At 33.0% G+C, this 72,089-nt stretch overlaps 1 non-coding gene and 1 pseudogene across 1 annotated transcript; one reads left to right on the forward strand and one right to left on the reverse strand.

The window, feature by feature from the left end:
- The first annotated feature begins 9,793 nt into the window (after positions 1 to 9,793).
- Positions 9,794 to 29,736, forward strand: LOC120170691 (annotated as a pseudogene).
- On the reverse strand, positions 27,684 to 27,790 carry LOC120170717. The gene has a single exon (XR_005520808.1). It is a non-coding gene; the product is annotated as a small nucleolar RNA R71 (small nucleolar RNA).
- Positions 29,737 to 72,089: the final 42,353 nt, after the last annotated feature.

Consider the following 72,089-nt stretch of genomic DNA (forward strand, 5'->3'; position numbering starts at 1 on the left):
CCCAATCTTCTCGCGGGCTTTATATTCGTCCGTCTCACCCTGTCTCTGGCGAGACTATAATCCTGCAAATCATCCGTAGCGGAACCACCAGAAGTCGGTTGAGAAGTTTCTGGTTTCTCAACTGGAAAATGCTCGAAATCCACCACTGTCGTGTCTTTCTTCTACTGCAACATGGATTGTTCATCAAAAACAACATCTCTACTGATCACAATTTTCTTCGCAACTGGATCCCAGAACTTGAATCATTTGACACCTTTCTTGTAACCCAAAAAAAATGCACTCCTTCAATTTTTCATCAAGTTTAGATCTCTCATCAGCAGGTACATGTACATAAGCAGGACAAAAAAAAATCCGTAAGTTATCAAAATAACATCATGACCAGTCCATACCTCTTCTGCAACTTTCCCAGTCAATGATGCCCTGACGATCTGTTGATAAAATAACATGCCATGTTAACAGCCTTGGCCCAGAAGTGTTTGGAAAGCCCCGCATTCAACCACAAACATCTGGCTCTTTCATTCAACGACCTGTTCATCCGTTCCAGAACACCATTCTATTGTGGTGTCTTACGCACTGTAAAATGTCTCTTAATCCCGTGCACCTTACTTAAGTGTAAGAACTGTGAATCTGTGTACTCCGTACCATTGTCAAAACGCAAACACTTGATTTTTTGTACTGTTTGGTTTTCTACCTCAACTTTCCACAGCTTGAACTTCTCAAAAAACATCTGACTTATGTTTCAAAAAATACACCCAAACTTTCCGTGAAAATCGTCAATAAAAGTAACATAATATCTAGATCCACCCAGAGACGATGTCGTTGAAGGCCCCCATACATCAAAGTGCACATAATCAAGAATCCCTTGAGTTGTGTGCTTCGCAGTCTTGAAACGAACTTTAGTCTGTTTACCAAGAACACAATATTTGTAAAAATCGAGCTTACAACTTTTGACACCATGCAACAAATTTCTTTTGTGTAATTCTGCCATACCACGTTCACTAAGATGAGAAAGACGCATATGCCACAGTTTTTTAGTATCATCACAAGACTCAACAGAATGAACTCTACCTACAACGATACTCCCTCACAAACTGTAAATATTCCCTGCCGTCATCTTTCCTTTCATCACAGTCAAAGCTCCTTTAACAATCCGAATGGTCTCCCTATCCTCATCAGCCTTAGGGATAAAACCATTCTTGTGCAAAGTGCCCAAAGAAATCAAATTCTTCTTCAAATCTGGGATATGCCGAACACCACTCAACGTCCGAACAGAGTCGTCATACATCTTGATTCTGACATCACCAATACCAACAATATTGTAACATCGATCATCACCCAAATAAACATAACCAGAATTAACCGACCTGTATGTCAAAAACCATTCCCTATTTGGCGTGATGTGATAAGAACATCCAGAATCAAGAATCCACGCATCTGTCAATTGAGTCGTTGAAATAGAAAGCATATCACCTTCACTGCAATCAGAATTGTCATCCTCGACCACGTTGACAGACTTGGATGAAACATCACGCTTCTCATCAGTCTGCTTTTTCAACTTCAGACAGTCTCGCTTCATATGTCCCGCCTCCTTGCACTTGTAACAGTGAATTGTCTTATTATCCCTAGATTTGGATATGGAATTTCGCTTGCCAGACCCTGTCTTCTCTGGCTTCCATCCACGGTCTCGATTACCCTTGACATATAAGTTATCGGCTTGAGAGTTTTCCCCTGCATTCTGCTTTCGCTGGTTGTGAGCCAACAAGGCTGCAGTAATCTCCTCAACGTTGATAGTCTCTTTCCCATATGTAAGAGTAGTCATCATGTGTTCGTAAGAGGGAGGCAACGAACACAACAAAATCATCGCTCTGTCTTCATCCTCAATTTTCACATCAAGCCGAGCCAAATCAGAAACGATTTGATTGAAGACATTCACATGTTGTGCCAAATCATGATCGTCCTGCATCTTCAGCCCATACAACCATTGCTTTAGATACAATTTTGTCGTTAAGGATTTAGACATAAACTGACTTTCCATCTTCCTCCAAATTTTGTCTGGAGACGACAGATGCGTGACGTGATACATAACCTCGCCCGCCAAGCATAATCGTATGGTTTCTGCTACTCGCTGTTGAAATTCTTCCCAATTGTCCTCCTCCATCGACGCCGACTTTGTAGATCGCAAACCCTTCAGGATCCCCTGCTGCGCCAACAAATCCTTTACCCTATTTTCCATAATCCGAAGTTACCCTAACCATCAGATTTCGTAACTTCAAATGTTGCTCCTGACATCTGATACCAATTGTTGAAAAATCAGGCAAAGTAAACGAAAGAACACAAGAATTTTAATGAGGTTCGGTAATGTGCTTACGTCCTCGGTGCCTAGGCGACGCTAGAAGTTTTATTCAATGTCTCATAGGTTTAGGTTACATCTCTATTTATAATAAAATACCTGGTACATAATTACATAACAAGTAGGTAGGTCATGCCAACTTTAATCTTCGTGCCCTTCCACATTATGAACCTTGAATAGATCGATAATTTATGTTTCATCTCCTTGAATCGATCATCACAAGAAATATACATTCCATGAACCAATGTTCTACAAAATAAATCTAAGTTAGAACAAGGAACTTCATTAATAAAATGAATGAACATAGAAAATTCATGAATGTTCATGAATGGAATTTGGCCCTTGCCATTCTTAAGAATCAGATTCATTGAAACTTCCCTTTTATGAAGTTCTTCAAATGGATGGAGTATACATGGAATGCAATGAACACATCCCTTGGAATTTCAAGCGATTCAACCTTTAAAACTCCAAGTGTCACTCCTTTTGGAACTTCAATGGACATGCTTCTTGAAGCATCATTTGGGAAAGGTATGAGTCTTAGATTGTCCTGCAAAATAGATGAAAGAATAGGAGAAGAAGAGTTGTTAGGTAAAATATGTTCTCCACTTTCTTTTCCTTTTCTACACTTATTTTCAACTCCATTGTTTTCATTCCCAATTGTTTTTGTCTCCTCACAATGTTCTTTTTCAATTTAACTTTCTTTGTTTTGCTAGTTTTCCATCATATCATAAACACTTCTCTTCAAGAGCAATTGATCTTCTTTCACTTGATTTGGCGTTTGGGGTGCCAAAGTGATCTTCTTGTTTTTGTGTTCCAAAACATCCTCGAATGTTATTTCTCCCTTGCTTGTTGCATATTTCCTCTTATCTTGTCTCAGATTAACTTCTTCATTTGCCTTTACATTGATTTCTTCTTTTTCGTTGATGGTTAGTGAAAACTTTAGACTTTGTAGCACTCCGATTAGGACATTGAGTAGAGGCGTGTCCTTTTCCCAAGCAACGATAGCATCTAAAATCTGGATATCATCTTTTCTTGGTCTTTGACTCAAGCTATAAATGAAACCCGAAAGGTGTTTTGCAACATTTCTTTCACGTGAAATGGGTCTCATTTCTTCCCTCCACAATCTTGACAACTCACAAACCATTTTTTTGCGATTGTAATTTAGGTGCAACACCGTAACTTTTGCTGTCACCTTTTCCTTAAACATAAGAATTGTTTATCGATTGTTGAGACATAGTTAGTAAATGACAAGATTTAAATCCTCACCAACAAAATCTCATCGATACACTCCTAGGAAAAGTCACTCCCATTCATTTTTTACTCAGGATGGCTTTTACCCTTATGTGTTCTCGTTCCTTTTTCCGCTCTTGCTTTTCTTTTCAACTTCTTTGAGAACTCTCTCAAGGTTTCAAGTGGTCTTGTGGTCTTTTGGCTGAAACAGGTGTGGCTAGGTAGCAAGGATAGTGAAAAGAAATTGGCTACAAGGAAAAGAGATGGTAAGTAAAGGTAAATAAATTGAATAATGGAATATAAAGATGAATTAAATATTTTTTTCTCTAAAGATGAAAAGAATTACTCCCTCTCTCTTTAAACATTTTTTCTTTCTTTGTTTTTTTCCCAACCAGGGAGATAGCAGATGATACGATATGCTTACTGAATCAGCAAGCTCTGACGCCAAATGATATGAACTCGATTATGTGTTTCAAGTCATATACTTTTTTGTCCGATCGTGATTCTAGTAAGAAACTCTGCAGTGCTTGAAATTATTCTAAAAGTGCAAAATTAACATTGTGAATATTAGATAAGAAAATAAAGAATGAAATTGAAAAGGATGGGGATGAATTTGAAGTTGAAAGATTGATATGGAAATTATTTTTACGATTTGGTTAAGTACGGAAGATGATGAAAGTTGTAATTTGGATGGAATTGAAGTATGGCGAAGGTACGGGTTAGTAATGGCATGTAATGTCTAAGATGGATTGAAAAGAAAATGGATTGTGATCCTCTAACTATATGGAGTTAAGAACCAACAATATAAGGAGATGAATCAAAGTGGAAGTATATGGAACGTTATCCACTAGCTATAGGTGAGCTAGGAACCAACGTTATAATAAAATGAAATGGAGGAAGGCTTCAAGACTAACAAGAATCCGATAGAGTTCTAATCAAAGAACTAAAATGAAAGCAACCTTTCAAAGAGTTCATTATGAAAAAATTTCTAAGTACAAATGCCATGGAGGTGCCTATTTATAGTGTTGATAGGCATCATATGAAGAATTTTTACAATTAAAATAAAGCAATCACCTAAATGCAATTTAACTCAATTAAATGACTTGTCATTCTTCTTATCCTTTGTTAGATGACCATGTAGATTGAAAATAGGTGATTTAATCTTTAATTTGAGATAATTATAGCCTTAAATTCGTCCAAAAAGGGGGGGTGACTCTTCTACTACCTTGCTTTGCTTGCAAATGGAAGAGAAAAGGATAAATGAAGTCATAGGATGAATGTGGACATCCTACATGTCCAAATCAGCTTGTCTTCAAATTCCTTATTGATTTTATCACATAATTTGGTGGTTAAATGAAATAAAATCATCCTTTATTGCTTGTTCCCTTGTAGAATATGATCAGCCTCCAAAAGATGATAAAGTCCTTGAATGCTAAGTTTTGAATGTTGGTTATTGCATGTCCCCTTGCTTGGTGAATGGCCTTCAATAAGTGATAACATTAACATTGAATTCCCTGAATTGGTAAATTAAGATGGCCATCAATTGCTTGTCTCTTGGTAGAAGATGAAAGGACTCTTCCTTGGCTCAAACTCATCCAAATCATCCTTGTATAAAATTCTCGTAATGAAAATTCCAACCTCCACTGTCTTCAGTAAATCGATCATATCTCAAGCTCTCGATATCGGATTGAGGTGATTCAAAAGGAATTTGAAATATAAGAGATATAGGATTAATTTCCAATTGATTTCTTGACCAAAAAAATGTCTGTATCGCATCCAAAATTAGAAGACATTTTGACTGATATTCTTTCATCTGTTGAAACCGTTCAACTTCTCTCATGCACCTAGACACAAAGGTGAACTTCATTCAATCTTCAATTGAAACCAAGCATGAAACAATTAATAATTATTTTAATAAATGAACTAAATGCATGAATGAAGTAGCTTACTAAAGGATCTAAAGGCATAAATGAACTACTTCCCTAAATGAACTAGATGATTTAATTACAATGCATGCTTAAATGAACATCACACTTATTAAATGTAATGATTGTTATGAAAACTTCAAATTTTCATGAAAATTCATGCATAAGCAACATAACGTGTGCCTCCCTTATTATTCCTCCTTGCTGACGTCCCAAGCTTGATATAAACATACTTTCCATGACTGCTTGGAACTCTTTTTCACAAAGGAACTCATAAACAAGTAAAAAGAAGATGAAATAAGATAGAACTCCCTTAGATTTATCCCTAATGTTCTTCCATGGTGTGATCAAACAATGGAGAAAATGGATGTTGATTAGGATCACATCATCCCCTCACTCTTTAAAGCGACTTGTCCCAAAATCGACACTTATTACGAATGGGAACAATTTTGATTTCCTTTGGGCGGGGAACTTCTTCACTTTTTATTTAAACAAAGCCCATTCTCCTGGGTCAAGACATGCACGCTTGTAAACCTTATTTTCATATGGTTCACTTGAACATGGAAATGCCTTTTGGAGCTCTCCTTTTCAAACATCGTATTCATTGGCAACAAGAGTTCTCTGTTGAATCTTGCCTTGATTCAAAACATCACTTCCATTGATGAAGGAACTTGTCCTTTGAATCATTCCCTGGTCTGAAAGGTTACAACTTTTGATTAAAGAACGTTTCTCCTCAATTTCTCTTATCTTTCGGTGTTGTTCTCTTTGAAAAGTACATTTTTTTCATTTCCTATAATCAAAACTAGATTAGTAGAAAATGAAATCATATTTAAGGAGATAAGGAAAAAAACCCAAGAATATTCGGAGATAGTGGTCGATGAAGTTTTTCATGGAAATATGCATCGGTTCATGAGATGATTCCTCATGGTGTCCCTCAGAATCATCATGCCAATTGGTTAATGCATGAAGATCCTGGAAACTTTTATTGAATAAATGGCTTGGGTTTGAATGTTCACGATTCTCTTGAACTCCTTCAAGTAGGTAGGTCATGCAAACTTTAATCTTCGTGCCCTTCCACACTATGAACTTTAATTAGATCGATAATTTATGTTTCATCTCCTTGAATCGATCATCACAAGCAAGATACATTCCATGAACCAATGTTCAACAAAATAAATCTAAGTTAGAACATGGAATTCCATTAATAAAATGAATGAACATAGAAAATTCATGAAAGTTCATGAATGGAATTTGGCCCTTGACATTCTCAAGAATCAGATTCATTGAAACTTCCCTTTTATGAAGTTCTTCAAATGGATGGAGTATACCTGGAATGTCAATGAACACGTCCCTTGGAATTTCAAGTGATTCAACCTTTAAAACTCCAAGTTTCACTCCTTTTGGAAAATCAATGGACATGCTTCTTGAATCATCATTTTGCAAAGGTATGACTCTTAGATTGTCCTACAAAACAGAATAAAGAATAGGAGAAGAAGAGTTGTTAGGTAAAAAACTATTATCCACTTTCTTTTTCTTTTCTACACTTATTTTTAACTCCAACGTTTATATGACCAATTGTTTTTGTCTCCTCACAATGTTCTTTTTCAATTAAACTTTCTTTGTTTTCCTACTTTTCCATCATATCTTCAACACTTCTCTTCAAGAGGAATTGATCTTCTTTCACTTGATTTGGCGTTTGGGGTGCCAATGTGATCTTCTTGTTGTTGTGTTTCGAAACATCCTCAAATGTTATTTCTCCTTTTCTTGTTGCATATTTGCTCTCATATTGTCTCGGATTAACTTCTTCATTTGCCTTTTCTTTGATTTATTCTTTTGGTTGATGGTTAGTGAAAAATTTAGACTTTGTAGCACTCCGATTAGGACATTGACTACGAGCATGTCCTTTTCCCAAGCAACGATAACATCTAAAATCTGGATGTAAGTTGCATTTAGTTGGAGAAGTCTTCTCTTTTGACACGTACTTCCTCGATTGAGAAACTATGTCATCTTTTTTTGGTCTTTGACTCGAGCTAGAAATGAAACCCGAAAGGTGTTTTACAACATTTCTTTCTCGTGAAATGGTTTTCATTTCTTCCCTCCACAATCTTGACAACTCATGAACCATTGTCTACGATTGTAATTTAGGTGCAACACCGTAACTTTTACTGTCACCTTTTCCTTAAACATGAGAATTGTCTATCAATTATTGAGACATAGTTAGTAAATAACAATATTTAAATCCTCACCAACAAAATCTCATTGATACACTCCTAGGAAAAGTCACTCCTACTCGTGTTTCACTTAGGATGGCTTTTACCCTTAATGTGTTCTCGTTCCTTTTTCCACTCTTGCTTTTCTTTTCAACTTCTTTGAGAACTCTCTCAAGGTTTCAAGTGGTCTTGTGGTCTTTTGGCTGAAACAAGTGTGGCTAGGTAGCAAGGATGGTGAAAAGAAATTGGCTACAAGGATAAGAGATGGTAAGTAAAGGTAAATAAATTGAATAATGGAATATAAAGATGAATTAAATATTTTTTCCTCTAAAGATGAAAAGAATTACTCCCTCCCTCTTTAAACTTTTTTTTTTCTTTCTTTATTTTTTTTACCAACCCGGGAGATAGAAGATGATATGATATGCTTACTGAATCGGCTAGCTCTGATGCCAAATGATAAGAACTCGATTAGGTGTTTCAAGTCATATACTTTGTTGTCCGATCGTGATTCTAGTAAGAAACTCCGCAGTGCTTGAAATGATTCTAAAAGTGCAAAATTAACATTGTGAATATGAGATAAGCAAATAAAGAATGAAATTGGAAAGGATGGGAATGAATTTGAAGTTGAAGGATTGATATGGAAATGATTTTTATGATTTGGTTAAGTACGGAAGATGATGAAAGTTGTAATTTGGATGGAATTGAAGTATGGAGAAGGTACGAGTTGGTAATGGCATGTAATGTGTAAGATGGATTGAAAAGAAAATGGATTGTGACCCTCTAACTATATGGAGTTAGGAACCATCAATATAAAGAGATGGAATCGAAGTGGAAGTAGATGGAACGTGTTCCACTAGCTATAGGTGAGCTATAAACCAATGTTATAATAAAATGAAATGGAGGAAGGCTTCAAGACTAACAATAATCCGATAGAGTTCTAATTCAAGAACTAAAATGAAAGAACCTTTCAAAGAGTTCATTATGCAAAAAGTTGTAAGTACAAATGCCATGGAGGTGCCTATTTATAGTGTTGATAGGCATCATATGAAGAATTTTTTCAATTAAAATAAAACAATCACCTAAATGCAATTGAACTCAATTAAATGACTTTGTCATTCTTCTTATCCTTTGTTAGATGACCATGTAGATTGAAAATAGGTGATTTAATCTTTAATTTGAGATAATTATATCCTTAAATTCGTCCAAAAAGGAGGGGTGACTCTTCGACTGCCTTGCTTTGCTTGCAAATGGAAGAAAAAAGGATAAATGAAGTCATAGGATGAATGTGGACATCCTACATGTTCAAATCAGCTTGTCTCTTCAAATTCCTTGTTGATTTTATCACTTAATTTGGTGGTTAAATGAAATAAAATCATCATTCATTACTTGTTCCCTTGTAGAATATGATCAGCCTCCAAAAGATAATAAATTCCTTGAATTCTAAGTTTTGAATGTTGGTTATTGCATGTCCCCTTGCTTGAACGTGAATGGCCTCCAACGAGTGATAACATCAACCCTTAATTCCCTAAATTGGTGAATTAAGATGGCCATCAATTGCTTGTCTCTTGGTAGAAGATGAAAGGACTCTTCCTTGCCTCAAACTCATCCAAATCATCCTTGAATAAAATTCCCGTAATGAAAATTCCAGCCTGCACTGTCTTCAGTAAATCGATCATATCTCAAGCTCCCGATATTGGATTGAGGTGATTCAAAAGGCATTGGAAATATAAGAGATATAGGAATAATTTCCAATTGATTTCTTGGCCAAAATATGTTTGTATCGCATCCAGAATTAGAAGACATTCTGACTGATATTCTTGCATCTGATGAAATCACTACAAGATAATATACCTTTAAAGACACACGAACGATGACACACGCTAATTTATGACTTGCAAAAAATGCGTGTCATAAAAAATGTCATGTTTCTTAAAATCTGAATGATTTATGACTTACAATAATGTGTGTCATATTTAATAGTCATAATCTAAAAAATTTAGCAAACACACGGAGTACACTTTTCATTGTATGTCTTCTATAAAAGTTGTCTTTTAATTTCCCCATAATTTTCATCACGCGTGCTTTCCCGCTTTTGTTGTTTTCGACCAGTAAACATATATCTCACTCTCTACATAGAATCTTGCCTTTATTCGTCTTTTGTCAGGTACCATTTGCTTTTTCGCCTCTTTGGCTGCCTGCTATTTATTTCTCACTTCAACAATCTCCTCCTACATTGATTCATTGAAGGGTTCTTTAAGATATATTTCTTTCTCTTGTTTTTTTTATTGTTGAATGTGACTTCGCAGTGAAATAGAATTCCAATAATGATGGAGAGGGCAGAGTCATGCCAAAAGCTATATACAAGACTACGGTTATGGGAGTTCCCTGATGAGTATGTGATTGAACCCACCGATGGTTCTTCTGCTTCCTCTTTGTCAATTAATCGTGTGGATGCCTCAATCAAGCTCGTTGGTGGGTTTTTCACCCCATCTTGCTATTCTTATGCTTCTCTTTTCAATTTTGGTCTTTGGTTGGTAAAGTGTTAGATGGTTTTATTGGACGTTTTTCTTCGTTCTATAGATGCTATTCCAGAATGCAGCGCTGTTCGTGGTCCTAAGATTCAGACCATCTTTGGAGTAGTTGGAATGCTAAAGCTTGTTGCAGGTATGATAGGTTTCTATGAATTTATGAATTTTTAATTATCCTTTATTTATTTGGTTTATTCATAACGGAAAATTAGTTGGGGACCCCAATTGAACAGTGAAAATATGTGCCTGATTAGATTAGTAGGGCATATAAATCTGTAAGAACCAAATGAGACGCCAATTTTTTTTATAGAAATAGATTAGGCCTCATCAAAAACCCTTTCATAACCTCCATGTTACAACAGTAACATGAAGGACATTGGAAGGAGGTCAAGAGTGCCTAAGAATTTATTAATATAAGAATAATACATAGCCAGATCATAACAAACTTCTGTTACAACATAACACTTGAACACCAAACTAACTACACTAATACAACCAACTCAGAAACATAACAACCTAAACACACAACCTATTAATCAATCTATTCCTTCTTTAGCTAATTTTTCCAATTCCCAATTAGCATCTCTCAAAATGAGACGACAATTGGTTTTCGTTTTACTTTTGTTATTTGATTATATTCTCAGAATTGAGACAGGTGGCATTTCCATATCTCCAATCATTTTGATGTGTTACATTTTATGTGCCTAGGATCATATTTAATTGTTATAACGGAGCATGAATGTGTTGCATCTTACTTGGGGCATCCCATATTCAAAGTAATATCCATGAGAATTCTTCCATGCGATCATTCGCTTAAAAACTCTTCTCCAGAAAAGGTACAGACTGTTTTCTCACTTCTTCTAGCAAGTGTAAATGAATTGGTTGATTCACACAAGAATCTTTTATGCCATTTTGTCAGAAAAAGGTGGAGAGTGAATTTTCTGAGCTGCTAAAAGTTGCAGAGAGGACTGTTGGCCTCTTTTTCTCTTATGGCACCAATTTAACGCTGAGGTGAACTACTTTGTCAAATCAGGCCTTGTATGCACGCTTAGAACAATTTTCTTTCTCAAAATAGTCACACATCAAGCAAAAAAGGTTCTGATGTGCACACCAGCATCTTTCTCAGTGACATCTTCTTAGAGAAACTTCCAACTAGAGCAGTTTACAATTACATGAAATCTCTGCATTATAAATATCAACCTTATGTACGCACATGCAAACTGCTAACTATAAGTTTATATATGGTGGTCCTAGGAGGGGTAAAGTGCAATTCCCTTTAGACACATTGGAAAATGGATTGACTTTAGATATGCCTTTTTTCTGTAGGTTTAAGATGACACATAGAGAGCACATTTGTGAGAAACATAGCATGTTGTGAGGCAAAATAGGAAACTGGCCCTTTAATATGTTAAAGTTAACTATCACCACTAAGTTGTTACAGTATAATCATCAATTTTTAGTTTGTTAATGAAGGCCAATAGTATGTCATCAAACAACTTGCAAACTTCCAATATATATCAATAGGCTAGGCACTTTGGAATTATTAGCAATTATGTACTCTTTTTCATTTTTGCCAGTTATTATATTTTCTTTAAATGTTTATATTTTTGGTGAAAGTAACCATTATATGATTATGTGCACAACAGTGCTTAGCGATTAAATGATCTGGGACATGAATGTAAATTACTTTCTCTTTAGAGACATGTAAATTGCTCAGTTTTTAAGTACCTAGTAGATGGATTACTCTCTTTGTTTTCTATTTTACGAGATTATTAGATGAGCCTTTTCCTTATGGTAGTTTGCTTTTATGGTAGTTTTTGTAAGTGCAGTATTCAATATTCATCAAAATTTCCATGTGATTCTTTGTTACCACTAAATTACTGAGAGGCTTTTCCTTATGTTACCAAATGCTTTCCATAGGCAGAACCTAGATTTCTTTGGAACAATTATATGTTGTAAGTACTTATAGATCACAAGGTGAGCCTTTTCCTTTAGTAGTTGTGTTGTTTCATGCCCCACATTTGCATCATTTGAATTTGAACTAGCTATATCCTTTTGGATTCTGTGATTGCAGCTTGATCCATTTTTGCTTCCAGTTGTCCAAGGGAGTATCCTTAATGAAACTATTACTTTTAGCAATTTTTGGCATGAAAGTTCTTATTCCTTCTTAACTGATTCATTACTAGTGTCGACTTTCAATATAAAGCATCCCCTTAACTGCCAATTAGGTTTTCAAAACTTCCAAGAAGCCATTGGAAAAGAAATTGTTGATGTTACATTGATTGCTACGAGATGTACCCGGAGAAATGATAGCCAAAGCTAGAAATACCTCTCAATATTTTTTAACTTGGTTTTATCTTGCCTGCAATTTTATTTTTTCAATTTGTGCTGTTGAAGGGAAGGGTTTGAATTATTCAATGTTGCAAAAGCAATGAAAATCTGGTAGACTAGTACTATTACATATTCTCTTTTTTAATATGAACAAATTCGTACCTTTTGCAAGTTCCATTCATGCTTGTACTGGATAAATTTCATTATCTGTACAAAATATTACCTAGCAAGATTGCCTCATCCATTTTGAGCTTGGGGCGGATAGGAAATGGATTTTACAAATGGATATATAAAATAATATTTAAACCCTGCTTCATTTTCTTACTTTCAAGCTTTTTAGGCTTTAAGTAGGCAACTTAATCTCAATGATTATGTATCGTTTGAAAGGAACCCGAATGTGGAGAAGGGGAGCTGATCCTGATGGGTATGTTGCAAATTTTGTGGAAACAGAGCAAATTATGCAGATGAATTGTTTTATTGCTTAATTTGTTCAGGTAACAGTCACTACTTGTTTAATCTCTATAAAATCATGATGTCACTAATGTTGGCCTCTTTTTCAGTCCTTATATTCCTCAGAGTAGTACCAAGAACAAACGTTCCCAGATGAAAAGTAGAAATTTATTAATAAATAAAGACTTTATAACCCAAAAGTAATCAGATAGATCAAAACAAAGGTACAAGCATTAAGAACCTCTTCCAAGTGCAATCAGTAGTGGGCTGACTTTACCCAATCCTGCCTTTGCCAATTTTTTAGTGTCCAAGTTATGAGGACCATATTTTTATTTTCACGTTCTATGGGTTATTAGATCAGATTGTTATAAACCCCTGCCCTTGTTTTTCCTCTTACAGGTTCGGGGGTCAATGTCATTTCTTTGGGAGCAAATTATTGATTTGACTTGTAAGCCTAAGTTTGAGATTGTAAAACCTGAAGAAGCTATAAGTGTGTTCATTTATTGCAACTATTTTATTGCACGCATGAATTTCTTCTATCTTCACTGACCTTTCTGGTATTATGACATTATGTAGCCCCGAGTGGCTGAGAGGCATTTTCTGGATCTAAGGAAAAAATATGGAGCTGTACTAGTTATTGATCTTGCCAACACAGTGAGCATTGGATGACTATTGGTTTGTAGTATGCGTTGTAATTCATTATATTGATATACTCAAATCCTATTATGAAATGCATAGAGAATGCATGTTGACATTATACTTTGTCCTTGAAAAAAATGAGTTGTCATTTGGGCAAGCATTCATTCATTATTTCAAATGTTTGATCATGTGCCACTTTATCTCTTACTAGACTGGAGATGAGGGGCGCTTAAGTGCAAAGTTTTCAAGTTCAGTGGAACCTATACAAAGTGATGATTTAAGGTATAGTTTCTGTTTATCTAAACCTTTATTTTTCCTTTGTTTTTGTTATTTTTATGCAATAACCTGTGAAATTGTAGATATATTCACTTTGATTTCCATAAGATATGCGGACATGTTCATTTTGAGCGTCTTTCCTTCCTCTATGATCAAATTGTAGATTTTCTTGATAAAAATGGGTATGTTTTGATAATTGAACTTATCTGCAATGTACAATTTGATGATCGTTCCTAGTGCACTTTTTATTTGACAACCTTTATTATGCCGTGATATTTTGTATCGACATATGATTACAATATTTTTGATAACTTATTGTTAATATATTGTATGCAAATGGATTGCTTATATATAATATGATATATATATTTAGTATTATGAGGCATTAAATGTTATTTAGTTTGATTATTTGTCAATCTACAATATATATAATTTACGACATACAATCACGACACACGAATATGTGTCATCTTTTTTAATGACGTGCGTTTCAATGACACGCAATGTAAGTCATAAATGTGTGTCATCTTTATTTATGACGGGGGCTTCAATGACGTGCAATGCGCGTCATAAATGAGTGCCATAAATGCATGTCGTAGATTTATGACACAATTGCGTGTCATCTGAGATTTATAACGGTGGCTTCATTGACGCTCATTTGTGTGTCATCTGCACCCATAGATGATGCGCAATGCGCGTCATTCAAGGGTTTTTTTCTAGTAGTGAACCGTTCAACTTCTCTCACGCACCTAGACACAAAGGTGAACTTTATTCAATCTTCAATTGAAAACATGCATGAAACAATTAAGAGTTATTTTAATAAATGAACTAACTTTATTAAATGAACTAGATGCATGAATGAAGTAGCTTAATAAAGGATCTAAAGGCATAAGTGAACTACTTCCCTAAATGAACTAGATGAATTAAATGCAATGCATGCTTAAATGAACATCACACTTATTACATGTAATGAATGTTATACAAACTTCAAATTCTCATGTAAATTCATGCATAAGGAACATAAAGTGTTCCTCCCTTATTATTCCTCATTGTTGATGTCCCAAGCTTGATGTAAACATGCTTTCCATGGCTTCTTGGAACTCTTTATCACAAAGGAGCTCATAAACAAGTAAAAAGAAGATGAAATAAGATAGAACTCCCTTAGATTTATCCCTAATGTTCTTCCATGGTGTGATCAAACAATAGAGAAAATGGATGTTGATTAGGATCACATCATCCCCTCACGCTTTAAAGCGATTTCTCCCCAAATTGACACTTGCTATGAACGAGAACAATTTTAATTTCCTTCTGGCGAGGAACTATTCACTTTTGATTTAAACAAAGCCCATTCTCCTGGGTCAAGATATACACGCTTGTAAACCTTATTTCATATGGTTCACTCGAATATGGACATGGCTTTTGGATCTCTTTTTTTTGAAACATCATATCCTTTAGAAACAAGAGTTGTCTGTTGAACCTTGCCTTGATTCAAAATATCACTCCCATTGATGAAGGAACTTGTCCTTTGAATCATTCCTTGGGCTGAAAGGTTACAACATTTGATTAAAGAATGTTTCTCCTCAATACCTCTCATCTTTCGGTGTTGTTCTCTTTCAAAAGGATGCCTCATTTCGTTTCCTACAATCAAAACTAGTTTATTAGAAAAGGAAATCATATTTAAAGAGATAAGGAAAATAAACCCAAGAATATTCAGAGATAGTAGTCGATGGTTGAGGTTCTTCATGGAAATATGCATCAGTTCATGGGGTCCTTCCTTATGGTGTCCTTTGGAATCATCATGCCAATTGGTTAATGCATGAAGCTCCTGGAAACTTTCATTGAATAAATGGTTTGGGTTTGAATGTTTACGATTCTCATGGACTCATTCTAGTAGGTAAGTCATGCCAACTTCAATCTTCATGCTCTTCCACATTATAAACCTTGAATAGATCGATAATTTTGGTTTCATCTCCTTGAATCGATCTTCACAAGCAAGATAAATTCCATGAATCAATGTTCTACAAAATAAATCTAAGTTAGAACATGGAACACCATTAATAAAATGAATGAACATAGAAAATTCATGAAAGTTCATGAATGGAATTTGGATCTTGACATTCTCAAGAATCAGATCCATTGAAGCTTCCCTTTTATGAAGTTCTTCGAATGGATGGAGTATACTTGGAATGCCAATGCACATGTCCCTTGGAATATCAAGTGATTCAACCTTTAAAACTTAAGTGTCACTCCTTTTGGAACTTCAATGGACATGCTTCTTGAATCATCATTTTGTAAAGGTATGACTCTTAGATTATCCTACAAAATAGAATAAAGAATAGGAGAAGAAGAGTTGTTAGGTAAAAAACTATTATCCACTTTCTTTTTCTTTTCTACACTTATTTTTAACTCCAACGTTTACATGACCAATTGTTTTTGTCTCCTGACAATGTTCTTTTTCAATTAAACTTTCTTTGTTTTCCTTCTTTTCCATCATATCTTCAACACTTCTCTTCAAGAGGAATTGATCTTCTTTCACTTGATTTTGTGTTTCAATTAAACTCCTATTACGACATTGACTTGAGACGTGTCTTTTTCCCAAGCAACGATAGCATCTAAAATCTAGATGTAAGTTGCATTTAGTTGGGGTAGTCTTCTCTTTTGACATGTACTTCCTCGATTGATAAACTATGTCATCTTTTCTTGGTCTTTGACTTTAGCTAGAAATAAAACCAAAAAGGTGGTTTCCAACATTTCTTTCTCATGAAATGGTTCTCATTTCTTCCTTTCACAATCTAGACAACTCACGAACTATTGTTTCCATTAGTAATTTAGGTGAAACATCGTAACTTTTGCTGTCACCTTTTCCTGAAACATAAGAATTTTCTATCGATTGTTGAGTCATAATTAGTAAATAACAAGATTTAAAACCTCACCAACAAAATCTCACCAATATACTCCTAGGAAAAGTCACTCCCGCTCGTGTTTCACTCGGGATGACTTTTACCCTTAATGTGCTCTCGTTCCTTTCTCCGCTTTTTCTTTTCTTTTCAAGTTCTTTGACAACTCTGTCAAGGTTTCAAGTGGTCTTGTGGTCTTTTGGTTTAAACAAGTGTGGCTAGGTAGCAAGGATAGTGAAAATAAATTGGCTACAAGGAAAAGAGATGGTGAGTAAAGGTAACTAAATTGAATAATGGAATATAAAGATGAAGTAATTATCCTTTTCTTTAAATATGAAAAGAATTACTCCCTACCTCTTTAAACTTTTTTCTTTCTTATTTTTTTTCTGATTTTTTCACTAACCCGGGAGATAAAAAATGATACGATATGCTTACTGAATCGGCTAGCTCAGATGCCAAATGATATGAACTCGATTATGTGTTTCGAGTCATATATGTTGTTGCCCGATCGTGATTCTAGTAAGAAACTCCGCAGTGCTTGAAATAATTCTGAAAGTGCAAAATTGACGTTGTGAATATGACATAAGAAAAAAAAGAATGAAATTGAAAAGGATTTGGATGAATTTGAAGTTGAAGGATTGATATGGAAATTATTTTTAGGATTTAGTTAAGTACGAAAGATGATGAAAGTTGTAATTTAGATGGAATGGAAGTATGACGATGGTATGGGTTGGTAATGGCGTGGAATGTATAAGATGGATTGAAAAGAAAATGGATTGTTGCCCTCTAGCTATATGGAGTTAGGAACCAACAATATAAAGAGATGGAATTGATGTAGAAGTAGATGGAACGTGATCCACTAGCTATAGGTGAGCTAGGAAGCAACGTTATAATAAAATGAAATGGAGGAAGGCTTCAAATCTAATAAGAAACCGATAGAGTTCTAATCCAAGAACTAAAATGAAAGAAACCTTTCAAAGAGTTCATTAAACACAATGTTCTAAGTACAAATGCCATGGAGGTTCCTATTTATAGTGTTGATAGGCAACATATGAAGAGTTTTTATAATTAAAATAAAACAATCACCTAAATGCAATTGAATTCAATTAAATGACTTGTTATTCTTCTTATCCTTTGATGGCTGACCTTGTATATTGAAAATAGATGAATTAAGATTTAATTTTAAATTATTCTAGCATTAAATTTGTCAAAAAAAGAGGGGTGACTCTTGGGCTGCCTTGCTTTGCTTGCAAATGGAAGAAAAGAGGAAAAATGAAGTCATAGGATGAATGTGGACATCCTGCATGTACAAATCAACTTGTCTCTTCAAATTCCTTATTGATTTTATCACTTAATTTGATGGTTAAATGAAATAAAATCATCCTTCATTGCTTGTTCCCTTGTAGAATATGATCAGCCTTCAAAAGATGATAAAGGCCTTGAATGCTAAGTTTTGGATGTTGGTTATTGCATGTCCCCTTTCTTTAACGTGAATGTCCTTTAATGGGTGATAACATCAACCTTGAATTCCTTGAATTGGTGAATTAATATGGCCATCGATTTATTGTCTCTTGCTAGAAGATGAAATGACTCTTCCTTGGCTCAAACTCATCTAAATCATCCTTGTATAAAATTTCTGTAATGAAAATTCCAGCATGCACTGTCTTCAGTAAATCGATCATATCTCAAGCTCCCAATATTGGATTGAGGTAATTCAAAAGGAATTGGAAATATAAGAGATATAGGAATAATTTCCCATTGATTTCTTGACCAAAACATGTCTGTATCACATCCAAAATTAGAAGACATTGTGACTGATATTCTTGCATCTATTGAAACCGTTCAACTTCTCTCATGCACCTAGACACAAAGGTGAACTTTATTCAATCTTTAATTGAAAACATGCATGAAACAATTAAGTTTTTGTTTAATAAATGAACTAACTTTATTAAATGAACTAGATGCATGAATGAAGTAGTTTACTAAAGGATCTAAAGGCATAAATGAACTACTGCCCTAAATGAACTAAACGATTTAAATGCAAGGCATGCTTAAATGCAAAACACACTTATTAAATATAATGAATGTTATGCAAACTTCAAATTCTCATGAAAATTCATGCATAAGCAACTTAAAGTGTCCCTCCCTTATTATTCCTCCTTGCTCACATCCCAAGCTTGATGTGAAAATACTTTCCATGGTTGCTTGGAACTCTTTGTTACAAAGAAACTCATAAACAAGTAAAAATAAGATGAAGTAAGATAGAACTCCCTTAGAGTTAGCCCTAATGATCTTCCATGGTGTGATCAAACAATGGAGAAAATGGATGTTGATCATGATCACATAAAATGAGCCAGTGATGGAGTTATTATATTAAGAAGTGACTCCTAATTGCTATGTGATTTTTGTTTTATGCATACATATACGTTTATTGAGCTAATAGAATTAGTAAATAAGTTGAAAATGCAAATTGGTGAAATCTGCCTAGATTTGTGTTATGAATAGCAAGTTTAGAAAATCTCAATAAATTCTACAAAAATGATTAGGGATGATTTTGAGTTAGTGTTGGATTTGTATATCAGTCTAGTTTTATTTAGAACAAACAAAAACTAATTTTGAGAGCTATACGAAAAATATATATGAATTTTTTATCGAGGATAAGTCAGAAAATAGGGTAGTAGATTTCGCTCAAAACAACTTCTGTAATTAAACTTTGAAATTTTACTGTAAATTATACAAATGGAACTAGAAGAAGTGCCTTATATGGTTGGATTCGTATTTGAGTCCAGTTTCTAGTGGTATAAATGAAATTATTTTTAAGTGTGTATATTGATATAGCATAATATTTCTTTGATGGTAGTGTAAACTGCCAGAATATGAAATTGTGATAAAAATTGGGATCAAACCAAATTGAAAGCGAATGATTAAGTTGAAGCTTAGTAAGACTTATATTGACATGTTTATAATGTCAAAAATGAGTGCAAAGCATGCATAACATTATACGTAGATGTTTTACACGTCATCGGGTAGTACTTGCGATAAGTTTACCTTATCTACGTTGGCACAATTTTATGTTATTTATAATATATTTGACATATTCTAAATATATTAAAAGTTGGGTATAAAATGTATTGATAATTGGTTATTATATATGATGTTTATTATGCAAATATATGATGTTATTTGGGTATGAACTGCCCAATGTGAAAATTTATTAATATATTTTTCCATGGATGGATTAAATAAATATAGACTATATGCCCAAGTATGTCATTAAGGGTCAGTGGTATTGATGGCATGCCATAAAGTCCAGCAGCTGCATATTCAGGATTGCATTAAAGGATAACTAGTGCATTGGGTGGGCATGACCTTATGTGTTTTATTCGGGACTTTACTTAAGGATAACTAGTACAGAAGGTGGACCTCATGTGTAAGTACTATGGTGCATATATTTGGCTCGAATACCGGGGTCCTCATAGGTTTATATTTTGGGCTATGATTTATTGGTTAATAAATGTTAAATAGGTGAATAAGCTTATGAGCTTATGGAATAAATGGCAAGTATATTAGTGAGAAATTTTATATCATGTTTATATCATGTTGATATATGATAACATGGCTAGAATGTAGGTAAAGTGATCATAATGCATTGAATATTGTTACTCATTTCATTTATGTGTTGCATTACTTTGAATATTTCTATGATTGCATCACTAAGTGTATACTTAGCGTGTGATGGTTTTCAAGCATTGGTAAAAGAATGTGAGGGGAGTAAGGAACTGAGTTTGGAATCAATCATTGAGGAATATTTTTAGGTAACAATGATAACTTCCTATCATGTTCTAAAGTTTCTAGGTGGCATGTATACGAGTAAGAATTGTATACAAATTATAAGTATGGGTAGTATTAAATATTAAGTAATTTGGATTTTAAATCAGATGGTTTTTATATAGTTTTATTTATGATGAAAAAGAATAGAAATATCTAGTTGATGCCAGAAATCGAATTTCAAATAGAGGTCAGAATATTGTTATATTTTGATTTTATATGAAAATTTTATTTTATAATAATAGTTAAGAATTGTAAACTTTTGAAAGAAACAAAATTTTATCAGTTTTTAAATGTATATTGTCTCGTAATGATTTGTGACATCCTTGACTCATGTTCGGGGTTGGATACGGGAAATGGGTGTTACAAGTGTTGTATTTAGATAATGCACAACAGAGTTAGTATTGCATTCATATAATGCACAAGAATGTCAGTGTTTCATTTAGATAATGCAAAACGATTACAGTCAGTATGGGTAGAGACTCAATAGAGGTGTACTCATGGCGAGGTCCCTAGCAGAGGATTAAGAGAATCATCAGAGCCCTACTTCAATGATAGAATAGTTAAACTTTAAGTAGGCAACACGTGATTGAGACCATGTATGTACCTGCTACTTAGTACTATTACTTTAGCATACTTATGTTTATGAGACTCATAATGCTGCTCTAGATTAGTGATTATATTGTTGGGCGTTGTAAGCTTAGCATTCAATTTTCATTCATAGGTTATCAGCTTGAGTAGTTTGAGGAGCACCGTTATAGTAGGACATCCAACATCTCCCTCAAAGTATTATATTGTAACTTTAGTAGGGATATGTATTCATAGAACCTTACTCATGTATTTGGTTTATCGAACTCTAAGTTTGTACTATTTTGAGTTTAAATTATGTGTCATGGAGCTCCTATTTATAAAATATTTTTATACTATCATGTATTTTTATTTTGACCATATTGTATGTTTTTAAAAGAAAATGAATAGGTTTCGAAAGTCAGGGGTTATGTCGATGGTTCAATGTGGCACTTTAGGCCCATTTGGGTTTAATTTGTTACATTTAATAGTATCAGAGCGTCAAGTTGAGTAAGGCTCAGAATCCAGTGGTTAATTATAGTAAGGTATCAGTGAATGCATGTCCCTAGGTTCTAAAAGTACGTGTACAGGCATGGAATCTTGATGGTGCTTCCTTTCTTTGTTTATGTTGTATAAAATTTCGTTGGACGATAGTTTTAAGCATGGTCTCGAGGGTAGGATAGAGAGTCGTGGCTCTCATTTCAATAATGTTAGCCATGAGTTCCTTTCTAGGGAAAGTATCATGGGATACCATTAGATGTTTCTTCAGAGGTTTGTCATCCCTAGAGTGTAGATTATTCAGTAGACTGCCGAAGTAAATTAGTGTCGATAGAGTCCTCAATAGAGAGACTAAGGAGGTATAAGACAGTTGACTTCTATAGCTCAATCGATGATCTAATAAGAGCCAATCAGTGGTTGAGAGAGAACATGAAAACTTTAAGTCAGCTTCACCTTACTCCAGAGGGTAAGTTAGAGTGTTTCCTATTTGCTCAAGGGTGATGCTATTGATTGGTGGGAGATTATAGAGATGGATCTACAATCAGAGGTACTTATGTGGGATCAATTCCTAAATGATTTTAAAGGAAAGTATATCGATTAGGAATACATAGATGGTTTGAGGATGTAGTTCTCTCAGTTAGTTAATAGAGATCACTCAATGTTCGAGTATGAGAGACATTTCCTCCAATTGAATATTTACGCTATAGAGTTGGTTGCGACTGAATCCTTGAGGTGTAAGAGATTTGTCGAGAGACTTCATATTGATATCCATGTGCAGTTGGTGGTAGACACGCGCAGGGTATTTTTGAAGTTGACATGATAAGCTAAGGCATTAGAGGTATGTAGAGTATGAGAAAGAGTTTGTTTGGGAATCTGTAAACTCAAATTTGAGGGTATGTGTACTAGTAGACCAACTGTAGTCGGTGTCAGAGAGGAATAGAGGTCCTTGTGAAAAGATAAAAGTGGCATCAGCTTTGCCACTCTAGTGGGGTCAAATGTTAGACGTAGGGTCTTATATGAGATCATCAGATTCACCATATGTGGCAAGCTCTAGAAGCTCTGATAGAGATTTGAGGTTTCCAAAGTATGAACTTTGTGATAAAAATTATCGAGGAATATTCTTTAAGTTTTCTAATAAGTACTATAAATATGGATCCTTTGTGCTTATTGTAAGGGATTTCCCTAGTTCGAATGGAGATGTTTCAGCTTAATCGATGAAGGCAATCCCAGTAGCTCAATATGGAAAAGAGCCTACCAAGAGAGGTGTTAGTTCTTATTGGAATCGTCGGTGTACCCCATGACGCAGCGGAAACAAAAATTGATGGTTCACAAACGATCCAAGTATGGAAAACCGAAATTAGGAAGAAAGAATGTGAATACTTACAATGGTTTCCTTGAAAAACAAAAAAGATAACAGTGACTAATGGTGATCACAAATGGTTTGAATTATAAGCCTCCACAAAAACACGTCTCGGCCTCTAGTTAGTTCACCCGAATGAAAGCAAAATTTACTTTTCCCAAAAACAGTTTTGAGAAAAACGACTAAAGAAAAGTGGTTGCTAGACCTTGCCTCACTTTAAATATATACAGTTACCCTAATATATTAGGGATTTTAAGTTATTTCAAATTAATTAAAATCTTATTTAATTAATTCAAATTAAATATCCATAAAGACTTATATATGAATTACAATCTTTAACGTTTATTTAAACTCTTATTTAATTATTCTAAATTAAATATATCGATTCAAAGAGTTGTAATCAAAATTACATTCTTTTAATATTTACTTACTATATTTCGGATAATTAAAATCATATGTATATCAAATATACATATATTAACTCTATATATATTTTAGTAACATACAAAAAATTGTACATCTTTGCCCATTTCAATCATAGGGTGTGTTCCTCTAGGCTCTTGTAACGTTAGTAGTAATTATTAGAACAATTCTAATATTACATACAATGAGTGACATCTAACAATATATTATTGTTACTTAAGTACAAGAAATTATGATTCAACATATCATCTTCGTGATTAACTCTTTTATGTATTACATCATTTTGTCCTTTATATATAGAATAGGCACAAGTCTTGGAATAGTCACACTTGTATAACCCATCTATTGTTTCTTGATATCTAGAGTAGACTATAATTAACGAATAAATTGTTATATCTCATATCAAAATATTCGAGCATTGCCATGCATTTCTAGTCTCACTCAATCAAGTGGGCTATGATATATTTCCTATTATGGAGCATGTTTAATTGTATCAAAATACACAACAATATATGTTGGGATAACATTGATCTCAAGTCTGAGGATCATACATATAGTCATCACCATGAGCAATGTTATGACCATTACATAATAATCCAAGACATATGCTCATGGTGGGTCAATCCAATTCATTGTTCTCTAACAATATAATCATGTATCAATTCTGACATCTCTATGTCAATGACAACTCGTTGTCATCAATCAATAACATGTTAATCTTAAGCGTATTATTATTGTCCATGCCCATAAAAATACTTGTCTATGGATCTTTTAATAATAATAATGTTATTATATAGATTTAAATATCTTTCAGTTTATGTTAAACAGAGACATATAATTGAAAATAATAGTGACATTGCCTTTATTCAATAAAATCGGTAAATAAATGTATTATTACGATCATCATATGATTGGTCTTTGGGTATACTCTAACAGTTCTATGCTCAGGTAAGAGAGTGGAGGAGCGGATCAACCTATTCCTGATTTGACTGTATGTGATTTCTCTTGTCAGATCTTAGAGAGGAAAAGACAGGACGTTAGTGCTACAGATGGGATATCAGGTATGTTTTCAACTATCTTAATTTTTCTTGTTGCTTCAGTAGGTGTAGGTAAAAAAGTATTCGTATAGAGGATCTAAGAACGAGTATACACGTGCCTAGTTGACGAGTCTTAGTAGAATAAACAAGGTTATCTTAGCTATTCTTTGAGGGCTAGGGTCAGACTCATAAACAAGGTTACCTTAGCTATTCTTTGAGGGCTAGGGTCAGAATCAGTAGTTGACCTAAGGAAAGTTATTAGCACAAGTGTTCCTTGGACTTTAGGATTGCATGTCTAGAGATAGGAGATTAGGTTGTTGTTCCTTGTTGAGTTGAAGGTCAACTCTAAGAAAAAGTTAAGCCATAAAATCATCCACCCTTGTGTGTTCCCTAGAAGAATATATGTGTGGGTTGTAAAAGTTGGATATCAGACTTTAAGGATGATTTTGTATTACCAGTAGAGGGTTCGTGTGATCAACCCACAGAGATTTAGTAATCCCAAGATCAGTATTGGAGATTAGGATCTCCATGAAAGTGCTAAAAATACCCAATTTACTTTTGCCAGTATAGAGATATCCTTTTTTTCTGTAAATATCATGATATATCTCAGCTAGTGCCAAGGCATTCAAGATAGTGATTTATTAGTCTCGAGGTACAAAGAAACCTCTAATTTCATCACGATGTATTATGCATGAACAGTAAGTGGTTTAGCTAGGTGAGCCAAGCCTCATATGTGTTGTCTTTATGTTGGTATATGAGCGTGAGCTATATACAATACATAACAATATGCAACATTGTGTAGCACCGTGGATTTTAATGTTTGAGATAAAAGAAAATCAAGTACATTAAGTGTCATTTGACTAGCATTAGTCATCATCAGATATAACAATTAAACCTTAAGTAGGTAGCACATGATTAAGATCATACGTATACCTACTGCTCAGTACCATGTCTTTAGCATACTTATGTTTATGAGACTCATAATGTTGCTCTAGATTAGTGATTATACTGTTGGGCTTTGTAAGCTCAGCATTCAGATGTTTTCTATTTTCAGGTTATTAGCTTGAGCAGTTCGAGGAGCTTACTCTTGTATTTGGTTTATCGAGCTTTGAGTTTTTACTATTTTGATTTAAATTGTGTGTTATAGATTCGACTTATAAAAAGAATTTATATATGCCATTTATATTTATTTTGATACCATATTTTATGTTTTTAAATGAAAATGAACATGTTTTGATACCATAATTTATATATGCCCATTTTGGTTTAGGGTGTTAAAGTTTTGACCTTTGGAGATTATAAATAAGGCATTCCATCAAAAAAAATTCACCATTCTTTAACCTTTCTTCATATCTATTTTAGTTTCTTCTTTTCTCCACTGACCATGGAGGTTTGAATCTATTAGGGAATATAACAGTAATTGGAGCATCAACGTCGTTGGAGCAATAGTGACTATTTGGGGTTCAAGCTTTCTATAATTATTTTACATGAAAAGGGAAGAACTTCGAACAAGGTGTTTGATGAAACGTTTGTTTTACGTTCTTTGCTTGAAATAATACTTTTTTGTGCTACAACTTCATTTAGTATTTTTTAGAAGTAGAAATATCTTTATACATGTCAATATTGGTTATTTTTAGAGATGAAAATCATTGAGAAGAAATAGGATTTTGTATGAACCATTCAAAAGAACTACTCTACATATTTATTCGTCATACATCATGGTAGCTTAAGCCCTTAGCCAGGGAAAGCTACAACATTAGGAGAGCTTGTTGAGTAGCAGTGGCAGTCAACATATTATCATTCTAAGTTTACTGTTTGAGATAGGGAGTAACTTCGAATGTTCTTTAAACCCTATGGATGTTATTTTGCATTGTTTACTTTATGTTTTCCTATGACACTTCTTTTGTGTGCTATTTTTCTTAAAGATTGCTAGTATAAATATTATTAATTAAAAGTATGGTATTTCAATTATTTTCTAGAAATAGATTTGATTGAGTTATTGTTCACCTTTGATAGCATTGGTTTTGCTTAGTGGTATAGTGTATATTGAGGAGTATACAACCAAATGTTTAGCATTGTTAATACTTTGAGTTCCTTAGTTAATGAAAGTTAATTAACGCAACTCAAAGGGTTTTAGTCATTGCTAATCATATAGAAGTAGTATACTTTGCTTAATTAAAATAAGAATTACATCATATCATCTCATGCGATTGGATTGTTGACTTGATGCTCTCTGCAGTGATGTAGCATTACCTGGATTTTCATACTTTGAGTTTTCTTTCGTTTTACATACATCTTGGAAAACCCATAATTTTTATTACATTGATCCTAATGGAAAACACCTTGTTCCCCATGGATACGATACCCATGGCTCTTTGAGCTACCACTTTACTAGTTGGGCATTAGTGTATACTTGCACTTTCGCTATAGCATTTAGCAAGCATCAAGTTTTTGGTGCCGTTGTTGGGGATCAAACGATTTCACTTAGAGTCTTCTTTAATTAATTTTCTTTTTTTTTAATTTCATTTTGTAGATACTTATTAGTTTTCAGTTTTAGTAGTTTATTCCCCGTAATGACGACGAATTAAAACCATTCGATCCAAATATAGAAAGGAGTTTCAGAAGACGCCACTGAGAAGCTATAAAGAATCAATCATCTATGGATAGATAAGAAAATGATGTTTTTCCACCACTGTAGAATGGTGAAGATGTTGAGTTACCCACTGGGAATATAACAGGATAACCATTTTACATTATGGATGATCGTAACGAACCCATCCGAGAACATGTAGTGTCAATGCTTGATGATCTACAATTGATCATAGTAAGGCCGGTGATTGATGCTGCAAATTTTGAGTTGAAGCTAGTCACGTTTCAAATGTGACAGTCCATGGGACAATATTGAGGGTTCATTGATGAAGATCCTTAAGCTCATTTACAAGCATTTATGGAAGTTAGCAATTTGTTTATTCAGCAAGGCGTATCCATGAAAGCACTAAAGCTGAAGCTATTTCCTTATTCGCTACATGATAAAGCTAGAGCATGCTTGAATTCGCTACCGTCTAGTGCTATAACATCTTGGAATGAGTTGGCACAGAAGTCCTGCTACGATTCAACCCGCCTAATATTAATGCAAACTTCGAAATGACCTTACTCCATTTAAGCAATTGGAAGATGAAAGCTTGTATGAAGAATGGAAAAGATTTAAGGATTTTCTAACGAAGTGTCCGATGCATAGGTTTCCACATTGGACTTAAATGGAGATGTTTTATGACAGGTTAAACATACACACTTGTACGGTAGCTGATGCTTCAATAAATGGAGTTTTTTTAGATAAAACATATAATGAAGCCTATGATATTCTGGAAATGATATCAACCAATGATTGCGAATACCCCAATATGAGGAATATTTTTGGCCGTCTTAATCCTGCAACAGTAGATTTTGAAGCTTTCAACTCTATGACATCCCAAATTTCAGCACTGATGGATATGGTGAAGAAGATATAAAAACCAGGGGAATGTACGTACGAGGTTCAGGATGCATCTATCATTACTTGTGTTTATTATGGAGATAATCACAACTTTGATGAATGCCCTCAAAATCATGAGTCTGTCTACGACGTGCGAAATTATCAAAGGAATGACAATGCTTTTGGCAACACATACAGTGCTAACAATTGAAATCATCCAAATCTATCTAGGAGATGTTAGAATGATGCCAATCTACAGTAGTAGCATTATCAGCAGTAACATTACAATCAATAGCAACCAATGCCACATCTACAAGGACAACATCAAAGTGCACAACCACAACAAAGGCAAACTTATAAAGGAAAGCCTTCAACAAACTTCCAATCTATCAACTCTTAAAGCCTTAATGAAAATCATAAGTACCAAGGAAAAAAGCATTGCAAGGCCATTACTACAAGGAGTGAAATTCTTATTGGGGAGTCGGTTGAAGAACCTAGGAAGAATGATGAGGAGATTACCAAGTATGGAAAGGGAGAAAGCAAAGAAGTTGAGCTAGAGACACTTGTGGATCATACCACAACGAAAGATGTAGGACAGTGTAATAATTCAGGCTCATTGTTGATAGCAATACTTGCAACATTTGACGCTTCACCAACTTCAATACCACAACAACAACAACCAAGGATACCTTTATCATTTCCTCAATGCTTCAAAAAGACAAAGGAGGATCAACAATATAAAGCTTTCATTGATGTCCTTCAAAAACTAACAATCAACATTCTATTGATTGATATATTAAAGAAAAACCCAAACTACATCAAATTTATGAGAGAAGTCCTTTCGAAGAAGAGGAGACTTGGAGAATTTGAAACTGCCGCTCTTATCAAAGGATGTAGTACTATGGCTACAAGTCAATTGCCTCCAAAACTTAAAGATCCAAGGAGTTTTACTATTCCTTGCAATATTAGTGATAAATTTGTAGGGAATGCTTTATGTGATTTGGGTTCTAGCATCAACCTAATGCTATTATAAATTTTTAAGAAATCTGGGAGTGGCGAAGCAAGACCCACTACTATCACATTACAACTTGTAGATCGCTCTTCTGTGCATCCTAATGGAATAATGGAAAACTTGTTTATGAGAGTGGATAAGTTTATTTTTCCTATAGACTTTTTTATTATGGATTGCGAAGGTGATAATGATGTTCCTATCATTATCGACCACCCATTCCTAACAATTGGCAAAGCTTTAATTGATATTGAAAATGGAGAACTCACGATGCATTTAAATGATGACTATATAACTTTAATGTTTTAAATGTTGTTTCTTATATGAATGATAGTATTGAATGCTTCCCACTTGATGTGATTGATATCTTTGCACATGATCATTAGGAAGAATACTACAAAACAAATGTTCTACCAGCGATGCTGTGACAATCGAAGAGTTATCTAAATATGCAGATGGAACATGCTATGGAAATTACATGCATCATATTGAACCTTTAGAAATGCATGACCACACTATCCAAGCATCAAAGCCATTTACCGAGGGACCACTTGTGCTTGACTTGAAGCCTCTACCCAAGCATTTAAAGTATCTATTCCTTGGTGAGAATGACACACTACCAACAATTCTGACAATACAACTTACAACCTCACAAGAAGCTAAGATGATTGTTGTGCTGAAACATCATAAGAGAGCTATCGCCTAGAGCATCGCCTATATAAAGGGCATCAGTCCAACATTTTACATGCACAAGATTCTTTTAGAAGACCCTAATAATAGTTCGATTGAACACCATACAAGGCTAAATCCAATCATGAAGGAAGTAGTTAGAAATGATATTTTCTAATGGTTCGATGATGGTATTATATATCCAATTTCAGACAACAATTAGGTCAACCCTGTGCAATTTGCACCAAAGAATTGTGGCATTACTATGGTGACAAACGATAAGAACAAATTAGTGCCGACAAGGACTAATACTAGCTGGAGGATATGATGGACTATAGAAAGCTCAATAAAGCAACAAGAAAATATCACTTCTCATTGCTATTTATAGATCAAATGATAGATCATCTTACCGGCAAAGCTTTTTACTTTTTTTATGGGTACAGTGGGTGTAATCAAATTTCTATAGTACCGAAGGACTAGGAGAAAACTACTTTCACATGTCTGTATGGTACATTTTCTTTTTGAAGAATGTCATTTGGTTTATACAATACTCTAGTGACATTCTAACGTTGTATGATGGTAATATTTTTTATATCATTGAAGATTATCTAAAGGTCTTTTATGGATGATTTTAATGTGTTTGCGAAATATTTTTAGTAGTGTTTAACCAATTTGGCTACAATATTAAGAAGTTGTGAAGAAACCAATCTGCTTTTGAATTGGGAAAAATGTCATTTCATGGTTACTGAAGGTATGGTCCTCGGGCATGTACTTCTTGCCGCGACATTGAGGTGGACAAGAAAAAAGTGAAAGTTATTAAGAAATTACCACCTCCAACTAGTGCGAAAGCAATTCGAAGCTTTCTTGGAAATGATGATTATTATAAAAGATTCATGAAGGATTTTTCTAAAATTGCTAAGCCCTTATGTTTATTGCTGGAGCAAAATAAAAAGTTTATTGTTGATGAAGAAGTGATTAAGTCATTTGAAAAAATTAAGCTGAAGTTAATTAATGCTCTTATCAAAGTAGCACCATATTGAAGTTTACCTTTTGAGTTAATGTGTGACTCTAATGACTTTGCTATTGGTGCAATGCTGGGGAAACAAAAGGAAAAAAGTGTTCCATGTTATCCATTATGCTAGTAGAACGTTAAATGAGGCTAAAGTCAACTGCACCACAACTAAAAAAGAATTGTTTGTTTTAGTGTTTGACTTTGACAAGTTCTGCTTTTACTTGGTAGGCACCAAAGTAATTGTCCATACTGACCATTCATCGTTAAAGCATTTATTCGCCAAGAAAAATACAAAGTCTAGATTGATTTGATGGGTGCTTCTACTATAAGAATTTTATATTGAGATTCAACATAAAAAAGATCTAAGAATCAAGTGGTTGATCATTTATCTAGATTAGAATCTGGTAACGAAGATGGCAACATTCTAGTTATTCTAGATGATTTTCCTAATAAACGACTACTCGCTGCTATAACATTACCTTGGTATGTTAGTTTTGCCAACTATCTAGTTAGTGGGATGATGCGACTCGATCTTAACTATCAAGAAGAAAAAATTCATGTTAGACGTAAGGCATTATCATTGGGAAGAGCCATATTTGTTCAAACAATGCAATGACCAAATTCTACGGCGATGTATTCTTGAGTTTGAACAACAAAGTATTTTACATCATTTCCATAGCGCTCCTTATGAAGGTCATTTTGGTGGCATCTGTATAGTGGTAAAGGTGCTTAAATGCGGTTATTATTAGCCATCACTATTCAAATATGCAAATGAGTATGTTAAACAATATAATAGTTTCCAGCGAACGTACAATATTTCTCGACGAAATGAAATGCCAATGCAACCTATATATGAGATTGAACGTTTCTAAATTTGGGGACTAGATTTTATGGGACCATATCCATCTCGTGGCAACCTTTTTATTTTAGTTGATGTTGATTATGTATCCAAATGGGTGGAAGTTGTAGCTTTTCCAACCAACAATGCTAAAGCGGTGTTGAGGTTTCTGCACAAAATTATCTTTACTCGGTTTTGAACACCCTGAGAATTTATCAGTGACGAAGTATCTCAGTTTGTTTATTGGAATACATGTTGCTAGAGCATTGAACCGTTATGGTGTGAAACATCGGATTGCTACAGTATATCATCACAGACTAACGACCAAGCCGAAGTGTCCAATAGCGTAGTGTTAGCTATATCTAAAAGTATGAATGAATTGCACGCGCATGTGCATATATAAATATATATATGTATATATAATATTATGTTTTAAAAAGTTTTTTTAAATTAAGCAGTGGTAAGGCAGTTTAATATAGTTTATGAAACAACACTAAACTACATAATTGCTACATAAAATAATTTTTCTTTTGAATGATAAATTATTATTTTGTATTTTACCTGATTAAGTAATTGGATTTAAATCATTAAACTTAGATTTTAGAAAAGGTCCAAAATTTTAAGGTTTTTATGCAAAGAATGTTTGAATGTTTAATGTGACATCCTTAACTCGTATTTTGAGACGTATACGGGTTATCGGTGTTATAACTCTAGTTAAGCTAAATAGTATTCGTGATAAATTGGAGTGTCCTGTAACTAAATCCATCTTTAGTTATAGATTAGAAGGGTTGCGACAGCATTAAAATCCAATAAGTCGGGCAATTTTTCTAATTTGATTAAGTATTATGTTACATGTGCGATGTACTATGCTATGGAACACAAATATGTGCAAGTATACACAGTCAAACAAGTAATATAGTAGTGAGTGAGTACCGTCTCTATAATAATTGGTGGGATTTAAAAGTAAGTTATAATACCAAAGTGTCACTAAGTATATATATTTATGTGTGTGTGTGTGTGTGTGTGATGGTATATACAAGTAATAAAATATTGTGGTAAAAGTCACATGTGAAAGGAGTGTAAGTACCAAAATGTTGTGGCAAACATTTTAGTGAAATGATGTAATAATAATAAAGAACATTGTGGCAAATAAGTGAAGAATGATAAGGAAAAAGTAAATTGAACTCTGGAGAATGAAATAAGTCTTGACAACCTTACACAATCAAGCTTCTATAGGAGTAAATGGTTGGCTTTGCTATGTTCATATGAGTATGTTGCTCGACAGTATTTACTAATAGCGCTCGTAGGCTATCTCTAGTTAAGAACCTAATAGAAAACTGCTACGGCAATACTTCTCAGCGTAAACTGTAGCACATCTATATCAATTACATTCTATCCCTTTTAGTCATTTGAAACCGTCTCCTTATCTCTAAGACGAATTAGAACCTCACCATCCCAATTTAGTTCCATTGCTCATGTCGATATAACCTAACTCTCTCGATATTAAGAATCCATACTTAGTAAGGCTAAATCTCAAAAGCTTTTACAATACTAAGCATTTAAAGTACAAATAGTGAGCAAAACAACATTTAAACATAAAAACATTCAACCATTCATTAACACAAAATAAAAATCATTCAAAGCATACCCAATGCCAAATAAATTTGTTCATAGTGGGGTTAAATTCATCTATCATCAACGTTAAGTACAAATCCATATAAAATAAAGAAATGGAAGCACAAGGAGAAGAAAGCTCCCAAATGAGTTGATTCCGTGACACTTAGAACCATCATCGTGAACTATCTTTGTGAGCTAGCCTCTTTAAAGGTCCTTCTTGCTCTCCCTTCGAAGCTCGGTATGGAGGATACCACATGAAATGTTGAAGAATGAAGAAAAATGGAAGTTTGGTGCAAGCTCCTTTCACCCATTCTCTCTTAGGTCACCTCCCAAAAGTTCTCTTAAATGTAAGGTACCATTGGATATTTATAGTAGGGAATTTTCTAGAGTTGGCCCAAAAATTACCTTTTTACCTGAGTATTCATGTTCTTCAGATAAATAGAAAGGGCAGGCTGGCAAGTGATCCCAAAAGTGTCAACATGGCAGTGTATCACGTGTGGCTGGACAAAATAGTAGCTTGATATTTTTTCTATTTTATCAATTTCTGCACCTAGACTTTCTATCTAAAATTGTTGGAACATTTCTTTATCTTCATTAGCTCAACAGTCCTTCAAATCTCCTTATCTAAAATACTACAACAACCATAACTTCTCCTTTTCTTCTTTCACCTGCACAACACCTACAAAACAAGACATTTCCTTTCAGTAACATCGATTTTGGAATTAAAAATATGCTGCTTCATAACATTTCCAACACATGCAATTATATGACCTAAATGCAACTAAATGCTATGACATGAGCTTTAATTTCATTCATGTTGAAATTAAGGACAAATTGGTTGAATCTATCTGGTAACGATTGCATGATAACACCGGTAGCCAGTTCATTTTTTAGAGGAAATCCCAACTTTTCAACGTTTGGATATAGCCCATCATCTTGATGACATGAGCTCCTACTGGAGACCTCTATACCATTTTTGATTGAAATAGAGCTTTAGAGGTCTAATACCTCTCTTGACGTGCTTACCCCTTATATATTTCCTTGGGATTTTGAATTATCTCATATGCAACCATGTCTTCATGATGCTTATGAAGCTCATGATTCATGGTGGCAAGCATTAGACATCTCATCCATATGTTTCTTAAACTTGTGTTTGTCAGCTCTAGAAGCATTAGCTAACGGCTCATCAGGAACATGTTCTTCAATGACATATTCATTCCTTTCCTATTTGAGAACAATTCTCAAATTATGGAACCAGTCATGGAAGTTTATGCCATTCCTTCTCAAGGAGCGATCGCAATAATAGCGTGTTGTTTTCCAATAAATCTACAAAAATGGAAATATTTAAAGTAACTAAATTTACTAAATTTAAAATTTATAAATATGTATTTATTTACAAATTGCTTCTACTATTTTATTCAAAATTAAAAACCCTCCTATTTTAATTTTGAAAAAATAACTCGAAAGTGTTTCTATTGAGTGATGATCTGTATTTCACCCTCTTCCTAAATCAGCTTTGGCTTTTCTTTTAGGAGAATGGTTATTTAGGTAAGTAACACCTTATTAATTACATCCCATGTAACTCCTCCATTTTGTGAACAACTCTTGTTAAATCATCTCATGATTCATCCAAATAATTAACCTTTAGGTTTCTAATCCTATTACAATAACCTAGCTAAGTTATTAACAATATCGATCGAAGTCTTAACGAGGGTAAATATTGGACAATTAAAAATAACTTAGATTATTTAAAGGGATTCATAATTATCTCATCGATGTTCATTTTAATATTGTGCCCTTATTGATCTCATCAATATTCATTATAACATTAGCAAGCTAACATATCATCCATCACATCACATACATGATAGATATAAGGAGCAAATAAGATACAATGGTTATAGCCCAAAAATATTAAAACTTTGATGGCCCATCCCAAGCCAATAAGAGAACCAAGAATCCTAAAAGTAAGACTGCTACTCAAGCATCTTCTTGCCTTTTGGTTAATTCATTATTCTTCTCCATTGAATCTTTATAGGATTACAATTTTATAAACTAATTTTACATACGAGGGAGTAAGATAGAAGAGAAATACAACAGAAGTGTAGAAAGGTACGACAACTATGTCGTATTTTAAAATTTTTACAACCATTAATAAAGGGGCTATAACCATGCATGTAAAACACTATGTAAATCAAACATACCATACATATGCCATTACAAGTTTATTATTAATAACCAAAATGGGCTAACAACCTTGTTTACCTATGGAGGGGCCAAAAGGAGAAGCCCTTTGTGGGATCTAGGGGCGGAGACCCTAGCGGGGTCAAAAGGCGAAGCCCCTTGCGGCGGTCAGTCACAGCGATGCGATTAGTCATAAAGTTTTGAAAAATAGTACCAACTATTACTATGAAAACCTCACGATTTGATAACTTTTATCAACTAATCGTGTTTTTGGGATTTTTAATCCCTAACGTTTTTTTACATTGGAACAACCATTGTTCCTCTACCCAAATCGATCTTTCATCACAACCGCGAGTTCACAATATTAACAATTAATATATGAACACTAAATCAAACAACAACAATTATATGATTAACATTTTAATCAACGATAGTAATAATTGTTTTACTGGATTAACAGATTAATCGTGAAGCTCATTGATTCGAACACAATCGAAACACATACTCATTAAAAACAGTAAAAAAAGCATGCATCTCATACATATCACATCAACCAAGAATTTTAACTCGAATCAGAATCGTACATGTTGCTCTGATACCACTATTGGGATCGTCGACCTACCCTATGACGCAATGAAAACAAAACACGACGATTTCACCAGCGATCCAAGTATGTTAAATATGAAATCAGGAGGAAGGGATGCAATAACTTACATTGGGTTCCTTGAACATCAACAAAGACAGCAACGAATAATGGTGATCACGAATAATTTAAATCCTAGCCTCCATGAAAAATCGTCTTAGCCTCTACTCAGTTTACCCGGTTGAAAAGCAGTTGAGACCAAAACCTTTCTTTGTAACTGTTCTAGAAGTTTTAGAATTTTCAAAAGGGATTAATGGTTGCTATACCATCGTATCCCTTATATATATGTGTCACCCTAGCTATTAGGGTTTTTAAATCTGAATTTAATTAAGAGTATAACTATATTATTTTAATTAAATTTAGTATTCATGTGTAATAAAATTACTGATATATATACATATTAAATACACATTTTATTCATGTACAATCAAATTGTACTAATGTGACAGATTTATAAGTTGCTCTCTTTTTTCAACCATTGGGTGTGACCATGTAGGTTCTTGTAACATTAGTAATAATAATTAGAATTATTCTAATATTACAAACAATGAGTAAAATCTAGCAATATGTCATTTTTACCTAAGTTACTGGAATTCATGGTTCAACATAACATGTTCATGACTAACTCTTGTAATGTATTATATCCTTTTGTCCTTTATATCTAGAATAGGAACAAGTCTTGAAATAGTCACACTTGTGTAGCCCATCTATTATATCTTGATATATAGAGTAGACTATAATAAATAAATAATTTGTTATATCTCATATCAACTTATTTGAGCATGGCCATGCATTTCTAGTCTATCTCTATCAAGTGACCTATGATATATTTCCTATTATGCAGGAAAGACAAATCCTATATCGATCATTCAGACCCACTACATATATCATGATATGTTCAATGTCAGTCTTTATAGTGCAACCAATAACACCTCTAAACCCGTATCAAGGATTGGGAGCATTAACGAGATCAATAAGCAAGTATAATTTGAATCAGACATATGCATCGAACATTACAATGGAAGAGCCATTTTTTCGAATACAAGATTAACCAAATATCAATAAATTTACTTATCAATTAAATCAATTAAGCTATGAATCCCAATTTATCATATGTAATTTCATTTAATTTACATTCTTAATACATTATTACTAAATACTAGCATTTAAACCACATGCATTTTATAAGAGTTCAGTGAACTTAACATAATGTGACATTTATACATAACCCATCTTATATATATATTCCAAAAAGGAGACCTTAATGGCTTAAACAAAATAACATACTTGTAAGCTATATACACACCAAAAGAGCCATTGACATTATATATATTAGGGATCCGTTAACTCTATAGACTACACTATTTCATTAGGTTCTTAGGTACATTTCATAAACAAACTTAATTACCTACCATATGCATGAGATTTGAACTACTATACTCAATGCTAAGCCACTAACTAGGAGTATAAGGATAACGAAACAAGCCATACTTGAAATCTTCTTTTGAGTTGAGTAGCTATGGAGGTTGAGTTTTAAATACTCTAGAACTTGTTCTTTGGGAAAGAAAGGAACAATAGTGATAAGTACTTAAAGTACTTAGTGAGGTAACACTTAATTTCATGGATTCATTACCATTTAAAGATTTCCATAATCAACTAATATTTTGATTTCATCCAGCTACTATATACTCTAATATGATAGCTTTCAATTTAAACAATCTACCTGATCTAGCTTCAATTTCAAACATGGAGGAGTATACAATCATATACATTTAATTTAACAATCAACTAAATCAACTAATTAAACATTTCAATTATTCTTCTATTCGATCATGGCATAAATTACCATATATGCAACACACAATCTACATAGCATTTCGAATTAAGCAATTCAATATATGTAGCAATTTGATATGAATAATTCATGCATATAGAGGAACTCTTTTGATTTAATATTTTCAATTAATTTAAGCCTTGGTTTCTAGTTCAGTCTAAATAAGCAAGTCTCCAACCAACTATCGCCATACACTATAATTGCACCGTAGTGCTACACTGTAGTGTTGCTCAACCCTACTACTGTCGTCAAAGACCAAATAACGTACCCTCCATCTATCTCCAGTAAGCACCGTAGTATTAGATCGTAGTCCCCCATACACATTTGAGCTCTAGACTCTAATGCATGCCCTTATATATTGGACCAACTATTAACCAAGGACATTGAATCTTATTTGCCAATAAATCTTTTTTTCCATAACATAGCCATCAAAGATTCTTCCATGTCAAGATTATACATTCAATTCGAAATTGATCATGGCAACAAGCAACAATTTGTTCATTCAAGATTTCAATTCAATCGAGTTTGATCTTGGAAGCATGCACTAATTCACGATTCGATTCAGTTCAATCATGGCAACATGCAATAATTCACCATTCAAATCAATTTGATCATGGCATCATGGAATAATCCATAATTCAATTCAATTCGGTCATGGTGACATGCCTTTATTCACAAACCAATTTAATTAGATCATGGTAACATGTATTAATTCACAATCCAATTCAATTTAAATCAAGGAAACAAGCAATAAATAATTTACCAATTAATTTCATTGGGCACTCAATAACTTATAGTCTTTAATTAATCTTCTTTCCCTTAATTTAAGCTTCAATATGACTTAATTTCATTATTATCATATTGATTTAATGTGCAATTGTACATATCAATAAAAATAAAGGGTGGTTGGGACCTAATTCCCAACCCTATCATAGTTACAATCACAATACTCCAAGTTAGCCTTGAATTACTCTTCCATTTTGCTTGTCTTTGGTGGGTCCTCCCTTAGTTCCTTCAGCTACTTCATCAATTCCTTGCTCTATAAATTTATACACAACATAGGGAAGCTATTAGAATCAATACAATAGTAATTCAAGCTCAATTAAGCTATTCAACACTAAACAAATTATGTTCTGGAAGATTGTACACCTTAGAGTAATCTATCCATAACTTTTAACTTACTCATCAGATTTTCGATTTATTTATACCTTTAGAAATCTAATTAAATTATCTTTCCAACCATGTATAGCTTGTATTTTATTTTCTTATATACAATTTCAAATTTTCATTTGAAGCTAGATGATTTTTTAGTGACCTGTATGTCACTCTTATAATTCATTGTACTTTGGTAAACTAATTCACCTAGAATCCTTACCAATTTGTCTTAGATCTTTTTACCATTGTTTATTTTTATCCTTTCTCTGTATTTTCATATCAACCTTAACCCTTAATAATCAAATTAAGTCTCAAATTTTCCAATCAATCCCTAATTAAATTTTACAACAACAATGGTAATTTTATTCACTTCCCAAGTCAAATTCTCACAATTTTACAGCATGTCCTCTTGTTCATTGTTTCAAAACTCCTAAAATCTTTAATTTCCATCAACTTGTCCTATACCCATTTTTCCAATTCGGTACACAACCTTTCAAAATTCTTAATTTGATCACATGCACGAACAATTCTTTCGGTTATCACCCTTTAGGTTCATAATCACTTAAACTTAACTTAACATGATAACCATGATCTATAGTATCATATAAGCCAACAATTTGAATTAATTACATAATAAAACTTATCAATTTCTTAAGAATCAATTAATCCTTAAAATTTCGAATGGAAAGAGAGGTAAATACTTACTAGTTATGCTAGATGAATTTTCCTATGTAATATAAGCTTGAAACCAAGCTTGCATGGTCGATCTCCATATTTTCACTCTCAATTTTTTCTCTCAATTTCGGTCACCAAGATGAAAAGAAGAAGAGAATGTTATTTCTTCACTAATAATGCAAGTAAATCATCTTCTTTAACCCCACTTAGTGCTTAAGTAATAAATTATTCATAGGAAAATTTAGGAATCAATGAAATTAGCATGCAAACTTGTTATTTATGATCCATTCCAATTAGATCACTCCAATTTGGTTATCACTCATTCAATCCTTTCAATTAAGTCCTTGTTTAATTTAACTAATTTAAATTCCAATTCAACTTGATGGTTATTCTAGGTAATAAGGGCCCCTTTCCAATCCAATTAATTTGAATTTCAATTAAATTTGGTTTTTACTTTAGGCGGTTCAATTAGATCTTTATCTAATTAAATGAATTTAAATTTCTATTCAATTTGGTTTTTACTTAATTGCCAAGGCCTCTCTGCAAGGATTTCCAAAATTAAGGATCTAGATCATAAATGATAGAAGTAGGGACCCCATGTAACCAAATTACTTCACAAATATAATTCGACCAGAGTATCCAAATTATAGCTCATCCGAATAGGGATGAAATGAGCTGATTTAGTAAAGTGATCTACAATTACCCATATATAATCACACTTCATTGGTGAACAAGGTAGACCACTTACAAAGTCCATAGTTATTTGATCCCATTTTCACTAAGGAAAATCAATAGGCTGGAGGAGTCCAGTAGGAGCTCGATGTTTGGCTTCGATTCTTTGACAATTTAGGCATCTAGACACAAAATCTATAATGAAAGACTTCGTTCGAGGCCACCAATACAAGGATTTAAGGTCTTTATACATCTTGACATATCTAGGATGAATCAAGAATTTAATTTGGTGAGCTTCCTACAAAATTCATTCTTTAAGTTATCGTTGTTCGGAATAAACACCATATTCTTAAAATAGGGCATGTCATTCGAATAAATGAATAAATCTTGATTGGCCTTTGATTCTAAATCTGAGATGACAGCTTAAAGTTTAGGATCATTTTGTTGTAAGTCTTTGATCTCTGAGATTAAGCTAGACTGAACTTGTAATTCACACATGAATCCACATTTTTTTATACATTCGAAGATGAGCATTAATAGGATTTGAGGTCAAGGTCAGTTTACGACTGAGAGTATCCACAACCACGTTGGCTTTTTCAGATGATATTAAATTACTAAATCATAGTCTTTGAGTAGTTCAAGCCATCTTCATTGCCACAAATTGAGATCCTTTTGAGTCAGGAGATATTTGAGAATCTTATGATCAGTAAATAGATAGCACTTTTCAGTGTACAAGTAATGCCTCCAAATTTTGAGGGCGGATACAATAATAGCAAGCTCTAAGTCGTGCGTCGGATAATTAAGCTTGGGAGGCTTTAATTGGTGAGATTCATAAGCAATTACATTATCGCCTTGCATTAAGACACATCCAAGTCCCAAATGTGAAGCATCACTAAAAACAGCGCATTTCTTGCCATATTCTAGTTGGATTAGGATCGGAGCATGTGTAATACCACAAATATCAGGTCAGGGAATTTAATAAAAAGTTTTAAAATTTGAGGATGTATTTGATTAAATGATAAAGTATAAGAAAATAATTTAGGAATTTGGTTAAGACTAATTTCTAAGAGTGAAATAATGAAAGAGGTATTTTGGTTATTTATAGAGGAAATTAATTATGGTATTAAAGTAAAGAAAAAGGGGAGAGTATTAACATTTTTAGCTATCTTCTCTTTTTCTTTCTCGTGTTCACTTGGCCTTCTCCATAGATATGGTAAACTTCATCTACTTAATTTTTCCTTTCGATTATGATTTGTTTTTACAACCTTAAGTGATATGTAAGCTTAAGAAAGGGTTAAATAAGATATAAACAAAGAGATGGATGAGTTATTGGAGATTAGAGAAAATGGGTTTCTAAAGGATATGTTGGAATATGAGTTTTTACTGATGTTTATTAGTATTTTTAACTTGTCAAATAAGTAAATAAGATATTAGAAATTTTAGATATGATTAAAACATGCTAGAAAAAGTGATGATTCTTGAGTTGAGATGTTCTATAGAGATTTTAGATGCTATAAGAGGTTAAATGAAGTAAAGTTAATTGGGTTATGTAAAGAAGAATTTAATAGTATTGTTGGAGGTAAAATTAAGAGATTAGAGAGGAAAATTTAGTAAAAATCAAGCTGAAAATGGTAAATATGGGTAAGGGTATCAGAATTGATAGAACAATATCGATACTATAGGCTTAAATGGGTAGAATTGTGATGAACAGTATTGGTACCTATGCAAGTGGTATTGACATTGATGGGGTATCAATACTTAAAGGGAAATTATCGATACCATGGATAACAGAATACCAAAATGGTATCATTATCGAAAGGGAGTATAGGTACCATAGTGTAGTAGTATAGATGCAGAAAGAAAGATATAGGTACCATAGTATAGAAGTATCAATACCATGGTAGGGGTATCGATACTATGGAGCCTGGAACAATAAGATAGGTTGAAATTGTTATAGAAATGTAAATAATAGTACTTGTGAATATTATTATAGTATAAATGTTAGGAAATATACTAACAATTAATATTGTATGTGTCTTTATTGGATACTTGAGTAGATCAAAATCAAGCTCACGAGTTAAGCACAACGAAAGGCAAAGGCAAAGTAGCTGAGTAATTAGAATTTGTGTTTTGGATATAATAATGAGGCAGGCCATGTGTGTGCATTTATTATGTACATTAAGAGTGATAAATGTTTGTTGCTAAAAGTGTATGTTACAATAGTATATCATTTATATATGTACTAGAAGCACTATTTGTCAAACTCACGGAATTCTTCCTGTTTTGATTAACAACCATATAGGCACTATGTGTGCAACTCACGAAATTCATCATGTGTTGATGAACAACCATACAAGAACTATGTGTGCAACTCACAGAACTCATCATCTGTTGATGAACAACCGTACAGACACTATTTGTGAAACTCACGAAATTCATCACGTGTTGATGAACAACTGTATAGGCACTACGTGTGCAACTCAGAGAATTCATCATGTGTCGATGAACAACTGTACATGCACTATTTGTGCAACTCACGGAATTCATCATGTGTTGATGAACAACCGTACATGAACAATCGTACATGCACTATTTGTGCAACTCACGGAATTCATCATGAGTTAATGAACAACCGTACAAGAACTATTTTTGCAACTCACGAAATTCATCATGTGTTGATGAACAACCATATAGGCACTATGTGTGAAACTCAAGGAATTCATCATGAGTTGATTAACAACCGTACATGCATTATATGTGCAACTCATGGAATTCATCATGTGTTAATGAACAACCGTACATGCACAATTTGTGTAACTAACAGAATTCATAATGTGTTGATGAACGACCGTACGTGTGCAACTTAATGAAATGATCATGACTATACAGTTGGTAAATTACTGTGTTAGCACTACGCGTGCAAACTATAAAGTTTATAATGAATTGAAAGTTTTAATTAATATTATGAATAATTATTAGAATATAAATTGTTATAAAATAAAATATTAATGCCTAATTGTGCATTTGGCAGAAATGTGCCAATAATGCAAGTTAGAAGAAATGGTAAATAACTTTAGGATAAAAGACTAACGCCTAACGGTGCAATTTGGCAGAAAGATGCCACTAATACAAGTTAGATGAAGAACAATGCATAATTGGCATGAAGGATGCCACAAATGAAAATACATAGTGGTATATTAATGGTATATAAGGTGTCACTCATGATAATTATAAAAGATAAAGGAACATTTGGCACTTTGGTGCAATACATGTACAGTACTTTCTCATTTAACATACATAGGGAAAATAAAGAATAATTGGGAAAATATATAGAAGGATAGGTTTTCATAGCGGTATATTATTGGTATATAAGGTGTCACTCATGATAATTATAAAAGATAAAGGAGCATTTGGCACTTTGGTGCAATACATGTACAATACTTTCTCATTTAACGTACATAGGAAAATAAAGAATAATTGGGAAAAATATATAGAAGGATAGGTATGCTGGGACTACTAAGAAAGATTTCTATGATTGTATAAAAGAAAAATCTAGTTTAACTGAGAAGGATTTATTTGATCCTTAAGGAGTATGCGATTTAGTTCGTCATTAAATAGTCATGAGACACTTATGTATAAATTGTATATTCTTTACAATATTATATCTCACTAAGTATATACTTCACGTGTGTTGATTTCAAGCGTAGGTAACAAAAAAGACTAGATGGGTACTGGGAGCAGGAGCAGTTATCATCAATCTAAGGTTGACTCTCATCAGTTACAGTAGGATAATCATGTTATTTTGAAAAATTACTGGCATATAATCGAAATTGAGAAAAATTGCTCTAGAATGTATTTAAAGTGATAACTTTGGTAATAGGTTTTCAATAACTTTTTTCTTATTGTATAAAAATGTTTTTGGTTTTAAATTTCAAGACAGAATTTTAAGGGTTTCCAAATGAAAAACTATTTTAAAAGTGATGTGGCATCTATATCTCGTGTATGGAAAGGTATACGGGATATGGGTGTTACATTTATTGGTATCAAAGCTACATGTTTAGCCTATTCTCGGTCGAAATCTAGTTTAATTGAATTGAGAAAAAGGATTACATGCTATTAAGATTGTCAAAGTTACTCATATGGTGTCAATTAGAGTGTGATTAATGTCACTCCTTATTAACATAAGTGTTATTATTATGAATGTCCTAATAGATGTCGAAAACTAAGGACAAAGGTAAGAAAGTAGAGGATATTGAAAATAAGGTCGAGATAAAAATCGACCCAAGAGAAGTTGAATCATATGAGGATCTAGAGGAGATTTCTAAATCTAGATATGATTTTGAGGTTTCTTCATGTAAGTTTAAATGATTGGGGAAATGAGTAAACCATAAATACATTGACTACTGAAAGTTTATAGAAAGAGGAGTTATTAGTGGATCAACGGATTATAAGTTTGTTAAGAATAAATGTTAAGTTTTATGGGCCTAATAGAGTTATTTGTAGAAAGTAATTTGTGAAAATGATTTTCTACCCATGTCATACTTCAATAAATTATTATTTAAAATCAAGAATTAATTATTGAGAACTTGGAAAATTCTCAAGTTCGTAATGATAAGAAAAAGAGTAAATTTCTTTACTAGTGTAATTTTTTTAGCACTAACTGCTATGAAGTTATTGCTACAAAGTTGTCAAGTCTTCTTATTAAATGAAGTGGATAATTAGACTTTCATAGTTAAGATAGAAAATGTTTCAACTGCACGAGAATATTTTAAATGGATCCGAAAAAGTTACATGGATTACCTAATGAAGGAAATTAAAGATTTTAAATAAAAGTATTCTATTCAACTTAATCTCAAGTGAGATTATAACGGTAAACCCTAGCGGGTAATGGAACAAGTGTGAGCTAGACAGTTAGTAAAATTTAATAAAGATCCACGAGGCTATGTTTTTGGTGGATCTGATGGGATTGTCATTTGATGAATTAAAATCATTTTGAGTATAAGTTGTTTGTCTCCAGAGACGATTAGTTCAAAAAGATGCAGAGGGTATGAAAATTATAGTTTTGGAGAGAAAGGAAAATCATCGCTCAAGGTGATATCGATAATGATGGTGAAGAAAACGATGTCAGAAAGATATATATATAGCTTTTGTAGCTGACGTGATAGATACTCAATTAATTAAAGTAGAATTGTCAGATAATTTCACAAAATTATGAATTTATAAATGTGCTTTTAGACAAATTCTTAGGGTTAACTCCAGATCGAGAGGTGGAATTCAAAGTTGATGGTTTCTAAGTTATTGAACATGCTTCTCTGATTTCGTATCAAATGACTTATATAAGCCAAGAAAATTAGGGGCTCAATTATTGATTGATCAAAATTTTATCAGTGTGAGTATTTCATTTTGGAAAATATTTGTGTTACTGCGAAAAGAAAGATAAACCTATGTTGTTATGCATAGATTTTGACAGTTAAATAAGATTCTTCGAGAGAAGAACTTATATGCCAAACTAAATCAACGTGAATTTCTGGTTAGCAGAGATGGCTTTCTTTTGCCAAGTTGTTTTAGCATACGTCATAAGAAGAGATCCTAAGAAAACTCATGTTGTAGTAGTGGAAATACCCAAAGAATGATCTTGAAGTTCTGATTTCTTTGAGGGCTTGGTGGTTACTATCGAAGGTTAGTGAAAAACTTTTCAACGTTAACCTTGCTGCTAACCAAGTTTTTAAAGAAATATATGTCTTTAGTATAACGAAAAAGGGTCAAGAGAGTTTTAAAATGCTAAAGAGGATTGTAGTAGAGACATCAGTGTTTATATAGCTTGAGTTAGGTATGGATCATGTGGTTTTATAGATGCATCTATCAACAGTTTAGGAAGTGTGCTTATGCACAAAGGTAAGGTTGTGGTATATGCCTCGATAAAGTTAAGGACTCACAAGAGGAATTATCTATGCATGATTTAGAGTCGACAGTAGCAGAGTTGCCTTAAAATATTTTACGTCATTATCTGTATAGTGAGCGGAGTTATAGTGGTGCTAATTACAAAAGTCTAAAATACTAGTGGAACTGAACAGAGTGAACCTAAGATAAAAATGATGGACATAACCTTTAAAGGTGTATGAAGTGATCATTGATTATCTTCCAGGAAAGGCCAATGTTGTTGATGAGGTACTTGCTCAGAATCTTCTACAGTTTTAGGAGCTATAGATGTGCAATTAGCGTTGAATGAAAATGGCACTGTGGAATTAATTAAAGATGACACCGATGTTTTATTAGAGCTAATAATAGAATTACAAAGGAAAGATGAAATATTTTTAATAAAAAATTTATAAGTAGAAAATGAAGAGATTAAGGACTTTGGAGGTCATGTTCGATGGATGTTCCTATTATCGTAGGAGACTTTGTATTCCCAACGATTAAGAATTTATAAAGATATTCTTGTTGAGGCATTAAGTCCATCCACTATGCATTTAGGTGGAAACAAGAGGAACCAAGATTTAAAGAGTCGGTTGGGTGGCCTGGTTTGAAAAGAGCTATCACGAAAATTTTAGCAAAATGTTTGACGTACTATAGAGAAAAAGCATAACATCAAGTATCTTCTAAATTGTTTCAATCAATCTCGATTCATGAATGAAAGAGAAAAGTGATTAAATAACAAGAAGGTGATAAAGTTTTTCTGAAAGTATCGCTTTGGAATAATGTATTGCGGTTTGGACTGAGTGAGAGAATTATTGAACCTTATGAGATTTTATCAGTTATCTTTTGTCTACCAATATGGATAAGACCTATAATGTTTTTCATGTTTTGTTACTTGTTAATTACCGATCAGATGCATCGCATGTTCTTACATGGGGCAAAATAGAGATTCGATCAGATTTGATTTATGGAAAAGAACCAATATGGATTTGGACTCGAGAGATCAAGAAACTGCGTAACAAAATGATTACCCTAGTTGAAGTATTGTGGTTAAAGGATAAAGTCTTGAATATTTTAAAACATCGAATGCATTTTGTGTACCGATGCACAGACCATGCATCGATGCACTCCAGGCTCATTTGAAGCATCGAATGTAATTAGTGTACCGATGCACCCCTAGTGTACCGATGCACTAAGTCATATAACGGTCGAAATATTTGAATTTTATACATAGTGTACCGATGCACCTTGGCTATGCATCGATGCACCCCATGCTCCCACCAGATTTTTAAATGATAATTACACAATAACGGCTCTATTGACTTCACCAATGATTTGCAACGTTCAAAAGTAATTCAATGTGTATTTAAACAAGCTTAGGATCCATTGATCAACAATAATTAAGAAGAGAAACTAGAGAATTAAAAAGAAAGCATCAAACCTCAAGTTTGAGTATTTCAAGCTAAATTTTCATTCAATTTTCATTTTACTTTCAAGAACACTTATTGTGCTCAATTGTATTCATTTTTAGTGTTCTTTCTTTGTTATAAAATTGTGCAATCAATTGTCTTGTGAGGTTTTTCTGTAAGTTTGCAAATTTGTGTATTTCTCTTTGGGAGAGAGTGTACTCAAGAATTTGGGGTGTAATTCTTGAGGGAGTTGTAAGTTTACTCTTTGTCCTCAAAAGAAAGAATAAATTAGTGAATTTGTTGGAAAATCCTTAGTGTGGATAGCTAAGGTAATGAAAATTGACTTTGGTTGAGAAAGTCAAACCACTCTAAATCGCTGTGCAAATATTTTCTATTTTCTGCAAACGCTTTCACCAAAATTTTAATTGCCAATTCACCCCCTCTTGCCTATTTCGTCGATCGATTAACTCAATAATTGGTATCAGAGCCTCACTCATTTGAAGGGTTAATCGCCTTTTGAGTCGATTCGGGAAGAGTTATATCGATATTCAAGTCATCAATGGCCTCCACTTCAAACTCTGACATCGGTCTTGATTCTATGCCCGTCAGCAAGCCACATTTCTTCAATGGAGCTAATTATGCTTATTGGAAGAACATAATGAGGTATTTCATTCAAGCAAGTGACATAGGAGCATGGAATATCATAGAAGATGGATACTTCATTCCTTCCACTCATTCAAGATTGTGGAGTGAAGCAGAGAAAAAAATGTTCTAGCTCAACTCAAAGGCTATCCATATTATATTTTGTGCTCTTGGACCAGATGAATACGGGAGAGTTTCATCTTGTACAACCGCCAAGGAGATATGGGATAAACTACAAGTCACTCATGAAGGCATAGATGAGGTAAAATAACATAAAATTAGTCTTCTAACTCATAGCTATGAAAATTTCAGGATGAAACCGAAAGAAGATATCAAATATATGAAGGATAGATTTTCCACGATTGTTAATGATCTCAAATCATATGGAGAGATCATTCCAAACGAGAAGATTATGAGAAAGTTAGTCTACTCCCTTCCAAAATCGTGGCAATCAAAGAAGACGACAATCATCGAGGCTAAAAACTTAAGTCTTTAACTCTCGAAGAGTTAATTGGTTCTCTCCTCACTCATGAAATGATGCTTCAAGATGAGGTAGACCTCGAGAAGATTGACGAGACAAAGAAGGAGAAGGAGAAAAATAAGAACGTGGGAGTTGCTTTCAAATCCATAAAAGATGAGAGTGATTCGGATGAAGATGACGATGACAAGGAAATGGCGTTATTTGCCAAACGGTTCAAAAAATTAATGAAGCCCAACTGGGGAAGAAAATTCAAACGAAATGAAGGCTTCAAAACTGAATCGAAGGAGAAAGACTCGATCATTTGCTACGAATGCAAAAAAATCAGGTCAAGTTAAATATGATTTACCACAATTGAAGAAGAAGGGTCAATCGAAGAAAAAATGCAAGGCTCATGTGGTTACATGGAGCGATGATGAAGGTTCTGATGAAGAGGAACAATAAGTAGCAAACTTGTGCTTGATGGCCATTGGGGAAAGCTCTCAGGTAACCACTAGCTTATTTAATTTTGATGATTATTCTCTTGATGAGCTATTAGAGGGATATATTGGGTTGGATTCGGATTATGAGAAATTATTTTTAAAATACAAAAATGTTATTTCAAAATTGAAAAATGAAAATAACCTCATATTTAAGACCAACAATGATCTTGAAAGTAAAATTAAAGATTTGCAAATCAAACTAGAAGGGTTTGAAAAGAAAATTTCTGATTTGCATAATTTATTTTCAAGAGTAAATGATGATCATAAAAAGAAAATTGATGATCTTAAAGCTTCTTTTAATAAAGTTAGAACAAAACCTTTTGAAAATGGAGAAAGTTCAAAATCCAACTTTATTAGAAAAAGTTTTAGAAACTACAATTATAGAGGTCCCCGAAGAACCTCTAATGGAAAAATCGTTAGAAGTATATGGGTTCCTAAAGAACTCATTACTACAAAAGATAAGGATATCCTACATAAATGGATACCTAAGGGGACTATAATTTTGGAGACTAATGAATATGGACCCAAAAGAATTTGTGTACCAAAAATTAATCTATGTTTGTAGGGAAATGAGCATTGCTACAAGGCACAGTAAACAAATTCAAACTCATGGACTGGAGACAAGAGTCGGTTCATCGAGCTTAAAGACAAAAATAGAGGAGAGGTGACTTTTGGTGATAATTCAAAAGGTCACATTGAATGTATAGGTACTATAGGTAATACCTCTTCCATACAAATTAAAGATGTTTTATATGTGAATGGGTTAAAGCATAATCTATTGAGTATTAGTCAATTTTGTGATAAAGGATACAATGTCTTATTTGAAACAAATGGTTGTAAAGTCATTGACATTGCATCTAATCAGATTATGCTTGTTGGTCATAGAATAGGAAACATTTCATGGTGCATTTAGATTCTATAAATATGACTAATTTATGCCTAGTTTCTAAGATGAGCATGATAGTTGGTTATGGCATAGGAGACTAGGACATACTAGCATGAGTGTTCTACAAAGACTAATTCAAGTAGATTTAGTAAGAGGGTTGTCAAAGCTAAAATTTGATAAAGATAAAATATGTGATGCTTGTGCTAAAGGAAAACATCAAAGAGCTTCCTTTAAGTCCATTAATGATGTATCAACTAGTAGAGTATTACAATTGATCCATATAGATCTTTTTGGGCCAATTAGAACTATTATCTTGGGTGGAAAACAATATTTCTTTGTATTGGTAGATGACTATTCTAGATATACTTGGGTTCTATTTTTAAGTACTAAACATGAAGCCTTAGAAAAATTCATCACGTTTTCAAAAATAATCCAAAATGAAAAAGGTTACTCCATAACTAGTGTTTGGAGTGATCATGATACTGAATTTGAAAATCTTGGATTTACTGATTTTTGTAATTCTAATGGTATTAGCCATAATTTTTTAGCTCCAAGAACCCCTCAAAAATTGGAGTTGTTGAGAGGAAAAATCGAAGTTTAGCAGAAATGGTTAGAACAATGCTTTGTGAAAACAATTTGCCAAAATATTTTTGGGCGAAAGTCACAAATACTGCTTGTTATGTTATAAATCGAGTAATGATTAGGCCAATTTTGAAGAAAACTCCATATGAACTTTTCAAAAATAAAAAGCCCAATATTAGCTATTTTCATCCTTTTGGATGTAAATGTTTTGTTTTAAACAACGGTAAAGAAAATCTTGGCAAATTTGATGCTAAAAGTGATGAAGAAATTTTTCTAGGTTATTCCTTAAATTCTAAAGCTTATCGGGTATTTAATAAAAGAACTTTAGTTGTAGAAGAGTTTATACATGTTGTTTTCGATGATAATCCCCTTCCAAGGAAGGATTCTTGTGTAAATGATGATGTAGGTATTGTAAACACAAATGACGTTAGACATGACGTTGGAGAACCATCATAAAAAGAAGAAACAAAAGATGAGGAAACTCATGATGTTCTCGAGAATCCAACCATTGAAGAAAGGGAAGTTTCTTACCCAAGAGAATACAACTATGTCAAGGTTGGTGAGATAATAGGTGATCCATCCAAAGGGGTAACAACTCGATCTTCTCTTAGAAATATATGTAATTATGTTGCATTTATCTCATGCATAGAGCCTAAGAATATTAAAGAAGCATTAAATGATGAACATTGGATTATGGCTATGCAAGAAGAGTTAAATCAATTTGAGAGAAGTAAAGTATGGACATTAGTTGAAAGGCCTAGTAATAAATCTATTGTAGGTACCAGATGGGTATTTAGGAATAAGCTTGATAAAAGTGGTAATATAGTGTTATGATGAAACATAAACTCCCGTAGCTAGGATAGAAGCAATTAGAATGTTATTAGCATTTGCATTTTTCAATGAATTTAAATTATATCAAATGGATGTTAAAAGTGCATTTTTAAATGGTTTTATAAAAGAAGTGTATGTGGAACAACCTCCTGGTTTTGAAGATTCAAAATTTTCAGATCATGTTTTTAAATTGACAAAAGCGCTTTATGGTTTAAAACAAGTTCCTAGAGCTTGGTATGAAAGATTGTCAAACTTTTTAATTGAAAATGGTTTTTCAAAAGGGAAGGTTGACACTATATTGTTTTATTAATGATGTTCTTTGCCAAGAATTTTCTAAGCTAATGCAGAGTGAATTCGAGATGAGCATGATGGGGGAGCTCTCATTTTTCTTGGGACTCCAAATCAAGCAAACAAAATATGGAATCTTCATCAATCAAGCAAAATACGTCAAAGATATGCTCAAGAAATTTGGATTGGAAAATAGGAAACCCTATGCCACTCCAATGAGCTCATCAACAAAGCTTGACAAAAATGAAGGAGGTAAATGTGTGGATGTTAAATTGTATAGATCCATGATTGGCTCTTTGCTTTATCTAACCGCAAGTAGACCAGACATTATGTTTAGTGTTTGCTTATGTGCTAGATTTCAATCATGCCCTAAGGAATCACATTTACTAGCTGTTAAGAGGATCTTTAGATACCTTAAGGACACTCCTAGTTTAGGACTTTAGTATCCTAGAGAATCTAGCTTTAGCTTGCATTCCTTCTCTGATGCGGATTATGGAAGATGCAAACTAGATAGGAAAATCACCTCCGATACTTACCAATTCATAGGAAATATGTTGATTTCATGGTTTTCAAAGAAACAAAATTGTGTTGCATTATTTACCAATGAAGCGGAATACATTTCTGCTGGTAGCTGTTGTGCACAAGTTTTATGGATGAAACAAAAACTTTTAGATTATGGAATTAAAGTAGGTACCATACTTATCAAGTGTGACAATACTAGTTATATTTTTCTCACTAAAAATCCCATCCAACACTCTAGAACTAAGCACATTGAAATTAGACATCATTTCATTAGAGATCATGTCGCTAAAGAAGATCTCGAGTGAGATGATAATGGTAAACCCTAGCGAGTCATGGTACAAGTGTAAGTTGGACAGTTAATAAACATTTAATAAAGATTCACGGGGCTATGTTTCCGGTGGATCTGATGGGATTTTCATTTGATCAGTTAAAATCATATTGAGTATAAGTTGTTTATCTCTAGAGACGATTAGTTCAGAAAGATGCAGAGGGTATGGAAATTATAGTTTTGGAGAGAAAGTTAAATCATTGCTCAAGGTGATATCGATAATGATGGTAAAGAAAATGATGTCAGAAAAGATATATATAGCTTTTATGGTTGACGTGATAGATACTCAATTAATTAAAGTAGAATTGTCAGATAATTTCACAAAATTGGGAATTTATAGTTGTCTTTTCAGATAAATTCTTTGGGTTTTCTGCAGATCGAGAGGCGGAGTTCAAAGTTGATAGTTATTAAGATATTGAACTTGTTTCTCTGATTTTGTAACAAATGACTTATGTAAGCCAAGAGAATCAGGGGCTCAATTATAAGAGTTGATTTATCAAAATTTTATTAGTCTGAGTATTACATTTTGGAAAATATTTGTGTTATTAGAAAAAAGAAAGATAAACCAATGTTGTTATGCATAGATTTTTTCAGTTAAATAAGACCCTTTCAGAGAAGAACTTGTATGTCAAACTATACCAATGTAAATTTCTGGTTAGCAGATATAGCTTTTTTTGGCTAGGATGTTTTAGCAAACATTATAAGAAGAGATCCTAAGAAAACTCAAGTTGTAGTAATTGAAAACTCCGACAGAGTGATCCTAATGTTCAGATTTCATTGAGGGCTTATTGGTTACTATCGAAGGTTAGTGAAAAACTTTTCGACGTTAGCCTTGCTGCTAACCAAGTTTTTAAAGAAATATATGTCTTTTGTAGAACGAAAAAGGGTCAAGAGAGTTTTGAAATGCTAAAGATGATTGTAATAGAGATACCATTGTTTATATAGCTTGAGTTGGGTAAGGATTATGTGCTTTTATAGATGCATCTATCGACGGTTTAAGAAGTATGCTTATGCACAAAGTAAGGTTGTGGCATATGCCTCGCTAAAGTTAAGAACACACAAGAGGAATTATCTACGTATGATTTAGATTAGGCAGTAGTCGAGTTGCCTTAAAAGATTTGACATCATTATCTGTATATTGAGTGGTGTTATAGTGGTGCCAATTACAAAAGTATAAAATACTAGTGGAATTGAAGAGAGTGAACCTGAGACAGAAAAGATGGACTGGACCTTTAAAGGTTTATTAAGTGATCACTGATTATCTTCCAGGAAAGGCCAATGTTGTTGTGGAGCTACTTGTTCAGAACCTTCTACAGTTTTGTGAGCTATGGATGTGCAATTAGCGTTGAATGAAAATGGCACTGTGGAATGGATTAAAGATGACACCGATGTTTTATTAGAGCTAATAATATAAGTACAAAGGAAAGATGAAATATTTTTTAATAAGAAATTTTATAAGCAGAAAATGAAGATATTAAGGACTTTGGAGGTCAGGTTCAATGGATGTTCCTATTATCATGGGAGACTTTGTATTCCCGACGATTATGAATTTAGAAAGATATTCTTGTTGAGGCATTAAGTCCGTTAACTATGCATTCAGGTGGAAACAAGAGGAACCAAGATTTAAAGAGTCGGTTGGGTGGCTTGGTGTGAAAATAACCATCACGAAAAGTTTAGCAAAATGTCTGACGTACTATAGAGAAAAAGAAGAAAATCAAATATCTTCTAAATTGTTTCAATCAATCTTGATTCTTGAATTAAATAAATGTATTATAAAATTAAATTTACACAAGATATTTTTTTTAGATCGCTTCCAATTGACAAAAGTCATAGGCTGATCTAAAGAGAAAAGTGATTGAATAACAAGAAGATGATAAAGTTTTTCTGAAAGTATCACTTTGGAATGAAGTATTGCAGTTTGGACCGAGTCCTAGAATTATTGAACATTATGAGATTTTATCAGTTATCTTTTTTCTACCGGTATAGACAAGACCTATAATGTTTTTCATGTGTCGTTGCTTATTAATTACCGATCAGATCCATCACATGTTCTTATGAAAATATTACCCTAGTTGAAGTGTTGTGGTAAAAGCATAAAGTCTTTAAATTTGAGGACAATTTTTCTTAAGGTGGAGAATTGTAATACCCCAAATATCAAGTCAGGACTTTAGTGAAAAGTTTTAAAATTTGAGGATGTATTTGATTAAATGATAAAATATAAGAAAATAATTTAGGAATTTGGTTAACACTAATTTCTAAGAGTGAAATAATGAAATGGGTATTTTGGCCATTTACAGAGGGAATGAATTATGGTATTAAAGTAAAGAAAAAGGGGAGAGTGTTAATATTTTTGGCTATCTTCTCTTCTTCTTTCCCGTGTTCACTTGGCCTTCTCTATAGATAAGGTAAACTTCATCTAATTAGTTTTTTCTTTCGATTATGGTTTGTTTTTTCAACCTTATGTGATATGCAAGCTTAAGGAATGGTTAAATAAGATTTAAAGTAAGAGATGGATGAGTTATTATAGATTAGAGAAAATGGTTTTTTAAGGATATGTTGGAATATGAGTTTTTACTGATTTTTATTAATATTTTTGACTTGTTAAAGAAGTAAATAAGAGATTAGAAGTTGTAGATATGAGTAAAAACATGCTAGAAAAAGTGATAGGATTCTTGAGTTGAGATGTTCTATGGATATTTTAGATGTTATAAGAGGTTAAATGAAGTGAAGTTAATTGGGTTATGTAAATAAGAGTTTAATAGTATTGTTTGAGGTAAAAGCAAGATATTAGAGAGGAAAATATAGCAAAAATTGGGCTAAAAATAGTAAATTTGGGTAAGGGTATCGGTACTGATAGAACAGTACCGATACTATATGGTTAAATGGGTAGAATTGTGATGGACAGCGTTAGTATCTATGCAAGTGGTATCGATACTGATGGGGTATCGATACTAAAAAGGAAAGAATCAATACCACGGATAACAGAATGCCAAAATGGAATCGATACCGAAAGGGAGTATTGGTACCAAAGTATTGTAGTATCGATACTGAAATAAAGGTATAGGTACCATAGCATAGAAGTATCAATACCACGGTAGGGGTATCAATACTATAGAGCCTGGAACTATAAGATAGGTTGAAATTTTTATAGAAATGTAAATAATAGTACTTGTGAATATTATTAAAGTATAATTGTTAGGAAATATACTAACAATTGATATTGTATATGTCTTTAATGAATGCTTGAGTATATCAAAATCATGCTCCCGAGTCAAGCAAAATGAAAGGTAAAGAAAAAGTAGCTGAGTAATCAGAATTTTTATTTTCGATATAATAGCAAGGCAAGCCAGGTGAGTGCATTTATTATGTACATTAAGAGTTAAAAGTGTATGTTACAATGGTATATCAGTACTATGTGTACTACAGGCACTGTTAATGCAACTCACGAAATTCATCATGTGTAGATGAACAACCGTATAGGCACTATGTGTGCAACTCACGGAATTCATCATGTGTTGATGAACAATCGTACATGCACTATATGTGCAACTCACGGAATTCATCATATATTAATGAACAACCGTACATGCACTATTTTTGCAACTCACGGAATTTATCATGTGTTGATGAAAAACAGTATAGGCACTATGTGTGTAACTCACGGAATTCATCATGTGTTGATGAACAACCGTACAGGCACTATGTGTACAACTCACGGAATTCATCATGTGTTGATGAACAATCGTACATGCACAATGTGTGCAACTCACGAAATTCATCATGTGTTGTGAACGACCGTATAGGCACTACGTGTGCAACTTAATAAAATGATCATGACTAGAAAGTTGGTAAATTACTATGTTAGCACTACGTGTGCAAACTATAGAGTTTATAATGAAATGAAAGAGTTCATTGATATTATGAATAATTATTAGAGCATAAATTGTTCTAAAATAAAAGACTAATGCCTAATTGTGTGTTTGGAAGAAAGGTGCCAATAATGAAAGTTAGAACAAATGGTAAATGCCTTTAAGATAAAAGTCTAATGCCTAATGGTGCAATTTGGCAGAAAGGTGCCATTAATGCAAGTTAGATGAAGAACAGTGCATAATTGGCATGAAAGGATGCCACAAATGAAAATACATAGTCGTATATTAATGGTATATAATGTGTCACTCATGATAATTATAAAAGATAAAGGACCATTTGGCACTTTGGTGCAATACATGTACAATACTTTCTCTTTTAACGTACATAGGGCAAATAAAGAATAATTGGGAAAAATATACAGAAGGATAGGTATGCTGGGACTACTAAGAATGATTTTGATGATTGTATGAAAGAAAAATATGGTTTAACTAAGAAGGATTTATTGGATCCTTAAGAAGTATGTGATTTAGTTCGTCATTAAATTGTCATGAGATACTTATGTATAAATTGTATATTCTTTACAATCTTATATCTCACTAAGTATATAATTAACATGTGTTGATTTCACGTGTAGGTAACAGCAAAGACTAGATGGGTACTGGGAGCAGGAGCAACTATCATCAATTTAAGGTTGACTCTCATCAGTAACAGTAGGACAATCATGTTATTTTGAAAAATTACAAGCATGTAATCGAAATTAAGAAAAATTTCTCTAGAATATATTTAAAGTGATAATTTTGATAATAGGTTTTCAACGACTGTTTTCTTGTTATATAAAAATGTTTTTGCTATTAAATTTCAAGATAAAATTTTAAGGGTTTCCAAATGAAAAATTGTTTTAAAGGTGATGTGACATCTACATATCGTGTACGAAAAGGTCTACGGGAGATAGGTGTTACATTTATTGGTATCAGAGTTACAGGTTTAGCCAATTCTCAGCCGAAATCAAGTTTAATTGAATTTAGAAAAATGATTACATGCCATTAAGATTGTCAAAGTTACTGATATGGTGTCAATTAGAGTGTGATTAATGTCACTCCTTATTAACTTAAGTGTTATTATTATGCATGTTCTAATAGATGTCGGAAACTAAGGACAAAGGTAAGAAAGTAGAGGATATTGAAAAGAAAGTCGAGATAAAAATCAACCCAAAAGAAGTTGAATCAGATGAGCATCTAGAGGAGATTTCTGAATCTAGAGATGATTCCAAGGTTTCTTCATGTAAGCTTAAATAATTGGGGAAATGAGTAAACGATAAATACATTGACTGCTAAAAGTTTATAGAAAGATGAGTTATTAGTGTATCAACTGATTATAAGTTTGTTAAGAATAAATATTAAATTTTATGGGCCTAATAGAGTTATTTCTAGAAAGTAATTTGTGAAAATGATTTTCTACTCATTTCATACTTCAATAAATTAATATTTAAAATAGAGAATTAATTCTCGAGAACATGGAAAATTGTCAAGTTCATAATGATAGGAAAAAGAGTAAATTTCTTTACTAGTGTAATTTTTTAAGCATTAACTGCTATGAAGTTATTGCTACAAAGTTGTCAACTCTTCTTATTAAATGAAGTGGATGATTAGACTTTCATAGTTGAGATAGAAAATGTTTCAACTGCACAAGAATATTTTAAATGGATCTGAAAAAGTTACATGAATTACCTCAATAAGGAAATGAAAGATTTTAAATAAAAGTATTCTATTCAACTTAATCTCGAGTGAGATGATAAGGTAAACCCTAGCAGGACATGGTACAAGTGTGAGTTGGACAGTTAGTAAACATTTAATAAAGATTCACGGGGATATGTTTCCGGTGGATCTGATGGGATTGCCATTTGATCAATTAAAATCATATTGAGTATAAGTTGTTTGTCTCCATAGATGATTAGTTAGAAAGATGTAGAGGGTATGGAAATTATAGTTTTGGAGAGAAAGTAAAATCATCACTCAAGGTGATATCGATAATGATGGTGAAGAAAATGATGTCAGAAAGATATATATATCTTTTGTGTTTGACGTGATAGATACTCAATTAATTAAAGTAGAATTGTCAGATAATTTCAATAAATTGGGAATTTATATATGTCGTTTCAGATAAATTCTTGTGGTTATCTCCATATCGAGAGGTAGAATTAAAAGTTGATGGTTATTAAGGTATTGAACATGTTTCTATGATTTCGTATCAATTGACTTATGTAAGCCAAGAGAATTAGGGGCTCCATTATAAGAGTTGATTGATCAAAATTTTATCAGTCTGAGTAATTCATTTTGGAAAATATTTTTGTTATTAGTGAAAGGAAAGATAAACATATGTTGTTATGCATAGATTTTGACAGTTAAATAAAACTCTTCGAGAGAAGAACTTGTATGCCAAACTATACCAATGTGAAATTCGAGTTAATAGAGATGGCTTTCTTTGTCCAGGTTGTTTTAGCACACGTTATAAGAAGAGATCCTAAGAAAATTCATGTTTTAGTAATTGGAAACTCCCAAAGAATGATCATGAAGTTCATATTTCCTTGAGGGCTTGCTAGTTACTATCGAATGTTAGTGAAAAACTTTTTGACGTTAGCCTTGCTGCTATCCAAGTTTTTAAAGAAATATATGCCTTTTGTAGAACGAAAAAGGGTCAAGAGAGTTTTGAAATGCTAATGAGGATTGTAATAGAGACACCAGTGTTTATATAGCTTGAGTTGGGTAAGGACTATATGGTTTTACATATGCATCTATCAATGGTTTAGGAAGTGTGCTTATGCACAAAGATAAGGTTGTGGAATATGCCTCAATAAAGTTAAGGACTCACAAAAGGAATTATCTACGCAGGATTTAGATTCGGTAGTAGTCGAGTTGCCATAAAATATTTGATGTATAGTGAGCGGTGTTATAGCGGTGCTAATTACAAAAGTCTAAAATACTAGTGGAATTGAATAGAGTGAACCTAAGATAGAAAATATGGACAAAATGTTTAAAGGTGTATGATGTGATCATTGATTATCTTCCAAGAAAGGCCAATGTTGTTGTGGAGGTACTTGCTCATAACCTTCTGCAGTTTTGCGAGCTATGGATGTGCAATTAGCGTTGAATGTAAATGGCAATGTGGAATGAATTAAAGATGACATTGATGTTTTATTAGTTCTAATAATATACATATAAAGGAAATATGAAATCTTTTTAATAAGAAATTTTATAAGTAGAAAATGAAGATATTAAGAACTTTGGAGGTCAGGTTCGATGGATGTTCGTATTATCGTGGGAGAATTTGTATTCCCAACAATTAAGAATTTAGAAAGATATTCTTATTGAGGCATTAAGTCCATTGACTATGCGTTCAGGTGGAAACAAGAGGAACCAAGATTTAAAGAGTCGGTTGGGTGGCCTAGTTTGAAAAAAGCCATCACCAAAATTTTAGCAAACTGTCTGACATACTATAGTGAAAAATCATAACATCAGGTATCTTCTAAATTGTTTTAATCAATCTCGATTCAAGAATGAAAGAAATGGATTATAAAATAAAAGTTATCGAAGAAAATGTTTTAGATCGCTTTCTGTTGACAAAAGTCTTATGTTGATCTAAAGAGAAAAGTGATTGAATAGCAAGAAGGTGATAAAGTTGTTTTTGAAAGTATCGCTTTAGAAGAAAGTATTGAGGTTTGACTGAGTCCAAGAATTATTGAACCCTATGAGATTTTATCAGTTAGCTTTTGTCTACCGATATGGACAAGACCTATAATGTTTTTCATGTGTTGTTGCTTATTAATTACCGATCAGATCCATCGCATGTTCTTATATTTGGGAAAATAAAGAATCGAATTGATTTGATTTTTGAAAAAGAACCAATATGGATTTGGACACGAGAACTATAGAAACTGCGTAACAAAACGATTACCCTAGTTGAAGTGTTGTGGTAAACGCATAAAGTCTTTAAATTTGACAAATTTTCTTAAGGGGAGAATTGTAATACTCCAAATATCAGGTCAGGAACTTTAGTGAAAAGTTTTAAAATTTGAGGATGTATTTGATTAAATGATAAAGTATAAGAAAATAATTTAGGAATTTTGTTAAGACTAATTTCTAAGAATGAAAGAATAAAAGGGGTATTTTGGTCATTTACATATGAAATGAATTGTGGTACTAAAGTAAAGAAAAATGGGAGAATGTTAATATTTTTGGCTATCTTCTCTTCTTCTTTCTCGTGTTCACTTGGACTTCTCCATAATAAGGTAAATTTCATCTAATTAGTTTTTCCTTTCGAATACGATTTGTTTTTGCAAACTTAAGTGATATGTAAGCTTAAGGAATGGTTAAATAAGATTTAAACTAAGAGATGGATGAGTTATTGGAGATTAAAGAAAATGGGTTTTTGAATGATATGTTGGAATATGAGTTTTTAATGATGTTTATTAGTATTTTTGACTTGTCAAAGAAGTAATAGGAGATTAAAAGCTTTAGATATGAGTAAAATCATGCTAGAAAAAGTGATACAATTCTTGAATTGAGATGTTCTATGGAGATTTTAGATGTTATAAGAGGTTAAATGAAGCAATTGGGTTATGTAAAGAAGAGTTTAATAGTATTGTTGGAGGTAAAAGTAAGAGATTAGAGAGGAAATTTAGTAAAAATAGGGATGAAAAATGGTAAATCTGGGTAAGGGTATCGCTACTGATAGAACAATACCGATAATGTAGGCTTAAATGGGTAGAATTGTGACGAACAATATCAGTACCTATGCAAGTGGTATCGATACTGTTGGGGTATCGATACGAAAAGGGAAAGTATCGATACCTTGGATAAATAAAGGCCAAAATGGTATCGATACCGAAAAGGAGTGTCGGTAGCATAGTGTAGTAGTATCGATATTGAAAGAAAGGTATAGGTACCATAGTATAGAAGTATCAATACCATGGTAGGGGTATCGATACTATGGAGCCTAGAACTATAAGATAGGTTGAAATTGTTATTGAATTGTAAATACTAGTACTTGTGAACATTATTAAAGTGTAAATGTTAGGAAATATACTAACAATTGATATTGTACGTGTCTTTAATGGATGCTTGAGTAGATCGAAAACAAGCTCCCGAGTCAAGCAAAACGAAAGGTAAAGGCAAAAGAGCTGAGTAATCAGAAATTGCATTTGGATATAATAGCGAGGCAAGCCATGTGAGTATATTTGTTATGTACATTAAGAGTTATAAATGTATGTTATTAAAATCGTATGTTACAATGGTATATCAATATTATGTGTACTACAGGTACTATTTGTGCAATTAACGGAATTCATCATGTGTTGATGAACAACCGTATAGGCACTATATATGCAACTCACGAAATTCATCATGTCTTGATAAACAACCATACAGGCACTATGTGTGCAACTCACGAAATTCATCATGTGTTGACAAACAACCGTACATGCACTATTTGTGTAACTCACAGAAATCATCATGTGTTGATGAACAACCATATAGGCACTATGTGTGCAACTCACAGAAGTCATCATGTGTTGATGAACAACCGTACAGGAACTATGTGTGAAACTCAAGGAATTCATCATGTCTTGATGAACAACCGTACATGCACTATTTGTGCAACTTACGGAAGTCATAATGTGTTGATGAACAACCGTACAGGAACTATTTGTGCAACTCATGGAATTCATCATGTGTTGATGAAAAACCATACAGGCACTATTTGTGCAACTCACAGAATTCATCATATCTTCATGAACAACCGTATAGGCACTATGTGTGCAACTCATAGAATTCAACACGTGTTGATGAACAATTGTACATGCACTATGTGTACAACTCACGGAATTCATCATGTGTTGATGAACAATCATACATGGGCTATGTTTACAACTCACGGAAATCATCATGTGTTGATGAATGACCATATAGGCACTACGTGTGGAACTTAATGAAATGATCATGACTAGAAAGTTGGTAAATTACCGTGTTAGCACTACGTGTGCAAACTATAGAGTTTATAATGAATTGAAAGAGTTAATTGATATTATGTATAATTATTAGAGTATAAATTGTTCTAAAATAAAAGACTAATGCCTAACTGTGATTTGGTAGAAAGGTGCCAATAATGCAAGTTAGACGAAAGGGTAAATGCCTTTAGGATAAAATACTAATGCCTAACGGTGCAGTTTGGCAGAAAGGTGCGACTAATACTAGTTAGATGAAGAACAGTGCATAATTGGCATGAAAGGATGCCACAAATAAAAATACATAGCGGTATATTAATGGTATATAAGGTGTTACTCATGATAATTATAAAAGATAAAGGACCATTTGGCACTTTGGTATAATACATGTACAGTACTTTCCCATTTAACGTACATAGGGCAAATAAAGAATAATTGGGAAAATATACAGAAGGATAGGTATACTATGACTACTAGGAATGATTTCGATGATTATATGAAAGAAAAATCTGGTTTAACTGATAAAGATTTATTTGATCCTTAAGGAGTATGTGACTTAGTTCATCATTAAATAGTCATGAGATACTTATGTATAAATTGTAGATTATTGTAGATTCTTTACAATATTATGTCTCACTAAGTATACACTTAACGTGTGGTGATTTCACGCATAGGTAACAGCAAAGACTAGTCGGGTACTGGGAGCAAAAGCAGTTATCATAAATCTGAGGTTGAATCTCATCAATAACAGTTGGACAGTAATGTTATTTTGAAAAATTACTGGCATGTAATCAAATTAAGAAAACTTGCTCAAGAATGTATTTAATGTGATAACTTTGGTAATAGGTTTTCAATGACTGTTTTTTTGTTGTATAAAAATGTTTTTGGTTTAAAATTTTAAGACAAAATTTTAAGTGTTTCCAAATGAAAAACTATTTTAAAAGTGATGTGACATATATATCTCATGTACGGAAAGGTATATGGGAGATGGGTGTTACATCATACGTAAGAGCTTGCTGGAGTTGATCAAAGCTTTGTTGTTGCTTCTCTGTCTATTCAAAGGATACATATTTTCGAAGAAGTTTAGTTAGAGTATCGCAAACGTAGAAAATTCCTTAACGAATCCTCTATAATACCAAGCTAAACTGAGAAATCTTTAAACTTCGCTCACATTCCATGGAGGTCTCCAATATATAATATCTTGTATCTTTTTTGGATCTACTTTGATTCCCTATGTCAAGATAACATAAACAAGGAACGAGGCATCCGATAGCCAGAATTTGCACTTGGAGAACTTTACGAATAATTGATGTTCTCGAAGTGTTTTCAACAAAATCCAGATGTGTTCGGCAAGTTCCTCCTTGTTACAGGACTAAACGAGAATATCGTCAATAAATACAACCATGAACTTGTCAACACAGGGCTTAAATATGTGATTCATGAGATCCATGAATGCGACAGGGGCATTAGTTAATCCAAATGGCATAACAAGAAATTTATAGTGGTCGTAACAAGTCCATAAAGCTATTTTTGATATGTCTTCCTCTTTAACCCTCATTTGATAATAACCCAATTAAAGATCGATCTTTGAAAATACTGAAATGTCCCTAAGGTGATCAAAGAGATCTTGTTTTCTTAGAAGCGGAGATCGATTCTTGATAGTGATTTTGTTAGCTAGCGATAGTCGATACAAAGATGCATTGTACCATCCTTCTTCTTTACAAAGAAGATAGGTGTACCCAGGGAGAAAAGCTAAGTCGAATAAAACCCTTTTCTTGAAGCTCTTGTAATTGTTTATGTTGCACTTTCAGTTCAAGTGGCATCATTCTATATTGTGTAATGGACACCGGGTTCATTCCAAGTTGGACTTCAATCCCGAACTCTGTTTCTCGAGTTGGAGGTAGGTTAGTAAGTGTCTCGGGAAATAAATTGGCAAATTTAGAAACAACAGGTGTATCAATTAAGCCAAATTCAATTTGATCTTTTAAGACCATAGAAGCAAAAAGAGAGGTAGGCCTTTTATCAATTAGGAGTATAGATTCCTTCCCTAAAGCTCGGAGATACAATCTTTTGTTTTGGAATTTTACCCAAGCTTTATGTTTTCTTAACCAATCTAAGCCTAATATTAAATCAAACTCACACGATGGTAGAACGTATAGATCGGTAAACAAGGGCACATTTTGAATATTCAAGAGAAAATTTTTACAAATCAAGTTAATGCTCGAAATTCCTCCTAATGTGTTATAGATTACAAGACTGGTTTTAGTAAGTTTAGGCTTTAATTTCAAATTTTCTACTAAGTTTGAGCATACGAATGAATGAGTAGATCTTGAGTATATTAATGCATAAATAGGAAATGAATTTAACTCGACTGTACCTGCGATAACATCAGAGCTTCTTAATCTTCTTTTCCCTATATATGATAAATATGAACGGGGGTTCGAGATTCCTAGTTAGCATGATTAGGGGCATTCGAATGATTTACCTTGCCTTTGCCATGGTGGCTCGATTGGGTTCTGTTTGGGCCTTTGTTTTAAATTGAAGGATTAGAACTTGCAATAGAAAAATTTTGGTTTGAAACTTTATTTGAATAATAAGAACAATCCCGAACGTAGTGGTCCAAGGCTCCACACAAGTAGTATAAATTCAGCTAAGTCCTACATTAACCGATATGATATTTTTTGGTAAAATTTGCAAGTAGGATATAGAACAACCTTCATGGAATTCCTCGTACTATCCATAGAGACCATCGGAACTTCAGGCTTAGAAAGTGACTAAGGCTTCGAAATATAGTTGCTCTTCTGAGAAGAAATGTGATTAGACGAGTTTTCCTGGCTATGTTTGGACTTCTTGGACTGTCAATGGGGTTTTTCGTCACTCCTGGGTCATTTATATTTCCAGGAATTGCCACTTTTTCATTTCTTAGAAGCTTTCATCTTCGTGTCAATTTCGATAGCTCGGTTCACCAAGCTCTAGAAGTCAGTGATATCCAGGGCAGTGAATATAGTACTTAGCTCGTCATTCAGTCTGCTGATAAACATTCAACATTTTTTGCTCTCCTTCTTGATGTACTCTGACCCATACTTACAATATTTGCATAAATCGCTCACATATTGCTCGATAAGTCAGCCACCTTGGTATAAGAAATGCTTTCTGCGTTCAACCTGATATTGCTCACTAATATATTTCTTGTTGAACTCTTCTAGAAAAAACTTCCAAGTAAAATATTCAGAAGGAGGAGTCAAGGAAGTGGTTTCCCACCAACTCAGTGCCTCATCTGCCAACAGGGCCACAACACACTTAAGTTTATGCTCATCCAAGCATTGCAATTTCTTGGTCAAAATTCGGGTGGTATTCTCAATCTAATAATCATCATCTTTGAGTTTATCTTCAATGGCACCGGTGAAAGAATATACCCAGTGTTGGGTCAGCTTGTCGATAGGAGCCTTGTTAGGTAAAACAGAGGAAGTAGCACGCTGATCATGTCTTAGGTTGACTATAAGTTTATTGAACATCTCTTTCATGCTAAGGAAACATTCTTGTTGGATTGAATTTATGAAATGATTTCCCCACTTAATATGATATTGGGTTCGTTGTTGAACTTGTTGTGTAGGATTCTAATTCATCCCTACATTGTCTACTTCATTTAAGGACCCCTCTGGACATTCACTATCCCAATCCATTCTTGTTTCTGACATTCTATGATAGAACAATAAAGGAAATTTTAGGTTAGGCAAGAATACAAGTATGCTTGAATACAACTCCTTGGTGGCTCAATGTAATCCTATATGATGCATGAGACTCGATTTAGCCCTAGACTCATCCAAAAGCTCTGATTAGCATTTCTTTGTAACATCCCCAAACTCGAATCAAGGATTAGAGTATTAACGAGATCAATAAGCAACTACAAGCTCTGATTGAAGAGCTATTTTTTTAAATACAAGATTAATCAAATCTCAATCAAATTACTTTTCAACTAATTCGATTAAGATATAAATCCCAATTTATCACATGTTATTTTATTTCATTTGCATTCTTAATACATTAAACCTAATACTAGCATTTAAACCACATACATTGTATAAGAGTTTAGTGAACTTAACATAATATGACATTTATACATAACCCATCTTATATATATATATATATATTCTAAAAATGAACCCTTAATGGTTTAAACAAAATAACATACTTGTAAGCTATATACACACCAAAAGAGCCATTGACATTTTATATATTAGGGGTCTATTAACTCCATAGACTACATTATTTCATTAGGTTCTTAGGTACATTTCATAAACAACTTAATTACCCACTATATGCCTGATATTTGAACCACTATACTCAATGCTAAGCCACCAACTAGGAGTATAAGGATAACGAAACAAGTCATACTTGAAATCTTTCTTTGGGTTGATTATCTATAGAGGTTGAGCTTCAAATACTCTAGTGCCTATGGTTTGGAAAATAAAGGAACAAGAGTGGTAAGTACTTAAAGTACTTAGTGTTAGAGTATGCCCAAAGACCAATCATATGATGATTGTAATAACATATTTATTTATTGATTTTATTGAATAAAGGCATTGCCACTATTATTTTCAGTTATGTGTCTGTGTTTAACATAAACTAAAAGATAATAAAGTCCATATAATAATATTATTAAAGGATCCATAGTCAAGTATTATTAATGGCATGGACAATAATAATACGCTTAAGACTAACATGTTATTGATTGATGACAAGGAGTTGTCATTGGCATAGAGATGTCATAATTGATACATGATTATATTGTTAGAGAACAATGTATTGGATTGACCTATCATGAGCATATGTCTTGAATTATTATGTAACGGTCATAACATTGCTCATGGTGATGACTATATATATGATCCTCATACTTGAGATCAATGTCATCCGAACATATATTATTGTATGTTTTGATACAGTTAAACATGTTCCGTAACTAATTGCACTATAAAGACTGTTATTCAATATATTTCAATATATGTAGTGGGTGTATATGGTTAAGATAGGATTTGTCCTTCCTACATAATAGGAAATATATCACAGGCCACTTGATTGAGTGAGACTAGAAATGCATGTTCATGCTCAAATAAGTTGATATGTGATATCATATTCGTTAATTATAGTCTACTCTAGATATCAAGAAACATTAGATGGGCTATACAAGTGTGACTATTCTAAGACTTGTGCCTATTCTAGATATAAAGGACAAAAGGTCGTAATACTTAAAAGAGTTAATCACGAAGATGATATGTCGAATCATAATTTCTGGTAACTTAGGTGACAATGATATATTCCTAGATGTCACTCATTGTATGTAATATTAGAATTATTCTAATAATTACTACTAACGTTACAAGAACCTACAGGGTCACACCCTAGGATTGAAATGAGCAAAGATGTACAATTTGTTGTATGTTACTAAAATGTATCTAGAGTTATGATATGTATATTTGATATACATATGATTTTAATTATCCCGAATATAGTAAGTAAGCATTAAAAGAATGTAATTTAGATTACAACTCTTTTAATTGGTATATATATAATTCGGAATAATTAAATAACTTTTTTTAATAAACATTAACGATTATAATTCAGAATATAAGTCTTTAATGTATATTTAATTGAATTAATTAAATAATATTTTATTGTTTATTTGAAATAACTTTGAAAACCCTAAATGTTAGGGTAATGGATATAAAAGGGTGTGTTAGGTCTAGCAGCCATTTTAAAAACACACACACATAAACCTTCAGCCGTTTTCTCTCAAAATAGTTTTGGGGAAAACAAATATTACTCTCAATTGGGTGAACTGAGTAGAGCTTGAGATGTGATTTTGTGGAGACTTACGATTCGAACCGATCTACACCACAAGTATTCACTTATGTTCTTGTTGTTTTTCAAGGAACCCGCTAAAAGTATTCGCATCCCTTCCTCCCGATTTCGGTTTTACGTACTTGGATCGCTGGTGAGACCGTCGAATTTTGTTTCCGCAGCACTGTGGGGTGCGCCGACGGTCCCAACACTTAGTGAGGTAACACTTAATTTCATTGATTCTTTACCATTTAATGATTTCCATGATCAACTAATATTTTGATTTCATGCAACTACTATATACTCTAATAAGATAGCATTCAATTTAAACAATATAATTGACATAGCTTCAATTTCGATCATGGAGAGAGTACACAATCATATACATTTAATTTAACAATCAACTAAATCAACCAATTAAACATTTCAATTCTTCTTCTATTTGATAATGGTATAAATTACCAGATATGCAACACACAATCTACATAAAATTTTGAATTAAGCAATTCAATCTATGTAGCAATTAGATTTGAATAATTCATGCATATAGAGGCACTCTTCTGATTTAATCTTGTCAATTATATATGTCTTGGTTTCTAGTTAAGTCTAGATAAGCAAATCTCTAACCAACTATCGCCATACACTTTAATTGCACCGTAGTGCTGGTCAACCCTCCTACTATCACCAAAGACGAAATAATGTACCCTCCATCTGTCTCCAATAAGCACCGTAGTGCTGGACCATAGTCCCCATACATAATTAAGCTCTAGACTCTAAGGCACACCCTTATATCTTGGAACAACTATTAACCAAGGACATTGAATCTTATTTTCCAAGAAATATTTTTTTCATAAAATAACCATCAAGGATTCTTCCATGCCTATATTATACATTCAATTCCAAATTCATCATTGCAGCAAGCAACAATTTGTTCATTCAAGATTTCAATCCAATTGAGTTCGATCTTGGAAACATGCACTAATTAACAATTCAATTCAATCATAGCAACATGAAATAATTCACCATTTGACTCAATTCGATAATGGTAGCATGTAGTAATTCATAATTCAATTCAATTAAATCATGGCAGCATGCAATAATTAACAATTCAACTTAATTCAATCATGAAAGCATGGAATAATCCATAATTCAATTCAATTTGGTCATGACAACATGCATTTATTCGTAAACCAATTCAATTAGATCATTTTAACACGTATTAATTCACAATCCAATTCAATTTAAATCAAGGCAGCAAGCAATAACTAATTTACCAATTAATTTCATATAGCACTAGATAACTTATAGTCTTCAATTAATCTTTTTTCCTTAATTTAAGTTCCAATATGACTTAATTTCATTAGTATCTTATTGATTTCATGATCAATTGAACATATCAATAAAAATAAAGGGTGGTTGGGACCTAATTCCCAACCCTAGCATAGTTGCAATTACAATACTCCAAGTTAGCCTTGAATTACTATTCTTCTTTGCCTATCTTTGGTGGATCCTCCCTTAGTTTATTCAGCCACTTCCTCAATTCATTTATCTAGACATTTATACACAACATCGGGAAGTTATTAGAATCAATACAATAGCAATTCAATCTCAATTAAGGTATTTCACACTAAATAGATTATATTTTGGTAGATTGTACACCTTAGAGTTATTTGTCCATAACTTTTAATTTACTCATAGGATTTTCAATTTCTTTATACCCTTAGAAATATAATTCAATTATATTGACATCCATGTATGGCTTGTATTTTAATTTCTTATATACAATTTCAGTTTTGCATTTGAAGTTAGAAGATTTTTCAGTGACCAGTATGTCACTCTTGTAATTTAATGTACTTTGGTGAACTAATTCACCTAGAATCTTTACCAATTTGTCTTAGATCTTTTTACCATTGTTTATTTTTTTCCTTTCCCTTTATTTTCATATCATCCTTAACCCTCAATAATCAATTAAGTCTCGAATTTTCCAATTTGTTCAAAATTATCCCTAATTAAATTTACAACAACAATGGTGATTTGATTCACTTTCCAAGTCAAATTCTCGCAATTTTACAGCATGTCCTCTTGTTCATTGTTTCGAAACTCCTAAAATCTTCAATTTCCAACAACTTGTCCTACAACCATTTTTCCAATTCGGTACACAACCTTTCAAATTTCTTAATTTGATCATGTGCATGAACAATTCTTTTGGTTATCACCCTTAAGGTGATAACCCATAGTTTACCCAATTTAACAAGGTTCCTAATCACTTAAACTTAACCTAACATGGTCACCATAATCTCTAGTATTATATTAGTCAACAATCTGAATTAATTTCATAATCAAACTTATCAATTTCTTAAGAATCAACTTAATTGAATCCTTAAAATTTTGAATGAAAAGAGAGGGAAAGACTTAGTTGTTATTCAAGATGAATTTTCCTATGTATTGTAAGCTTGAAACCAAGCTTGCATGGTCGATCTCCCTCTTTGGACTTTCAATTTTTTCTCTCAATTTTTTTCTCTCAATTTGGGTCACCAAAATGAAAGGATTAAGAGAATGTTATTTCTTCACTAATAATGGAAGTAAATTATTTTCTTTAGCCCCACTTAGTGCTTAAGTAATAAATATTTCATGGACAAATTTAGGAATCCGTGAAATTAGTGTGCAAACTTATTATTTATAATCCATTCCAATTAGATCGCTCCAATTTGGTTAGCACTCCTTCAATCCTTTCAATTAAGTCCTTGTTTAATTCAACTAGTTTAAATTCCAATTCAACTTGAAGGTTATTCTAGGCAATTCGATTGGGTCATTTTCCAATCCAATTAATTTAAATTTCAATTAAATTTGGTTTTTACTTTAGGCAATTCAATTAGATATTTATCTAATTATATTGATTTAAATCTCTATTAAATTTGGTTTTTATCCTAGGCAATGTAGCTTAATTCTCCTGGGCTAGGATTTTAGGGGTTAAACAACCTATTACAGAGCATGTTTAACTATATCAAAACATAAAACAATATATGTTGAGATTGTAATGATCTCATGTCTAAGGATTATGCATATAATTGTCAATATGAGTAATATCGTGACCATCACATAATAATCAAAGACATATGCTCATAACAGGTCAATCCAATATAGTGTTCTTTAATAATATATTCATGTATTAATTTTGACATCTCTATGTCAATGACAACTCATTGTCATCAATCAATAACATGTTATTCTTAAGCGTATTATTACTATACATGCCCATAACAATGCTTGACTAAGAATCTTTTAATAAGAATCACATTAATATACAAACATTATTATCTTTTAGTTTATTTAATGCATAGAAATACAATAAAAGAAAGAATGGTAATGCATTTATTTAAAAAAAAAGGTAAATAAAATGTCAATACAATCATCAAATGATTGGTCTTTGGGCATACTCTAACACATCAAACGTTCACCCTGGTTTGCAATTTCTTTCTATTTTGTTATAAAGTCATCTTTTTCTAATCTTGTCTTATTTTGCAGCAAGGTGATTCACCTATGAGGAGTTATCATATTCACTTATGATGACAAGTCTTTTTGTTATTTCGAGATTCATTGGTACATCAAATTCAACAAGTTCCACAAGATAAATAATGTTTTCAATCTAGAATAACTTGATCCCGGAGATTGGAATAGGAGACAAAG

Source organism: Hibiscus syriacus, unplaced genomic scaffold (assembly GCF_006381635.1).
Source record: "Hibiscus syriacus cultivar Baekdansim isolate YM2019G1 unplaced genomic scaffold, ASM638163v2 tig00111783_pilon, whole genome shotgun sequence".
Lineage (NCBI taxonomy): Eukaryota > Viridiplantae > Streptophyta > Magnoliopsida > Malvales > Malvaceae > Hibiscus > Hibiscus syriacus.